At 39.6% G+C, this 72,089-nt stretch overlaps 3 protein-coding genes and 1 pseudogene across 5 annotated transcripts; 2 read left to right on the top strand and 2 right to left on the bottom strand.

Annotated features, from left to right (window-relative positions):
- The first annotated feature begins 24,892 nt into the window (after nucleotides 1–24,892).
- LOC147004073 (large ribosomal subunit protein P1-like) lies at nucleotides 24,893–25,237 on the top strand. 3 transcript variants are annotated; one of them, XM_085838354.1, is made up of 2 exons: nucleotides 24,893–24,967; nucleotides 25,040–25,237. In XM_085838354.1, the coding sequence occupies exons 1-2, from the start codon at nucleotides 24,893–24,895 to the stop codon at nucleotides 25,235–25,237; spliced, it is 273 nt and encodes a 90-aa protein (XP_085694480.1). The 3 variants fall into 3 exon arrangements, with proteins under 3 accessions (XP_085694480.1, XP_085694479.1, XP_085694478.1); XM_085838353.1 differs by having other exon boundaries at nucleotides 24,893–25,067; nucleotides 25,134–25,237; XM_085838352.1 differs by having other exon boundaries at nucleotides 24,893–25,237.
- Nucleotides 25,238–29,899: 4,662 nt separating this feature from the next.
- Nucleotides 29,900–31,342, bottom strand: LOC147004072 (protein CDV3 pseudogene; annotated as a pseudogene).
- A 9,912-nt stretch (nucleotides 31,343–41,254) lies between these two features.
- On the bottom strand, nucleotides 41,255–48,818 carry LOC147004071 (uncharacterized). The gene is given in 4 exon segments (XM_085838619.1): nucleotides 41,255–42,207; nucleotides 42,209–43,512; nucleotides 45,013–45,139; nucleotides 48,765–48,818. Coding segments are annotated over 4 exon segments (1,515 nt in total). The 5' UTR covers nucleotides 48,795–48,818; the 3' UTR covers nucleotides 41,255–42,153.
- A 9,698-nt stretch (nucleotides 48,819–58,516) lies between these two features.
- LOC147004070 (large ribosomal subunit protein P1-like) lies at nucleotides 58,517–58,861 on the top strand. Its single transcript, XM_085838351.1, has 2 exons — nucleotides 58,517–58,591; nucleotides 58,664–58,861. Exons 1-2 carry the CDS (start codon nucleotides 58,517–58,519, stop codon nucleotides 58,859–58,861), a joined length of 273 nt encoding a protein of 90 aa, XP_085694477.1.
- Nucleotides 58,862–72,089: the final 13,228 nt, after the last annotated feature.

Raw genomic sequence — 72,089 nt, 5'->3', positions numbered from 1 at the left:
CTGATTTCAGTCTGGGTAAAAGAAACTTTGATTTCAATGGGCAACAGCAATTTCCCAGCATCAAAATTAATTATTGACATGAAGTGACAGCTGACAGCGCTGCCTACCATGGGAAATCCATATCATCACATCTAATATTCTTAGTGAAATCTTTCACTAAGACGCATCTCTGAATGCTGTATTTACATCAAAGAGTGCATGTGCCTCAGTGTGAAACTAACGGAGACTATAACTTTGTTAGGTTAATGTTAATATTTACAGTCATATGATGGTGCTTTATAACTTAAATTTTCTAATTCAATCAAATCTCCACCGATCGCCATATGACAAATATCTACAAAGCTCTCTGAGGATACCTACTCAGTTCCCTGGAGAAAGGGAAATGAAATGGCAATTGGAGGAACAGGGGAGTTAAGAAAGCATGAACGAATTTGAATTACAGGAGCTTTATAAAGGCTTTTGCAAAGACAAACCTCCCAGTATACAAACTCCAGATGCAGCCAAGGATCTACAGGGATACTGTAGAAAAACTCAGGTTTGCAACCTACTTGCTGCAATCTGAATCTGCCAGACAAGGCATGGAAATTTTTATGATACTGGCAAGACTATCTGTGGGTAACAGAAGGTTTTCTGGTTCAAGCTCCACAGGAAAAAAAAATCATAGATTACAGTGAAAATCTGCCTAAAAATCCGGTAAGGAAGGTCACAGGCCCTAGGAGGGAATCTACTGATGATATTTGCTTTATGTATAAATTGCCCTTGTCACACCCATAGCCTGATACTGCTTTCAATCTGGGTAAAAGAAACTTTGATTTCAATGGGCAGCAGCAATTTCCCAGGATGAAAATTAATTAAATACTGACATCAAGTGACAGCTGACAGCACTGCCTTCCATGGTAAATCCATATCATCACATCTAATATTATTCTTTTCCAGAATCATTAAGGAAATAGAATCTGGCAAAATCAAATTCATGTCCTCTTTGTACTGGCAGGTGATCCCCACTCCACCTCTTGTTCAATACTTCTAACACACCTGGATCCTTTGTGAGAGTCTCCTTGACCTTAACCATCCAGTGCTCTTAGTGTTGATTTACAGTTATGGAGATTTGACTGAGCATATGGAGACCTGAAAATGAGAAAATATAGTTTAGAATGAACATGGAACTGTTCATGGAACAAAAATGAAAGACGTCAATGCCCGAGAAAAGGATAAATATGAAGGAAAGAGAAGATATCATGAGAATTCCTATTTTTCTCCGAGCATTCCAGTTTACCCTAAAGATGTGAGAGTCAGTCACACAGTTAACACACATACAGAGTCTTTTTCCAAGCAACACAGAAGAGGAGGAGGGAAGACTGGAAGAAAATTATCCTGACCCAGAATCCAGACACTAATCCAGCAAGTAAGTGATCAAGATTATTCAAAAGATGTTGTCTAATTTTGTCTTAATCCATAGTAAAAGCCTGGTAGTGGCACACCTTTAATCCCAGCACTTGGGAGGCAGAGGCAGGCAGATTTCTGAGTTCCAGGCCAGCCTGGTCTAAAAAGTGAGTTCCAGGACAGCCAGGGCTACACAGAGAAACCCTGTCTTGAAAAAAACCAAAAACCAAAAAAAAAAGAAAAAAGAAAAAAAAAGAAAAAAAAATCCATAGTAAATTTTCCACTTATTAAAATATCTACTCCTGAAATCATCACCGCACAGCATGCTGGGCTGAACCTTGGAAAAATTCAAAGAAATTCAGGAAGAATGGTTACCTGGGGTACCTGTTAACATATCAATGAAGTCACAGATGGATAGGTGCTTTCTGGGCTGCTGGTTATCTCTTGACCTGCCCCTCTATCCTCCAACACATCCTCAATTCCCCTCCCTCCACCTGATAGCCTGGTTCAGTCTCAACCCAACCAGATATCTCTGAATTCTTTCTTCCTCAGACTGAAACGTCAAAAATTAACCTCACCACCAGCCCAAGAACCAGGTATCTTCTTGAAGTGCTGCAGGTTGCATGTCTTAGGAAAATAATAAAGCCTCATAGGAAACTACAATGGCCTATAAAATGCCTGTAGCATGTGACCAAAGTCTATCTCTTGGTCTCGATGTATTATTTGATAAAGATGGCCCACATGGTGGAATTGGTTTTTCTCTGGTGACACTCAGGGTTAACAGAACCTACTATATATCTTCAAGTCTGATAATCTGTCTCACACACATTCTCTATGAATGATTATTATTTACCTTACTGCATTTTCTTTTCAGGGTCTTCTTTCTTTTCTTTTCTTTTGTATTTATAACCACCTACTGAATTCAATTTTCATATCCTATGTTGTCCTCATTTCCTTAAGGAAATTTCTCCTCACAAGTACCTTGCTGCAATCCTGTCTTCATGTTTTATTCAAACCTAAGGTATGACATTAATAACAAAGCATATGGAGACACATTTCTCAATGATGTATTTACATCAAAGTATGCATATACCTCTGTGTTCAGCTAACGGAGACTATAACTTTGCTTGGTTAATGTTAATATTTACAGCCATATGATGGTGCTTTATAAGGAATATTTTCTAATTCGATCAAATCTGTACTTGTCCACATATGACAAATACCTACAAAGCTCTGTCCGGATGCCTACTCAGTTCCCTGGAGAAAGGGAAATAAAATGGCAAATGGAGGAACAGGGGAGTTAAGAAAGCATGAACGAATTTGAATTCGAGGAGCTTTATTAAGGCCTTTGCAAAGACAACCCTCCCGGTATACAAAGTCCAGAGAGGGCCAAGGATCTACAGGGTTGTTTTAGAAAAATATTCTGGCAACCATAAAATTAAAACATCACCATAAACTCAATTCACAGGAACTCAAACTTCCTGATAATGGTAAGATATCCGCAACAGAATTGTAAGGGTAGCAACAGAAAATGCATCCCTGCTCCACATGCCTGTCCCGCTCCTACCCATTTCCCAGCCCAACAGCACCTCTGATCTGGCAGGTGACAGGACCAGCTGCTGAATATCCTAGGGGGGCCAGCACAGCAACTGCAGCTTAAGGAAGTTTTCAAGTTCTGCAAACACTAGGCACTAGTCTCCTTCCATGACTTCCTGACCACGAGGCAGCCAAGATACATTGAGAATGCTGGAATGGCGGAAATTCCAGTCACTTCCTCTTGGTTCCTCAGAGCCACTCCTTCTGGACATGCCCAATACTCAGCAGCTTCCTGCTGTTCTTCTAAGACCACCTCCTTCAGGAATTTTTAATTAATTAGCTTCCCAGTTCTTCAGAGCAATTTTTGTTGGTTTGGACTTTTGCCTCCTTGCTTGCTTATTTAATTCATTGATTGATTTTTTGATTGATTGATTGATTCTTTGTTTTTATTTTGTCTTTTTCTTAAACTTAACTAATCATGCAGGAGGCCCACTCTCCCCATCAGGAACCACTCCTCCAACTCTGTTGTGAAAACACAACTTCTCAGGATCTACTCTGCTCAGCTTCCCACAAGGTTGCTGCCAGACTAGACCAGAACTGAATGCAGTAGGACACTGCACCTGGGTTCTGAATCCTTCAGATACAATAGATTCTGCCTAACTTCTCACATTATGAGTCTAGTCTAAAAATGCACACAATTAAGCAGTCCCTCTGAATTCTGATGCTCAATACCCAAAACAAAGTAAAACTAAGATAAAATGTCTTTGGCTCAAAGTATCAACTGTGTATGTATCTTATAAGGAGAGCAATTTACATGATATCCTAGGTAAAGAATTGAAAACCCAGAGTCATGATCAAAGAGATCAAAGTGTGTAAGCCACGTAAATCAACTGAAAGAGGACAGGAACAAAATGATTCGTGGGCAAGAGAATAACAGCAAAAGCCTGAAGGCAAGGAGGACAACATAGGATATGAAAATTGAGTTCAATGTGTGCTTAAAAATAAACAAGGAAAAGAGCCTGAAAAGAAAATGCTGTAAGACAAATAATAGTAACTCATAGAGAACGAGTGAGAGACAGATCATTAGACTTGGACAAAAGGTAGAGGAGCTGGATACCTTAGTCAAAGAAAATGATGAAGTAAAATGATGTCAGCTTTAGGCACAATATTGTTTACTGCTTGAAGGGTGAGGCAATAAAAAAAAATTCCTTTGAATAAGCATCTAGATTTTTGTCAAAAGAAAGAATAAAGAAAGGAAAGAAGGAAGGGAGAAAGGAAGGAAGGAAGGAAGGAAGGAAGGAAGGAAGGAAGGAAGGAAGGAAGGAAGGAAGGAAGGAAGGAAATAGAAAAAGACCTACAATACATACTGCACTATTTAGCCATTTGTTCATAGAAGATTCCCTGACTGTGCTCTATAATACTCTATGTACACCCATGCATATCTTCATAGGCTGGGAAAAGAAGACTCAAGAATTACCAAAGTCCCCTTAGAGAATATGGCATGAGGTCAACTCTTTTCATAAAAGTAATGAGTTCCAGGATTCTCTTGTGACTTCTGAGGTTCAAACACTTTGTGTTGACAGTGAGAGTTAAAATGGATTCTAGGCCAGCATGGAAGTGAGAGCTCAGAAGCACAAGCCCAGACCTGATGGTCTTTCTTTAGAGAACAGGGTTCTGAGCCCGTGGACACCTTCCAGAATGCAGGGCTACTTGTTACCCATTGTGGTGAGTTTTATATTTTCCCATATTGTGCTTATGCAAAAAAAAAAAAAAAAGAGAGAGAGAGAAAAATTATGTCACAAGTTAATTGATTCTGCATATGTGAACAGATTAAATACACTGGTAATTAATAATGCATCTGAGTTAAGGAAAGAATCAATAGCTTTTCCCTCAGAGGTAATTTAACTAACTGTGAATCCAAAGTTGTATTCTCTTCTTCGTCTTATCTGAGCCTTCCATCTTGTGTGTCTATTCAGTTAATTTAAATCTGTAACTTGGTGAATACTGCCTTGTGTATCTCTCTCTTCCTGTGTGTCTGCCTTCTGTCTCCATGTTTGTGTCTATCTGTGTACTTTGTGTGTATGTCTGTTGGCTTTTGTATCTCCATTGCTGGTCTTAAGAAAGACCTTTGCAATATTTTCAGGAACATCAAGAAAACCCCATTATATGGGGAAGGAATGGTATAGTATACAGTAATCTTTAACAGAGTTTTAAAAACTGAGGTAACTGGCTCCAAGTGATTACAGACATCACCGTTTATCAATCAGTACACATAATGGTATATTCATTTTGGAAAGTTATGCTAAGCCTCTGCATTTCATGCTTTCAGCAAATGACACTCAGGCAGTTTCTGAACATGCCTTGAAAAAGTACATAAATTACCATTGTATCAATAAATCATCATTGCACCAATGTATCACGTTTGGTTTTAAAAGTTGATAACAAGAGAAATACAAGGAAAATAACGTTTGTTTTTACATTGTTCTTTGAAAAAAATGCTAAACCATAAAGTTGAATACACAGTAGAACTGGAGTTTTAAATCTTAAATTTCTTCAAGTTGCATTAACTCTGGTTGTAAGGTCCAAGAAAATCACCATCTATTAGAAGGTAAGAACTTTTGTACACTGCATTGCCACACTTGTGGCTCTGCCAATGCATAGAAAAGCACCATGGTACAAGACTCCATGGACTTTGGCTGGCTGTATTCTTAATAAGATGTTTGGAATTTAAAAAAAAAAAAAAAACCACGAACCAGCTTATAAGTGTATGAAAGTGATTCTAATGAAGTCTCTGAATTCTGACAGAGATGGAGCTCCAGTTGGTCTTGTCTTTTCCACTGGGTTTTATCAACTGAGTTGTTCTACAAAGTGGTTTCATAAATATAAGCAAACACTGCAGGGCATTGACAATAAAGGTGTTGCTTTTTTAGAAACTGACAATAAGTCTTCATTGTTAACAAGCAGACTTACACAACTCATTGTGTATGAAGAGGTCAAGCTGGTGCCTCCAAGAACTTTGGCTCTTATGTTCCACAGTCCTCATTATGAAAAGAGCTTTGCAAGGTACAAAAAGTGAAATATTATACACAGAACAAACAAAAAAAAAACATTGATCTAAAATTTGTCCTTCCTCCAAAATATGCTAGGTCAATGATGTCATGAATTTATTGTGAATAACCAATCAATATCTAATTTGACATAAATACCCAAAACACCCTTGTGATTATATATATATATATATATATATATATATATATATATGCACATTGCATATGTACGTGAGTGTAGTGGGAGTACTTGTGCACACACCAGTGTTATAAATTATGTGAAGGAGTTTTCTATATAATTTAAAGCATAGGCCTTTCATTGGAGCAGTCTACCAACGATCATTTAAATTTCAGACTATTCAAGCCTATGACCTCATGTGTAGCTTGCTCTTAACCTCTCTGTCCCTGTTCCCACTTATCTGTTCTCTTCTCTGTCTCACACTAAATCTGTTCCACCTGCTTTTTCTTCCCTACATCACTTTTTCCATCCAGAAATTCCACCCTCCAATTCTTGTCCCAGGAATTGAATGTTAGGTTTTTTTCTTACAAGCAATCAGGTTTGAGACATCTCCAGAATTCTGTGGAATACCTATAGGCATAGAGAGCTGCCTGCCATTCAAATATCTCAGCAGGTGTGGAGACAAGTATTTACAAATGTAAGCCTGGTGATGGGCTATAGAAATGACAATAACAAGATCCTGCTAGCACTTAGTTCTCTACCAATATAGCAGTAAACATTTAAAAATACACAGACACACCTGCATAAAAGTTTGGAAAATTAACTTCAACCCATGTGAAGAGTTCAGAAAGGCCAAAAGAGGAAATTGGGGCCCACAGGGTGGAAAGTCACTTTGACTTAGAATAGTCTGGCCTCAAATGAAGAATAATACACCTACCCCAATGTTCTGATTGCTGGGATTATGCCAGCAGCACTTGCATGTTTGATGTCTATAGAGTCAAGCAATGTAATCACACTTTGTATACCTGAACAACATAATTTATATTCTTTAAAAATATTTGACTGTCTTTCTATTTACACTAACACAACATTAACATCTTAAGAACTAGAAACATCCATAAAATATATTTTTTCTGTAGATAGCAAAAGGACCTTGTGGTCAAAAATAAGCTCTAAGGTAACCAGGAATATAAAACCCCAGAGTTCTCTCTTCAGGGGAAGAGAAGTACACTTTTTTTCTGACCAGAAGTGAGGGAATGTAGGTAGCAAGTGGCATGGTGAGCTGTGCTAGATGTAGTGCCACAAAACACCTGAAAGTCCCAAGCTATAAAATTGTCCCAGACAATCTTCCCTTGATCATTGTTTCTCAGGCAATACAAACCAGCCTTGCAGGAGATGTGACATGTACCTTGTAGCTTGGTGTCCTCAACACTGTATGCTTGATCCTCCTCTAGGCCCTTTAGTTTTAGAATCCAACTTTAAGAAAGACTCACATGTACTTTGCAAAAGACTTTTGAGGTAGTCACACTTTCATCTTCACTGTGCACAGAGGATTGAGACAATTATTACCAAGAACTTTCTTTCCAAAATTATACTGTGCTTAATTATTCCTAAAAATAAGCCACCCTGGGGTCAGAATCTAAAGTTACACTCAACATTGTCTACAGGGAGAATGGATAGCATACTTACTGGTTTTAACTACTCAGAAATCCCTGAGTTTGCTCAAGCTCAGGACACAAAATACCAGCAATCTCCAACCACAGATATTTCCAATCCTGAAAATCCATCACCTACAACTAAACCCTATACAAAGCCTGCCTCCCACTCATTTCTCTTCTGCTTACCACCTGAGCAGGGGCAGGCTCTCTCCAGTGTTCTTCCCAGTCATTATCTTGTGTGTGGTTAATTGTCCCATGGGGCTTTGTAGTTTATCTTGACTTTTGAGTACCAGGAGACTTTTTACTTCAGATGTTAACACAGGTAATGGGAAAGATTTTCTCTGTGTGCTGTAGGAATTTCATTGGCTATAACCCACAACCAGTGCTGAAATAATTACAGAGTGGTATTGAACTAGATTTCTTTTTTGTCTCATGGGTTGTTACTCTACCAGAACTAGTGTTTGCAGAGACTCCCACATTTTTTTTTGTTTGTTTGTTTTTGTTTTTGTTTTTCGAGACAGGGTTTCTCTTTATAGCTCTGGCTGTCCTGGAGCTCACTTTGTAGACCAGACTGGCCTCGAACTCAGAAATCCGCCTGCCTCTGCCTCCCGAGTGCTGGGATTAAAGGCGTGCGCCACCACACCCGGCTGAGACTCCCACATTTATATCACCTATCCAGTAAACATCAATCGTAGGCTTTCATTCTGACTAATGAACTCACAGCTGAGTCAAAAAACTTCTTCCCCTTTGAAATGTTAGCTTCTTGATATCTTCACTTATAACGACCCATAGAAAATATACTTTATCAGCACCCAGCAAAATGCTTCACACAAAGTTGCCCAAATATATACCAGAAATTTGCGACTAGAATTTGTGATGTACAAATACTAATGCCTGCACCAGTTCTTTTGAAATATATTATAACTTTTACCTTGGATTTTGGGGGGCAGATTTGTTAATTAGTGAGTCTATGGATTTTTTTGTTTGTTTTTTGTTTGTTTGTTTGTTTTCCAACTGAGAGACAGAAAGGGGTTTGATCCAGAACAAAGGAAAAGTAGACAGGAACTGAGAAGAGTAGAGGGAATGAAAACTCTTCAAGATATATTGGATGAGAAAACAATCTTCATCATTTTGGATAGATTCTTAGTGATGTTTTCTGGATTCAGTATTTGAGTATTGTTTTGAATATTTTGCATCAATGTACATAAGGGTAATTGTTCTGAAAGTGTTCACAATGACATGAGCATACTTCAGCCTCTCAAACTAGGATTGTGAGAGTTACTAATGTGCAAAACATGATTTTGCAACAGTACTGCGTGAGTCACAAGGGTTACAAATATTAAATTTTGCACATGAGGAGCATTCCACCTCTGTTAAGGAGTCTGTTTGTTGTTGTTATTGAAACTCGTTTTATCAATGCTGCATATTAATGGAAGTTTGCATAAAACATTTGAGCTTCCTTTAAGTCGACATTCCCAAGGAAAAGAGAATGTGTTCATCTGCATCTGCCTTTGCATTTCCCTCAGACAAATGTCCTACAAGATTAGACTGGGACACAATATGAAAAAAAAAAAAACTGGTCTCTAGAGTCTACAAAAAGAAAAGAATTCACACTAAAGCCAAACCGTATAAAAGTAATCAATGCATGTGGAGAGCTGTGCTGTGAGCAATCGCCATTATAAGATGGCACTAGCTTCCACTGCACCTAACTAGTAAACAAGCCTTATGCGCAAGTGCAAGAGTGAATTCACGCCTAGTCACTGCCCATTTCAGAGAGTAGTAATGGGGTGATGGGCTAGCAATGAATCAGGAGCTGTCACGCCACATCAGGTGCTGCGGGCTATATAAGCAGCGCCATTTTCTGGGTTCGGGGTCTTCCTCCTGAGAAGTAAGCAATAAAGCCTTTTGCTGCAGAAGATTCCGTTTGTCCTGAGTGTGTTCTTGCCGGCGGGGACAAAAGCTCAGGATAAATGCAGTAAAGCCTTTTCATGTCACTATCACAAAAATGTCATAAAAGAATTTATATTGAAGAGAAATCCTACAAATAAAAGCAATGTGCATCAGGTGCATCTGTGGACAGCTAGAAGTGTCTCTATAGCCATCTTCTAGACGCAGTGAGGACACTCCTCATCTGTAGGCAACAACACTTCCTCTGCATCTGTTAACATGGCACCACTTCTCTTTCACATGCTTCCCATTCTCATGGACTGAATAAAAGAGTGTTCCCTCGTCGCACAGACACTTCTGTTCTTCTGACCTCTCACCATTCTCAGAGGCTGCTTCTGCCAATAAATCCTCCCACATGGCACCTGAAGCTTGGTGTGATATGTCCGGGATTTTGCCTGCCTGTTCTAACAAATATGAAGAAATGATTTCTGTTACCCTTGTGAATCATGCAGCATTGTTTCTGTTACACTAACAAATTCATGATAAAGAAAAATTTTGTAAGTAAGCTTTTAGATGCCTTAACAGGAATGAATGCATTCACAAGTAAATGTACGAAGAACTCACACAAGAGAAAAACACTATTCATGTGACCTTTTGATGAAGACTAAACATCATAGTTGTCTCTCATAATCATTAATAGTTGTGGGAGTTTGTATTTTGAAATATTTGAAGCCGATTTTAAAGTTTAACGTATATGAGGGAAATCCATTCACAAAACTTTATTAGGCCATTGTTATATTCCTTCTGTGGATCTTGGTCATCTTCTTTTGCATTTTCACTTGGTGATCCCCAGCCCCAATGTATAGCATGCATGCTGATCATCTCTGTCATCCACTGTTTATTTAAATATCAGACTGTGTATACTCATACTTTCCAAGTAAGGTGTTTGTGAAGGGTGTTGTGTGGTTGTTCCTGGTTTTGTTTTTCAGATTTTCACAAAATCCCTAGAAATGATGCTTGCTATCCAGCCTGATTTGGATGTCAATCATTAGGCAAGGCTACATTTGAACTCTATTTTCATGTGTCAGCCTCCTGAGTACATGTCCAATGGTAGAAGATGTAACCCTAACATTTACCGTTTTGTCAACATATTTAACAATGTTAATGTTCAGATGTTTAATAGAAGAGAATATCAAAAACATTAAATAGCTCATCAATCAGAGATGGAACCAAGGAGAATAATCAGCAATCAACTGCATATCTCACAATATACCTCACTTGCTATGGCTATGTGAATATTATTTGATACTTCATGTTTCTTCATGTTCCCATTAGTTATGTTTTGGCACTGCATCTTCAAATAGTGACTTCTAAGGGAATTATCTAGAGATGGTAGATACTGTAACAGCAATAAAATTAAATGGAAACATTTATGGGGTGTGTGTGTGTGTGTGTGCCCGCGTGCAAGTGTATGCGTTTGTATGGTATTAATACAGTGATTTTGGCCATTAGTGATATAAGAGAGAGAGAGAGAGAGAGAGAGAGAGAGAGAGAGAGAGAGACAGAGAGACAGAGAGAGAGAGAGAGAGAGAGGTAGAGAGACAGAGAGAGAGACAGAGAGAGAGACAGAGAGAAAGACAGAGAGACAGAGATACTCATATTTTTACAGTGATTTACGCCATAACTGATACATGCAGATTGGAAGACAACTTTGTGCAGTCTACATTGGACATTCGTTAAAGATTTATTCATTTTATGTATATGAGAACACTATAGCTCTCTTTAGACACACCAGAAGAGGGCATCAAATACCATTACAGATGGTTGTGAGCCACCATGTGGTTGCTGGAAACTGAACTCATAACCTCAGGAGGAGTATTCAATGTTCTTACCCACAGAGCCATAACTCTAGCCCCTGCATATTTTTTACATATTGATCAAGGTCAGTCAGCTTTCTAGCTTTGCATCCTACAGAAATTTCACACTGAGCCTTCTCACAGATGCTCAAACAAGCTCAGTCTTTACATCGATAAATAATGTCTTCTTTCTCATTGTAAAGATATTGTCATTTCAAGATGTACTAAAAGAACAATTTGAATAATAAATCTTATTTGAAAATAAGATTGTTTCTCTGTATAGCACTGGCTGTCCTAGAACTCACTCTGTGGAACAGGCTGTCCTCAAACTCAGAAATCCACTGCCTCTGCCTCCCAAGGGCTGGGATGAAAGGTACGTGTCACCACTACCTGGCTTATTTTAATTTTTGATAGCACAATAGGAGTCAGAGTTTTTTGGCCCCACCTCAGATGTCCTTCCATATGGTTGATTATGTGTGTCTTATTTTTGAGCTGCCAAACAGTTTCTTACCCTTCATTGACTACCAGCCCTGAAAGGACAGCCATCCCAGAGGGCATATCAGGGTGTAAGGAGGGAACCTAAACAGAACCCTGAGAATTTCTATGAGCTAAGCTATAATAGCCTCTCTGGGTAGGCCTTAGTCTAGATGCTCAAGAACCATCAGTAGTTGAAGCATACCTATGCAAATAGAGCATTGCCAAGAGATGTGTTGTACAAGACACTTAAGCAATACTAATTATTATTATTATCATTATTCCCATTATAGCATAAGATACCATCCAGGATGTGTCAAAAGACCTTTTTAAGTTGTCCCAAACTTTTCCAATGAACCCCATATCAAAAGCAAGAATGGAAACCCTGCTCTCATTGAGCAAGGATATACTTTTTCTGAGAGTACTGAATCATTTAAGACTATGTTAGCTCCTTGCTGAAATGGGACAGTTTGTTCATAGGCCTGGGAAATATTTTGTACTTAATAGTGTATAAAGCAAATGGTATGAATACAGGGATCACAGACAAGTAGAGACTTATCTCCTACAAGTGCAGCCTCCTCACGCAAAAGTTCTGAGGAGGAGCAGGGTTCGTCCCTTTTCTACTTTTCCCTGGATGGTTGGGTGTCCCATACTGCCATTCATCCTGGTGTTGTGGATTCCTGGGGAAAAACACAAACATATCCTCAGCCCTGTGTCAGCAAGGGAACAGGTGACTGACATTATGAGGTTAGGGCACCACTCCACTATACTAATGGAAGGGGGTTTTCCTGGGTAGGAAAGCCCAATGTTTATAGACAGGGTTTAGTCCCTGATCATCAAAGCTGAGGAAGTTTAGGTGAAACAAAGCCTCTACCTGAGTAAGTTAAGGATCACATTTGGACTCAGGGGAATGAGGCCCTGCATAGACAGCAGTCCTTACAATTGTGGGTGATCCCCTTTTAAAGCCTCGGGTCAGGTCCTGTGGGCCTAAAGAGGTAGCTGCAAGGCAGGAGATTGTTGGAGCCCGACCAGAGGAGGCTGCGAAATTGAGGAAAGATTCTTAAGTGTGGGAAGGCAGAATTATCCCTGGCACAAAGTTCATGCCATGCATCCTGTGGAGGTCGGAGGCTTGCAGTTAATACCAAGCATTCAGATGCCTTCAAATGATTTCACTCATTCTCATCACCATCCAATGAGTCTGCCAAGGCTAAGATGGCTGGAGAAGAGGCAGTTATGGACACATATACACTTGCCTATTTCTAACAATATTTATTGTGAGTAGCAACAACTTCCTCTATGGAAAAAATTAAATTAGTAATGATGTCAAAAGAATCAGAACTAAAGAGGTGGTGGGGAACTATACCATAATGCCACACCCACTCCAGTAAAAACTGCATGACAGGCCCAAAAGCTTGGCCTCAGTCCTGAGGCATATTGTTTCAAGGAAACTTGTCTCTTGGAACGATTCTGGCGTCCCATAAACAGATTTGTTTCAGATTCATTCTTGTAATAGTTGGTGAATGGTTCTGTGTGCTTTCTTTCAGTATTGTTCTATTATAGGTCCTCCACGGAATGATTTCTCAAATACTTAATAAGGTTGAACTCTGCTTCCTGGCCTTCATCAATGTCCTAGGCAGTCCTTGAGCCTACACTGGGCTTGGAATTTAGTAACTATGACCTATACAGAAGAATTGACTCCAGTATTGAAAGAGAGATATTGAAAGAAATAAAGCATTACTATCTACTATATGTAGAGTTAGGGATTTCAGAGCAAGCTTAACAAAGTAAGTTTAGAATTCTTATTATAGTTATGTATGGCAGACTCCATTACTTAATAGAAGAAAGTCCCCCACAAAATCACTTAGAATAACAGCCAAGTCACTCCCATATTCAGGAATTTACAATGGTTTAGGAAGAAGATCCTGCTGTGGTTTTAGGAGGAACTAGAGTATTCATGAGAACATTAGCTAGACCAGAATTCCCTAGCACATACTTTCACTAGCCCAGAGGAATAACATAGCTAGGTATTTACTAAGAGCTGGGTGGTGGTGGGATAAACAATAAATCAGAATTAGAACTATGGCTTGCACATGAAAGCCCTTGCCCCAGGAGTGTAATGACTTCACACCTGGCTTCTAAGAATATAGCTGACCTTAGATAGAGCTGACTTTGTCTCAGTTGTTACATTGCCTAGATCCTGCCAGTCTTTATGTATACATTCTTCTGTTTTGTGTAAAGAGTCATTAAGAATAAAGTAACCTCAATGTACCTTGAGTGATGTGTCACCTCACTTCCTTTTTTTCTTCTGTATTATAAGGCTGATGCTCACTTTGAGAACTTACATTCAGATCAACACTCCCTTGTACTCTTGTCTGATTGACACTCAACACCGACTCCTTGCCCACCTGAATACTGAAACTTTGATTCTCCTGCCGGTTGAGGGACCACCTGAGTTCAGTCTGTGTCACCCGAATTCACCATGAATTTCTTGGCTTGAAAGAAAACCCTCATCCATGTATCAGGGTCTCAAATGTTCTCAGAACAAAATGCATGGGGATAGAACTCCTGCCTCAGTTCAGGTTTCCAGAACAGAGAAACTTATATTCATGCCACTGATGAAAAGGAAGAACCTAAGGGATTTTATTTGGGGAGACTAACACAATCAACAAGCTAGATGCTATATACACCTGATGTTTATGTCTCTGTATATAGAGACAGCTCTGGAACTGGCTTTGACTAAAATGTCTATACACACCCAATAACCCTTATTGGGTACAAAATTCTCATGACTTTTTACATACCATCCTTTAAGATGGCATGAATGGAAATGTATATTGTAGTTTGACTATGTGATCAAACTAATCTCTGAAGAAAGGCAGTTGTCTTCCTTTATTGATCTTAACTAATCAGTCTGTGCACCCTGCATGCTCCATATGAACGTCTTTCCAGAATTATATGTTGCTTGTAAGTTTTGTATAGTGCAGGATGAAAGAAGAGAAAGACAGCACTGATAAGATCCACACTCCAGGATGCTGAGATTATGCAACCTTCCATTCTGTCTCCTTGTTTGATTCTACCTCAAGTACATTGAAGCTGTTTCTTCTAAATAGTTGTTTCCAAAACTTTTCAAGAATATCTAGATCACCTATTCAGCCTTTCAGACTGCCATAGTCAAGATTTCATCTAAGCGATGAACTTTCTCAGCACATAATGCCTGGAAGGCAAATGACACTAACTAGTCCTCCTTTGACCAAACCAATTTTCCTGTTTTTTCCCTTCAGCCCACAGAAGGGATTTTTTCACCTCAATGCAGCTATAAGCAGACAAAAGAAGATCATCGTATCAGATCTTATGTTGTGGTGGATGGTTCTGGTTATTTTATGAATCATAGATATGTTATCATTTTTAGGAATATTTTACAAATATTGTAGATTTAGACAGGGAGGGAGCTAGAGAGCTTAGACTCAGGGACGTCTATCTTTCCTTTCCCCTTCTCTATCCTTCCTTCTTTGTAAATAAAAGTGGTAGGGAAGATAAAGATGGGATATAGTAATATAGAAATTAGAATACTAGACAAATAAGAATAGGTTGTCAACTTTACTCTTAAAAACATTGCATGGCCATATCTTACAGTGATAGAAATCCTTATAATTGATGTAGTATTGAACTTATAATTTCTTACATTTCTACAGAATTTATTTCAATACAGTTAAGGTTTTCAATGGTATGAAATTCATAGATTAATGTAAAAATTGGGAGTAATATTATTGTTATTAGATAGGATTTATACCCATGCAACACGTTTAAGAATACAAAGCTTAGACTGGGTCCTTCTATGTCTGCTATTACAAACTATTTTTAGATGATTGAAAATACAAGTTAAAGGTCAGGTAACAGAATCATAGTCCTGAGTTAATTATAAAGGTTTTTTTGAGATATTTCAATCAGAAATGGTTGAGAGTTGTCAAGCTTAACAGTTCAGATATACTTTGCATAGATAAATAGTTTTCAAGGCATCAGAATCCCACAGAATACGACAATAAGGCAATTTCATTTTTAAATATCATTTGACTAGACACATGTCTGCTTCTGACAGCATCCCATTCTTTGTATAAATATGAAATGCACAACTGTGGAGTTGCTCCAGTTGTGGTGAGATAGCCACCAGAGAAGAATTGCCTCACTTCATCTACAGACAGAAGTCCCGTCCGGGAAAAGGACATACTATGTGGAAGAGCAACTAATAGATCTGCCAAGACAGGATAAGCAGTCCTTCAAAATTCTGCTTTACAAAGTTCTGACAGATGATCCTGGCCAGAAGGCTGAAGACTGATGCTCCACCATTTTGAGGAATGAGGGACTGTCCAGGTTGTCAACTGTGTCCACAGTTTGGTTGGGTTTTGGAAGCTATATTTTATGCTTCCTATATTTTCAGGTAATATTTAGGACATGCTTGGATTTCTTTCTTACAGGTGCTGAAGACTTGTTGTACACTCATAGCTAACTCAAGATGCTTAGCATTGACTGACATGATATATATTTGAGAGGATGGTTTTCAGATACAAGTTAAAACCAGGAGATAATTCAGGTATAGAATTGTAAGCCTTTTAAGTTAGGATAGATGGTAAAGCTTTATCTAAATGGAGAAGATGGATGGTCTGGGTGTTTAGGGTACTTTTACTTTTAAATTTTCATAATTAAAGAGTTGTGCTCAATTTATGTGTGAGAGAAAAGATCCTTTTAGTTGAACAAAAGGGATTGAACACAATGTGGATTGCCCTGGTGCTGTTTGTACTTTAATGCTTATTCTGCTTCCTCAAGAGGGGCTGCCCCAATTAACAGTAGAATATACTCATGTAATGTCACGTGAACCTTCACTCCATAATTTTGTTTTGTTTTGTTTTGTTTTGTTTTGTTTTGTTTTGTTTTTTAGACAGGGTTTCTCTGTATAGCCCTGGCTGTCCTGGAACTCACTTTGTAGACCAGGCTGGCCTTGAACTCAGAAATCTGTCTCCCTCTGCCCCACGCCCACCCCGATTGCTGGGATTAAAGGCATGCACCACCACATCTGGCAATGTGAAGAAATACTAAAAATATCATTCATTAATTATTGAAAAGTTCAGCCTCTGGAAATGGCGACATCTCTCCTTATACTGCCAGCTTAAAGGAGCAATTGAGAAATTGTGAATTATAAAATTAGAATCCTGGAATGGTGGTAGAATAAATCGCCATAAAGTTATTTTCTCCTCTGAAATGTGTTAACCATTTTCAGCTGTAGCTTTTCTGTTACAGTGAGCCTGCTCATTCTGTGTTAGGACAGTGCAGCTGCCCCACACTTCACTATGCCTACTATTTTTATATCCCTGTGGTTCCGGAAAAAACAAGGTGACATCATGTTAAACTAAGAGTCTTGTGGATTCAAATGTTGGAATAAAATTCAATTTTATTTTATTACACTTGTAATTTTATTAGCAAAACAAAGCATCAATACAAGTTTGAATCAAATGTTGCTATTAGTTACAAGCTGAATTGATAGTTTGCCTTATAAAATGAAAAACTGGAGTGGGGTTCAGTGGTGTGCAGCTGTGATCCCAGAAGTTTGGGAGGCAGAAGCTGGAAGGTTAAATATAAAACCTGCCTAGACTTTTTAGCTTGGAAAGAGACAGGCAGAGACAGAGACAAAGAGAGAGACAGAGAGAACCCTAAAACTGGAGCTTGGTGAGATGTGTCTGAGTCTTCATTGTTTGTGAGCAGTTTGCCACGAGCTGATCCCCCTAGTTGTCCCCAATTCCTTCTTAATGTTTTCATATAAAATATACTGGGGTCTCAGCAGTGGGTGACTTGCCCATCTCCAATTGCATAGTAGAGGTGTCTTATGTTCCATGAACCCTTTGATGAAGGTTGGCCCTTGCTGCTGTGAGCTTTACTGGATTCTGTCAATGCCCTCAGGCATCCCTGCTACTGTGCCATCCCATTCTGCCTCCATGGGGACAGAGGGTGGGAATGAATACCCTCCTGAGGTCTCTCTGTCAGAGCTCATGTCGCAGGAGTCTCCTGTAGAGGGAAGGAGTCAATTTCTGTCTTCATGATCTGGGTTAGATTTTACATGGGGCACTCCCATAATCAAACCACAGTTCGCCCTTTTCAGATGATCAGTCTCTTTGCTCTCTTTGATTTATGTACCTCTGGCTTTGCTTTCCTGTGTGCATGTGCACTTGTGAGGAAGCTAGACGACACATGTTCATCTTCAAAGGCAGCAGGATGCTGAAGCAGTGATCTGCATCTTACTGTTGCTTCCCTTTTTCTCCAACCAGTTAACAAGCACAAGCCATGGCTCGAGCCCACCCACCATGGGAGAGTCACCAAGAATGATAACGTGGTGGTGGGAGGTCCACCACACACACACCATCTCACTGGATAAAGTTTCACTGCTGTTCTTTGCAGGTACGCAGGCCAAGCTGTGCATTGTCCACAAGCCTGGCCTAGAGAGGGAGCAACTTAAGTCTAGCTGGATGACTGGACCTCCCAGGAAGCGTTCTGGTAGTCAAGAGCTTTTGGGGCTCCAGGCACCACATGTTCTTGTAATACTCCAGGTAGCTGACAGTAAGCCATGTTACTGGTCAAAGGGAGAAATGCTTAACCTAATTGCATCATTATGTGCTGTGCCTTGTGCAGATAGGCAGATACTGTCTTGACACATGCAGCAGAGATGGAGCACACATGGACTAAGTGAACACTGTTCAGGACACAGTTAATGTGGTGGGCCTGGGGACCAGTGTTCTGCCTGTTCTGTCTGGGTGTTCAAATGCCTGTTTCACGTCACTCCAGCAACTCTTAGTTCCTTACGTTCACCTGCACAGTTTACAGAAACGTTTAGCAGTCTTTGTGGGGGAATAACTTTTGGCCTTGATATACTTTTTTTTTCAATCTTCAAACTTTATTTAGCTGAATATTTTTCTATAGCTTTATTTTGCGTATGTGACCCATGACAATCTCTGGTGTCCACAAAGGTCAGAATAGAGCACCATATCCCTTGGAGCCAGAGCTGTGTGGATACTGGGAATCGAACCCTGGTCCTTTGCAAAATCAGCAAGTGCTCTTATACATTGAGCTGTCTCTCCAGTCTCTCTGTGGTTTAAAATCATGTATGGTGTTATGTTATTTAAGGAGTATACTTTGCTTGCTGAACACATTGTCAATTTGTATTTGTTTATTTTTTACAGGCACGTACCACCATGCCCAATTTAATGAATTTACTCCCCCCCCCTTTTTTGTGGGTTTAGGTGTTTTGCCTGCATGTGCCTGTGCACCATGTGTATGCAGTACCCACAGAGACCAGAAGAGGGCACCAGATTCCCTGGAACTGGAGTTAATAGTTATGCATGACCTTGTGGGTGCTGGGAACCAAACTCCGGTCCTTTTCCCAATCAGCCAGTGCTCTAATCACTGAGTCATCTCTTCAGACCCCTGTTTGTTAGAGAAAGTTTTTGCTATGTTAATACTAGCTGGCATCAAACTTGTCATCCTCCTGCTTCAGGCTTCTGAGGGCTGAGGTGACAGACATGCACCACATTGCCTGGGTTAATAAAGTTATTAAATGTTTGATATGAGTTATTTTATAAGATTGAACCCTGGGTCTTTAAAAAGAAAAACCCTTTAGGATCAGATTTTGATCATGTGGTGATTTTCCTACATCACTGACATTTAGTGGTGTTTGCCAGTCAGATCTGCCCTGACTGCTGGAGGGCTGTGCTTTCTCAGTCCCAGAGTGAGAGTAAACACTGGGCTCACACAAACACATGCATGTGGCTGTGTCCAGGTTTTAAATTTTTCTTTCTTTCTTTCTTTTTCTTTCTTTCTTTCTTTCTTTCTTTCTTTCTTTCTTTCTTTCTTTCTTTTCTTTCTTTCTTTTCTTTCTTTCTCTCTTAGTTTTTTGAAGTTTATTAATGTGTTTTACCTGCATGTGTGCAAGTATGTTAGGAGGTCAGAAGAGGCCATCAGATCCTCTGTTGTGAACAGTCATATGAGTGCAGACAGTCGACCCAGTTCTCTGCAGGAGAAACAGGTACTCATAACCAGTGGGCCATCCCTCTACCCTCGATCCAGCCTTTTATGTAGGCTCTGAGAATCCAAACCTCAGGCAGTCAAGTTTTGCCACATTCTTTACCAACGGAACCATACCCCAGCCCAAAACAACTTTTTATTTTTGAGATAGGACTTATTTTGACTCATTTTTTAAAAATTTTATTTATTTTATGTATGTGTGTACACTGTCACTCTCTTTAGACACATGATAAGAGGATGTCAGATCCCAAAAGAAATAGTTGTGATCCACCATGTGGTTGCTGGGAATTGAACTCAGAACCTCTGGAAGAATAAATAGTAAGTGCTCCCACCTGCTGAGCCATATTTCCAGCCCAACTCATTTTTTTTTTGTTTTTTTTTTTGTTTGTTTGTTTGGTTTTTTGTTTTTCGAGACAGGGTTTCTCTGTGTAGCCCAGGCTGTCCTGGCACTGACTTTGTAGACCAGGCTGACCTGAAACTCAGAAATCTGCCTGCCTCTGCCTCCTGAGTGCTGGGATTAAAGGCGTGCGCGACCACGCCTGGTTTTTTTGTTTGTTTGTTTGTTTTTGGTTTTTTTTTTGCCCAACTCATTTTAAAAAAATATTTATTTTTGTTACCTTTGTTACACACCTAGAGACAAATACATGTGTGTACACATACACACATACATGCTGCACATATTATTCATACACACAGAAACATACACTGCACACATGCACACCACACCACTAACACCAGTATACATGAAAATAAAATGTTTTGAATAAAATTAGAATAATATTTAAAAGGGGAGTAGTAACTCAGGCTGGGAATGTGCTAGCCTGGCACCACAAACCTTGTGTTCAGAGCTCAGACCCATATCACATGTTGAGGAGGTACACGCTTTCAATCCCCTTAGCATTTGTGAAGTAGAAGCAGAGGGATTAAACAGTCAGGCTCATCCTCTGTAACATAGTCAGTTTGAGGAAGAACAGCCTGAGCTGCATAAGACCCTCTCTTGAAACACAAAAGATGCAAAGAATGACTGTGGTCCAGGATTCTGGGGTCAATGCCCCCAGCTTTGATTTACAAAGCACCAGCTCTGTACAGTATGCAGCACTCAGAACCCACCTCACAGCTAATAATGCATTTGCTCCTGAGCATCAAGAAGAGAGGCCAGGCACTTTTCAAAATGCTTTAGAAATAAAAAGTTTATTTAATTCTCCACCACTTGAAGCAAGGATGCCTTTTGCCAGCTACATTTTAAAGAGAGGAACTAGGATCTGAAGAGATGGCTTGGTGGTTAAGAGCACTGGCTGCTCTTCAGGGGACCAAAGGTTGTTCTCAGTTACCCACATAGTGGCTCATGACCACCAACTATGACTGCAGTTCCTAGGGAACTGATGCTCTCTTTCAGCCTCTGTGAGTCCCAGGCATGCATATGGTACACTGACTTATATTCAAAGAAACATCACACATAAATAAAAATGAAGTATTTTTGTTTGTTTTTTTTTGAGACATGATTTCTCTGTGTAGCCCTGACTGTCCAGGAATTCACCCTGTATACCAGGATGGACTTGAACTCAAAGATGCACCCTCCACCTGAGCACTGGGATTAAAGACATGCACCACCAAGGTCAGCTTTACCCCTCAGTTTCATCATCTGTAAAGAGAAGAATTCCAATGCCCTTCCTAAGGCTTGGGCATATTTGTTTGTCTATATGAGTTGAAGAGCTTAAATTCACTCTTGAAGACTGGGGATGTTGCTCAGTGGTAGAGCACCTGTCTACCATGCATAAGGCTGTGGGTTGCAAGCTCCACCCTAAGCCCCACCCTCAGTAATAATAATTAAAATAAAAACAAAATAAAAACATCATCCAAAGGATTAAAGCAGTGCTTGGTTCAGAGTCTTGTATGGAATGTCTGCTGTTTCCATGTATACAGTGAAATCATATATAGCATGTTTAAAAATATGTTTTCCTGAACCATCAAGATGGTTTGGTAGATAAAAGCACCTACTCCCCAGCTGGATCCTTGATCCCAGGAGGAAGGAAAAAATGGCATCCTGTAAGCTGTGTTCCCCCTCCACAAATAGATTTTTCAAAATTCAGTTATTTTTTTGTTTTGTTTTGATTATTTTTTTTCAAGACAGCATCTTACTACTTGTCCCTGGCTGTCCTAGAACTCTATGGACAAGGCTGGCCTGGAACTCAGAAATCCAACTGCCTCTGCCTCTTGTGTGCTGGCATTAAACACATGAGCCACTATACCCAGCAATAAATGTAATTTTTTAAAATGTTAATGTATGTCCTTAAATTTAATATTCTGTGGGAAATATGTATCTACTTACATAAGTTGTTATTCAATTCCCTCACACTTCAGATTATTTTGGGGTTGAGCAAGGCTTATTCTGGAGACTTACGCTGAGGTTGTTTTTGCAATGGTACTGAGTCTGCTGTGTTGACAAGATTGGAGATGTCTTGTGAGGTGGCAGTAGCTCACTCTCAGTGAACTGACAGTGTCTCAACTTCTCCTGGGCTCTTTATGGCCACCTGTCCTTGGCTTCTAGTCTCACCATCCCATCCCAGGTGGGGAAACTATTTCAGAGAGCATGTCAGCTGCGTGCTTTTGGGAATGGTGATCTTGACCATTTCTCTCCCTAGTGCCCTGGCTAGTTCAGTGCTTGGGACACACCAGTACTCCATACATGTATGTGGAAGGACAGATGAGTTTGTCTAAGACCACAAGCATTACTAAGTATGTTGCCTTTGAACCAGGCTCTCCGGCTGCAGCTCTCCAAGACATGACATTTCAAAGTTGAGAACAGTCTGCTTTGTGTTCCCATCCCTCATGGGATGTGTATGTAGGTAAGCGCTGACTGAGCTTACTTGACAGAGCTCTGAAGCAGACACATTTGTGGTATTGAGCATTCTGTCCCTGATGCCCAATGTCAAACTCTTAGGGGACACATGGCCAAGTCTGATATTGTTTTCTTGGTGTGATGTAAGAAAATATGCCACGGAGTTTGTTGAGGGTATCTGCTGCAGGTATCCCCTTTCATAAATGAGCGTGAAGTGATGACTCCCCTCTCAGCCTTTATTATTTTACAAGATTTATTATATTAGTGTCATTATTATGTTTCTGGCCATTTTCAAATTTCTATCTCTGGTCTATTGTCAAGTGTGAACATTTTGCCAACCTGCATATATGTACACCACTTGTTGTCTGGTGCCCTCAGAAGTTAGGAGAGGGAATCAGGTCCCTGCAGATGTTTGGGAGCCACCATGTTGATGCTTGGAATCAATTTTGAGTCTTCTGCAAGAGCAGGCCAGTGCTCTTAACTTTTTTTTTTTTATTTTGTATTTATGTATATGAGTACACTGTAGCTCTCTTCAGACACACCTAAAGAGGGCATTGGATTCCATTACAGATGGTGGTGAGCCACCATATGATTGCTGGGAATTGAACTCAGGGTTTTTGTAAGAGCAGTCAGCACTCTTAAGCCCTGAGCTATGTCCCTTGCACACCCACCCCCCGACACCCACTCCTGCTATTAACTTTTGAGTCATCACCAGCCCTCATTCCTCTGTTCCATTAAACATCTTTCACTTCACAAGTAGCTTATGGTGAAATTTATAAGTTCAGAAATCAAGACTGGTGAGGCAGAAGAGTGAACGTGGAAAGCCTTTCTTTGCAGAACCTTACAGATCCAGGTGCTGGTATGCCATAGCCACTCCAGTGAAATCTGTGTGGCAAGCCCAAAAGCTTGGATGAATTCCTGAGGCAAAAAGTTTCATGGAAAATTAATCTCCTGGAGCCTTGGCATCCCATAGCATGATGTTCCTATAAACTTGTGTTTATAGGTGAATGGGTCTGTGTGCTTTCTTTCAGTATTGTTTTATTATCAGTGCCTCCAAGGAATGATTTGTCAAATACGTAAATTAGGTTGAACTTTGCTTCCTGGCCTTCACCAATGTCCTAGCCAGCCCTTGAGCCGGCCCTGGACTTGGGATTTCATAAGAATGTTACAGATTAAGACAGATTGCATCCAGTTTTGAAAAAGAGATAGTGAAAGAAATCAGGCATTACTATCTACTAAATAGAGTTAGAAATCTCAGGGCAAGCTTAGCAAATTAAGTTTAGAATTCTTATTATAGTTATATATGGCAGACTACATTACTTAATAGAAGAAAGTCCCCACAAAATCACCTTTAGAATAAGAGCCCAGTCACTCACATTTACAAGAATTTACAATGGTTTTGGAAGTAGGTAGGGATGTGGCTTAAGGAGCAACTAGAGTATTGCATTATTCATGAGAAGGTTAGCTAGAGCAGAACTCCCTAGCACATACTTTCACCAGCTCAGAAGCTTAGAATAGTTAGGTATTTACTAAGAGCTGGCTGGTGGTGGGCTAAACAATAAATCAGAATTAGAACTATGGCTTGGGCAAGAAACGACTTGCCTTGGGAACATAATGACCTCACAACTGGCTTTTAGGTATATAGCTGACCTTAGATAGAGATGACTTTGTCTCAGTTGTTACATTACCTAGTTCCTGTCAGTCTTTATGTATGCATTCTTCTGTTTTGTGTAAAGAGTCATTAAGCATCGGGTAACCTCAACGTACCTTGGGTGATGTGTCACCTAACTTCCTTATTTTCTTCTGTATCGTAAGTCTGATGCTTCCTTTGAGAAATTACATTCAGATCAACACTCTCCTGTGTTTGTATCTGTTTGTCACCCCTCTGACTCCTTCATGCCTGTGTACCAGGACCCTGATTCCCCCGACAGTTAAGGGGCCCCTGCGAGTTGAGGGGCTGAGTCCAGTCCACAGCACTTGTGATTTAACACAGCCAGGAAGGCACTGTACGGGTGAAGCATACATGGGCATGGGACAGCACAGGTCCCCATAGGTCACTGTCAGCTTCCTAAGATAGCCATTGGGATGTCTACAGACAAACCCTGTTAATGTGTTCAGTTTGCTAATGCCGCACTGGGGTGAGGCCCTCACTTCATCCAACGACTAGCATCGTGCCAGCAATCCATAACATGGTGTCCGGCTCCGAGCTCTCCTGCATCTACTCTGCCCTCATCCTGCAGGACAATGAGATGATGGTCATGGAAGTTAAGATCAATGCCCTCATTAAAGCAGCTGGTGTCAGCATTGAACCTTTCTGGCCTGGCTCCTTTGCAAAGACTCTGGCCAATGTCAACACTGGTACCCTAATCTGCAATGTTGGGGCTGCTGGGCCCACTCAAGCTGCTGGAGCTGCACCTTCTGGTGGTCCTGCTCCATCCACTGCTGCCGCCCCATCTGAGGAGAAGAAAGTGGAAGCAAAGAAGGAAGAGGCTGAGGAGTCCGAAGATGACAGGGGCTTTGGTCTTTTTGACTAAATTGCTTTTGTTAACTTGTCCAATAAAGAGCTGAACCTGTACCTGAATTGTACCTCCTGATACCTTTACACAAGAGTACAAACTTTAGTGCATAATGAACCTCTTAGATATTTTGCATATTACTGTAGTTTTGAGCATCTGAAAAAAATGCATACTGAGGGGAATATATGTCTATCAAGGATTTGCTAATATTCTTATGTAACACACTTATATCCAGTCACACAAGATTATTGATTCTGAAGAAACGAGTCTGTAAGGGTCAACAATCTATTCAAAAATTATGATGCCACTCTTGAGGAAGGATTGACTTTTCTGACTTGAAGCCTTGTTGCTTGGTATCTGTTACATGAACAAATTCATGCTGAAGAGAAATTCTGTAGCTAGGCTTTAAGAAACCTTAATAGGAATGAATGCATTCATGATTAAGTGTGTGTGTGTGTGTGTGTGTGTGTGTGTGTGTGTGTGTGTATGGTGTATGTGTGTATTTTAACAAGGATTTAGGCCAGGAGAGATATGTGCAAATTGGAACACAACTTTGTGGAATCTACTTTGGATATTTTTTTATGCTTCAAATATATTTTTCAAGTGTATTACTTCATACTTAAGTCTAAATAGTTGTTTTGTTCTCAGAACCGCAAATGATTGCAAGAGAATTTTCACAGTGCCTAAAGTTGGTTGATGCTGATATTTTATTTATTTATATTTCATGTAATCCCCTTTCCTGGTTTTCACCTCTGGAAGCCCCCTATCCCATCCTCCCTCCCTGTGCTTCTGTACAGGTGCTCCCACACACATCTACTCCTGCCTCCCCACCCGGACATTCCCCTACACTGGGGTATGGAGCCTTCACAGGACCAAGGGCCTCTCCTCTCATTGATACCTGATAAGGCCATCCTCTGCTATGTAGGCAGATGGAGCCTTGGATCCTTCCATGTGTACTCTTTGGATGGTGGTTTAGTCCCTGTAAGCTCTAGGGGGTCTGGTTGGTTGATATTGTTGTTCTTCCTATAGGTTGCGAACCCCTTCAGCTCCTTGAGTCTTGTCTCTAGCTCCTCCATCGGGAACCCAAGCTCAGTCCAATGCGTGGCTTCAAGCATCCACCTCCATATTTGTCAGGCTTTGGCAGAGCCTCTCAGGAGAGAGATATGTCAGGCTACTCTCAGCAAGCACTTCTTGGCATCCACATTAGTATCTGGGTTTGATGTCTGTATATGGGATGGATTCCCAGGTGGGTCAGTGTCTGGATGGCTTTTCTGTCATTCTCTGCTCCACAGCTCAGAATAACCAAGATATAATTTGCAGTACACATGAAGCTCAAGAATAAGGAAGATCAAAGTGTGGATGCTTTAGTCCTACCTAGATTGGGGAACAAAATATTCATGGGAGGAAATATGGACATTTATTATATAGTGATCAAGGTCAGGTTGTTCGATTTGCACCCTATAGACATTTCACTCTGAGCCTTCTAACAGATGTTCAAAAATGGTTAGGAATTACATCAAAATATTGTCCTTTTTACAAACATATGGTCATCCCAACATGGAGGAAAACAAAACAATTTCAATACTAAATCTTAGGTACAAATGAAAATTATATACTGTTATCTTTGTGGGTTTTTTTTTTAGGAAAATGGTTATGTAAGAAATGAGTCTTATAATATCTGTATTATGTAAACCTTCCATCTACCTAAGAGCCTAGATATGCAGTCTCCAGTCCATATTTAACTTGTTCAAAGCATAATCTGGGAACTCAACCTAAAAGAAACTTAAGACTGACAGCATATGTTGAATTCAGATTTATGCTAGGCTGATTAGTCTGTCATGAATGCACACAATCCCTAAAGCAACTTTTCTTAATTCATCTTATGCTTGTGTATGCAGTGATTTCACTCTGGCAACGTATATTATTTCCATCAGCTTTATCTGCAGCCCCTTTAAAAAAAGAAATATTTACAAAAATGTTTCTGGGGTGGCTGGAGAGATGGCTCAGTGGTTAAGAGCACAGACTGCTCTTCCAGAGGTCCCGAGTTCAACTCCCAGCAACCACATGGTGACTCACAACCATCTGTAATGGGATCTGATGCCCTCTTCCGGTGTGTCTGAAGACAGCTTCAGTGTACTCATAAAAAAAATGAAATAAAATTTGCCAGGCATGGTGTTACACGCCTTTAATCCCAGCACGCGGGAGGCAGAGGCAGGAAGATTTCTGAGTTCGAGGCCTACCTGGTCTACAGAATGAGTTCCAGGATAGCCAGGGCTACACAGAGAAACCCTGTCTCGAAAAACAAAAAAACAAAAACAAAAACCAAAAATGTTTCTGAGATAAGCTGTGGTGGCTCAGGTCACCTTGATCACAGTCTGTGCCCCTTGTTACAATTACATTGCTTTTTCTCATGATTAAACTTCTCAAATTCTTGAGGGAAAAGTTCCTACCAAAACTAAGTTGTTGTACCTTGGGGATTTTTCAATTATATTGTCTTGGTATTGATCTTTCAATTTTGTTATCTTTATGCATCTCTGATTTGACCTTTTACTTGTATCTATTCCTAATGTTTCCCAGTCATGAAAAATTTCATTCCTTTGATCAGCTACTTTCATACATGTGTCTGTTTAGAGCAACATCTCCTGTAGCTCAGCCTTTCATCAAGCTCTATAATTAAGAATTGCTGTCATAGGTTTTACTGTTGTGAACAGAAAGGTGACCAAGGCAACTCTTATAAGGACAAAAGAATATTTCAATGGGGATGGCTAACAGGTTCAGTCCATTATCATCAATATGGAGACATGGCAGGATCTAGGAAACCTCTCACACTCCAGGTTTATAAGACTTTCTAGAGGTTTCTCTCCAATCTCCAAATTCTACTGCTCCATATTTCCATTCATTCTTCTGGCCCTCTGGGCTCTCTCTTGTCTCCTACCCATAACTCATCCTGCTCCCCATTTTCCCTCCCTCTCACTTCTCCCACTTAAGTTCCTCCCTCATTCTACCTCCATTGATAACTTAGGCAGAGAAGAAATAAAAGAACAAGTTCATTTTGTTAAAATAACTTTTGAGATTACAATTAAATCATTTCAATCTCTTCAGTCCTCCCTAATCTTGAATATTAAACCCTGGAACAAAAGACCAAGGTGCCTAATTAACAAATCAAATCAGTCCTTGATTCCAGGTTCTCCAAACAGTCCTCTATCCCTACCTATTACAGTGCATTGCTGTCCTTTCCAGACCCCTAGCACAGAGGCTGGGCAAACGTCCTCCCAGCTGCTCTTCCTCATGTAATGCATCCATTTGGCTACCTGGTCTTTTTACTGATCATTTACCCTCCTGGCCTCTTGGTCTGGCTTGGCCTCCTCCCTCTCCTCATGAGGCTCATGGTTTTGTCCAATGTAGACTGTTTCTGTGTCTGGCTATTTTCTTTCTTTTGATAAGAAACATTCTACTTCACCATACTTAGGAAAAGCCATATCCTTTCCTTTTTATTTCGTTTCTTTTTTTTCCCCATAGGTTTACTGTTTATTCATTGTTAAATGTTACAGAGTTCTTACACTGTAGGAACCATGCCTGAGAATCCAAAGAAAGAAATGGTGCAATGGACAGCCTCATCCACCCAGACAGTGTATTAAAACTTGATTCATATGCATTTTGATAATTTCACAATCTTAAAAAATAACAAGACTTGGAATTTACATCTGCTGCAGGTCTTCAGCATTCCAGTACAGTATGCCATTAAACAAACCTCATCTTGTTTCTGTTCACGTCTTAAACCATAAACCCAAACAGAATGTGTGTTTGTGTGTCACACTGGGGTAAAGAATACTTTAAGGGAAGTTTGTGGCTCAAGGTGTTAGATTATTTGTTAAGGTTTCTGGTGCCCAAATGAACTCTTCAGTTTAACTAAGAATCTCAAGTCTCTAATCACCCCACCTCCTCCTGGCTGGTTCAGATCATGCCAACACTATTGCCCAGAAGTGGCATACAGTCTTGTAGGAGACACTGGCCTCCACCTCCTGCTTCCCACACTGCTGCCCTAAATCCACTAAACATGCTCTCAAGCTGGGAAAACATACATGTCCTGTTCTACTCCTGTTAGTAGTGAGCAAGGCTGAACTGTGTTTGGCAAAGGGATTCGTTTACAGAGAGAAACCCAGGCACTACTATCATATCACATAGTCATATGCCAGCATAGAGTATGTGTACTGAACTATATGTAGTGACAGAGTAGGTAACCGACAGGCTAGTTCATTAGGTAGAAAGAAATTTAGCAGTAACCTCTTCTAAGAGCCAAGTACTACTAGATAGTTAAATTGAAATTACGAACAACAGAAATGCTACATTACTGGCTATTCTCCTGTGTCTCCAAGTTATTACCAAACACATTCCGAAGGTGAATGTCAAGAGCTGGCTAAACAATGAATGAACCTATAGAATACTCCATAACCTTCACATTTGGGGCACACACAAGGATTTATCAGACACCATGCCAGATTCTTGCGCAACTTGGGTGTTTTGCTCCTGTTGTTTTGAACTGTTAAAAGCCAGGTCAGTGAAACCCTCTCCTCCTGAGCAGACGCAGCACTCTGTCCACAGCAGTGAGCAGTGGCCACACTCAGTCCACAGCAGTGAGCAGACACCATACTCTGTCCACAGCAGTTCAATTAGACCTGATTAGGAGGCTTGAGCAGCACCTGGAGTGCAGCGGATCCGCTGTCCTTTATATGCATCAAAGGCTATCTGGTTCCACCTAAGGATTGGCAAATTCATAGGGCACTTCACAATTCCAATGCTTCTTTCAGACTATTTCTCCACATAATATGCCCTTAAAGAACTTATTCCAAGTCAAAGCAAGGCCTTAATGTGGAACCGTACAAGCATTATCTGAATGAAAAATTATTCAAAGAAATAAGACTATCCCCCATTTGGTGGAACCGAGTTTGGTTGAATTAAATCCACAGTTACCTCATACAACTAAAAACTTAAATTATAAATCATAAGCCCCACACAGATGATCCAAACACATCATTTCTGACAGAGACTTGTTCCAGGGAGTCTAACATAGCCACAGCCTACAGAGTATGCCTTAGGTTGCACAGAACAGGTTAATTAAGGTCACTTACCTCTTCATCATTTACAGCGGATCAGAACCCAGATGGCTGACTTCTGAAGGCTTTCTGACAGGAATCCAGTAGAGTTCGTTTCAAGGTTCACACAGACACTAGTAGCTGTAACCTTATATAGATGTTATCCACATGAAAACTACAACTAAGGGCAGCAAATCTGAGGTAGTCAACCTTGCGAAGACTCAATATCTGAACATAAAGATGTTTGAATGACCACTGGCTGCAGGTTTGGTTTTATACGCAGAGCAACTGTGCAAACACTGTTGAATCTAATTCACAAATATTTAAGACAATGAAACACCCCTAAATCCAACACACATCAAGATCAGTCGTGACTCTTGAACTTCCATAGTGCAACAGGGACAGTTACTGGACTTGAGGTCTTCAATTAGTCACTTTAGATCCAGAAATCAAAATGATGAATGGCTGTTCTTGGTGGTTAGCTGTGGTCTAGTTACCTTGGATGGCTTAGCAAAGACCATTCCTTACCTATACTGTGTGTGGCTGTACTTCTGATTCTCAAGCATAGCATACTGGTTGTCTAGCTGAAGTTTAAGGGCCTGGTTTTTTGAAACCTCCTCCCTATCTCTATTTTTGTGTCTTACTACTTCAAAGCTCTTCTCCATTTCTTTATCCTTCCGGCTCTCTACATCCTTGGCAGTGGACTGCAGGGATGGGAACTGTGTGTCACTGTATATTTCCGGTGGTCCTTGTGGCATTTTCCTTGTGGTTAGCCTTGCCTCAGGAGGCCTAAATACACCACTGGGCATTGCTGGCTCCGGGGTTTCTGTAACTGTTACTGGAGCAGGAGGCGCTTGTACCAGAACGGTTTTATTCCAGGGACCTGAAGATTTTTCTGCTCCACTGCCACCTCCACCTTCTTCCCAATTATCTCCTGGATCTTCTCTCTTCTCTTTATCATCATCTTCCTTTTCACTCATTTGCATTGCCTGAACTCTTAATCCGCTGTAATCAACCTCTCCTTGCTCAAATTCTTTCCACTCATTTCCATCCTTCGTTATAGCCTTGCAGGCGGGGCCCACACTCCCGCCATCTCTGGACCTAGCACCAGAGCCCCAGCTCCCGCCATCGCCCGGCCTGGAGCTCGCCGCCGCGCTGCTCCCGCCCGTGCCGCTCGCGGCGTTGGCCGCCCGACTGCTCAGTTCCTTCTTCTTCTTGTCCCTCTGGGCGAAGAAGTCTTCCAGGGTGCGCTCCTCGGTCTAGGCCAAGGCCGCGGTCCGGATGGGTGGGGCCCGCGGAGGGCGCGGCGCTCGCGGCTCCGAGTTCTGGGTCGAGGCCGGCCGAGCTTTCAGGCAGCCGGGTGCGGGGTCGCCGAGGCGCGGGCGGCAGGGCGGCCGGCTCCCCAGTGCTCTGTTGCTATGCTCCTTGCCAGGAACCTCGAGCATGGAGCAGGGTCGCGCCCGCCCCGCTGCCTGAGGGACAAGGAAGGCGCGCCCCGGCGAGCGCTCAGCTAAGGATGGCGCCTGAGGAAGACGCGCGGGCCTGAGGAAGGGAGGGAGGACTAGGAGGGAAGGAGGGCGGGAAACCAGCAGAGAGAGGCAATGCCTTGCCTGCACACTCGGTTCTGCCAGCTGCTGTGGGCGCGCTGAAGGAGGCGGGCGGCGGGATGAAAAGGGGGCGGTCCTTCCGGGAGAGCCAATCAGATGTTATTTCATTTCTTTTTCATTTACCTTGCATTAAATACACAGTGCTTTCAAATTCATGGCCACTCTTTGCCTTAGTAGTTGTTACCATTTGACATTGACTGAAGTTACTCTGCAGGACTTCTCTACTTAGGTAGAGATTGCAGCAGTGGGCATCGAGTGTGGAACAGAATATGTACACAAAGTACCTTGTGCTTTGTAAGAGGAACAGGAAGTTCTCTTGGAGACAAGAAAATTCTCCTAAAATAAATATTTCCCATACTAGGGCTCTGTCTGTCCCTAGGGTGGCAGTGCAGAGCTAGTAATGCCCCAGCTGTCTGAGTCATTTGATCTCTTGAATCCCCCTAATAGAGGATCTACTGCTGTCCTGTGGCCAAGCTTCATGGTACAAGTTAATGAGGGACTCTGAGCAGGCCTAACAATGTGGAGTACCAGGGTGTGGTTGCTTCAGTGTTCTTTCTAGGAGAACTCTGATGAAGTTGTAGCGAACTGTGAGGAAGCCTTCATGCCATGCCATGATGAATTTAGGAGCCAATGTGCATAGGAAAGAAGGAGCAGGACTGCTGAGCTATGAAAGTCTAATCTGCTGGGACTCAGACCAACTATGAATAGATTGTGAAGCTGTTGGCCCATGTGTGAAAGGACTGAGGTAGCAAACACACTCCATTTTGCTATTTAGACTCGATTTTAAGGTTTTTATCTTCACAATGACTTTCCTGGACCCTTGAGTTCTGGGGAAAAAAACATGGTATATGCCTGGAAGTCAGAAAATATACATAACAGCCATGGCCAACTGAAAATAATGGGATGGGATCAGGAAACATGAGCCATTTCCAGGTCATGGTGCTCCTTTTGGATGGGTGTTCCTTCCTTGTAGTTAGACCAGGTGCTATAAACCAATCAGCTTAAAGGCCAATATTCCTTTACACTCTTACCCAATCACATAATGTTAAAGCTTGGAAAATCCCCTTATGTTTTTCTTTTTGCCTTTTTCTTTTCTTTTTTATTTTTTCCTTTATAAATCACATTACTCAAGGGATTTCTCTCTTATCGAGTTGTATCAGGAATTATTGTGGCCCAAGCTGGAGCTTCAATTAAAACTCTCCTGGCATGCATCAGAGTTGTGGTCCCTGGTGGTCTCTTTGGGGACCTTGAGATCCTGGCACAGTTGCATCTTCAGCCTTTTACAAAAATGATTCTGTGACATACTGTGTTCACACAGGTCACCTTGATGACAGTCTTATTCTCCAAGGCAATGATTTTGATTTTTTTTCCTGATTAAACTGCTTTAGTTAAAAGACTATAGCACAATGACTGCTCTTCCAAAGGTCCTGAGTTCAACTACCAGCAACAACATGGTGGCTCACAACCATCCGTAACGAGATCTGGCGCCCTCTTCTGGAGTGTCTGAAGACAGGTACAGTGTACTTACATATAATTAATGAATGAATTAAGACTATAGCACAACATAGTTTTAAAACTGCACATTTCGCCGGGCAGTGGTGGTGCACACCTTCAATCCCAGAACTTGGGAGACAGAGGCAGGCAGAGTTCTGAGTTCGAGGCCAGCCTGGTCTTCAGAGTGAGTTCCAGGACAGTCAGGGCTACACAGCGAAACACTGTCTCGAAAACCAAAAAAAAAAAACAAAAACAAAAAACCCTGTAAATTTCAGTTGTGTGTTTAATTGTTCCTTGTGACCCCCACCGAGACCCTTGGGGTGGTGGTAAGAAGGCACAGAATCAAAGAAACAGACTCTGGGAGTCAGGCAAGTAGCAAAAGCAGACTCCTTTATTGCAGGTATGGGGCAAACTTTTCTAGTCCCCTCCCAGCCTGATCAAATATCAGGGGTCTCTAGCCATGCTGGCAGATTAAAAAGTTAGCTAAGGAATGTTATCAAAGACATTTCGAAAATATCTAGGGCTGGCGAGATGGCTCAGTGGTTAAGAGTGCCAACTGCTCTTCTGAAGGTCCCAAGTTCAAATCCCAGCAACCACATGGTGGCTCACAACCATCCATAACGAAAACTGATGCCCTCTTCTGGAGTGTCTGAGGACAGCTACAGTGTACTTACATATAATAAATAAATAAATCTTTTTTTTTTAAAAAGGAAAATATCTAGGCTATCAATAAACAAGATACAGCAGAGGTTGACAATTTAGCTCTATATCAAGGAGCCCTGCTGATAAGGCACCAACAGCCTTAGCACTAAGGTGTTTGAATGATCCACCCATTTAGACTGATCAATGATGTATGACAAAAGAAAACCAACTGGCAATAGAACAGCTAGTCCAGGAGCAGCTGGAGGCTCAGCCTATAGAGGAATCCACCAGCCCTTGGGATTCTCAGGTAGTTGTCATTTTAAAAAAATATGGAAAATGGAGGTTGTTGAGAGATCTCAGAGCAATTACTAAGATTATTCACCCAATGGATTCCTTGCAGCCTGGAATCCCATTGCCTTCTTGTCTAAGGAATGGCCTATCATAGTGATTAATCTAAAAGATTGCTTTTTCACAATTCCTCTACATGAATGTGATAAGGAGAAGTTTGTTTCCTCAGTACCTACCTTTACTAGAGGTAGCCCAATAAAAAGACATCATTGTAATACCCTTCCACAAGGAATGTTAAAAACCCTGCATGTGTCAATATTTTGTACAACAGCGATTATACATGATTCACAAACAATTTCCCCAATCTATTATCTGTCATTATATAGATGACATTCTATTGCCTAATTCAGATATAAATATCCTGGAATGTTTGATGAAGTTGAAAAAAACAAATCTTGCCTTTCTGAGGATTTAAAATCGCCCCTGAAAAAATACAAAGAGTGGATTCGATTAATTATGTAGGATATAGAATAAGTCTGCAAAAGGTTAGGCCACTTAAGATGCAAATCAGGAAAGATCAATGAAGGACTCTTAGTGATTTTCAGGAGTTATTGGGAGATACTAACTGGCTGTGGTCTACAATTGGCTTGGCTACTCAAGTGCTAAGCAATGTATTTCAAACTTTACAAGGTGATAAAGACATAAATAGCCTGAGGAAATTACCAGCCAAGACTGAGAAGGACTTAGCTCTGGTAGAAACGAAATTGCAGGATACACAACTAGTTTGTATTGTTCCAAAATGGCCTGCATCTTAGTTATCTTACCTTAACTCATTCCCCTGCAAGAATTCTCATGCAGAAGGAAGATTATATATTAGAGTTGATATTTTTAAAACATAAACAGAGTAAGAAATTAAAATCCTACATGGAGATGGTCTCTGAATTGTTACTAAAAAGAAAAAGGCGACTTCAAAAATTAGTTGGAATGGATCCAGTTGAAATCGTAGTTCCTCTATTAATGCAGATAATGCCTCACTATGGACACAACATGAATGTTGGTAAAACGCATGCAGTAATTTCTTGGAGTAATTAACAACAGATAATTATGTGCAATACTCATGGTGTTCTCAGATTTTCAAGAGTCTTAATATAGTAACTGACTCTCAGTATACAGAAAGGGTTGTTTTACACAGAGACTGCTGATCTTATTTAGGATGATTCTGAATTGACTTCACTATTTATTCAACTACAACAAATTATCAGAAATAAGAGTAATTGACTATATATAAGACATATAAGATCCCATACAGGTCTGCCAGGCTCTCTGGCACAGGGTAATAATGAAATTGGCCAGTTATTGATAGGATTTGTACTAGAGGCTTCAGAATTAAAAAAAAAAAAAACAACACCACCATATTAACAGCACAGGTTAAAAGAAAGAATAATCTATCACAAGAAAAGGCTATCACCTGTCCTGATGTCTCTCTCATATAGTATTAGAAGTTCTTTTTTTTTTTTTTTTTTTTTTTTGATTTTCGAGACAGGGTTTCTCTTTATAGCTCTGGCTTTCCTGGAGCTCACTTTGTAGACCAGGCTGGCCTCGAACTCAGAAATCCGCCTGCCTCTGCCTCCCGAGTGCTGGGATTAAAGGCGTGCGCCACCACGCCCGGCAGTATTAGAAGTTCTAGTTCAAGCATTAAGGCAACTAAAAGAAATCAAGGGGATACAACTTGGAAAGAAAGAAATGGTGATTTTTCCATTTTCAAATTCTATCACAGTATGTATAAGTGAGCCAAAAAAATTCTACAAAAAATTACTTTGATAAACATTATAGCAAAGTGTCTGCATGCACAATTGACTTGAAGAAATCATTAGCTCTGCTACACAAAAGGTGATCAACAGGTAGAAAAAGAAGTTAGGGAAACAGACAGTTTATATTTGCCACAAACAAAATAAAATACATTCAATTTTTTCTAACTCATAAAGTGGAAAACTGCATGACAAGAAATTCAAGTATCTGAAAAAAGAAACAGGAAGATCAGAAGGTGGAAAGGTCTCCTTTGCTCATGTATCAATGGGATAAGCACATGAATATGTCCATCTTACTAAAAAGCAATCTAGAGATTCAGTGCAATTCCCATCAAAATTCTAGCACAATTCTTCACAGATCTTGAAAGAAAAATTCTCAACTTCATATGGAAAAGCAAAAAAAAAACACAGGAAAGATAAAATATTCCTGAACAACTTAAAGAACTTCTGGAGGTATCAATATCTGCAACTTTAACCTGTACAGCAGAAAAATAGTAATAAAAATTTACATGGAACTGGTATAGAATTAGATAGGTGGATCAATGGAATTCAATAGAACACCCATTAATAAACCCACTCACCTACAGACACTTAATTTTTGGCAAAGAAGCTAAAGCTGTACACTGAAAGGTGAGAGCATCTTCTACAAATGATGATGGTTTAACTGGACATCTTCATGTAGAAAAATTCATATAGATCAATATTTATCACCCTGCATATCACTTAAGTCCAAATGAATCCAAAACCTCATTATAAATCTATACACACTTTATCTAATAGAACAAAAAGTGGAAAATAACCTTGATCTTGTTGGAATAGGAAACAACTTCCTAAACAGGACACCCATGGCTCTGACACTAAGGTCAAGAATTAATAAATGGAACCTCATAAATGTGAAACCCTTCTGTAAGTCAAAAGACATCATCTTCAGGATACCTATAGATTAGACAAAGATCTTCACTAGTTCTCCATCCAATAAACAAGGATTCCTGCTTCTAAGTGGAACGAGGGGAGACTTGAGTGAGGGGTAACTGGGAGAAGAGGAAGAGCTGATATTGGGATCTAATATGAATAAATAACTTCAGTTAAAAAGATACATATGAAGAATAGGAAGACATTCATATACATGGAAAATAGAAACATGATATGTGAATATGTATATACTGCTTGCACCTTGAAATGAGGAGCATCTAAAGAATTCTCTAAATATTTGAGACCAAAAAAATATAGAAAAATGAATTGTCCTATTTTAGAATACATTACAATTATAACAATTAGCGTTTAATGTTTATTAACATATACAGAGATATGAATAAAATGGTGATCTCATCATTCATATGCACAGTTCAGTAAATTATAAAGTCCCTAATATTTATTCTTATATAGAAAGTCAATTACATGGTCATTAGGAAAATCTTGAAAATAATAAATGAAGAATAGGAAAATAATATTTAAAATAGTTTCATACAGAATTGACTATAGAGAATAGAAGAAAAAAAAGTGCCATATTTTTTCCATACATTTTCAATGATTTTTTTTTTTAATTTTAGCTGAGGTTTACCTCTTTACAGAGCATATGTGTATACACTCTGTGCTGTTGCTAACTGGACTCAGATACAGGCATCAGATGTCCCAAACTGACATTTAGGATGATTGTCAGCCACCACGGGGGTTGGGTATTGAACCAGTTTTCTATTTAAAAGAAAGCAACTCTATTAACTGGTACATCATCACAACAGCCCTCCAAGAGAATATGCCCATGTCAATCCTAGTCTCCTGGAGCCTGATCGTCCCTTTCTCAAAACCTGAAGAATACCTGGAACTTTGTGATAGTCTCCTTTCACTGCACAAACCAAAACCAATCAACAGGCCAGGCGGTGGTGGACCACGCTTTTAATCCCAGCACTTGGGAGGCAGAGGCAGGCGGATCTCTGAGTTTGAGGCCAGCCTGGTCTACAAAGTAGTTCCAGGACAGCTAGGACTACACAGAGAAACCCTGTCTCAAAAAACAAAAAACAAAACAAACAAACAAAAACAATCAACAGCGCAGTACCTTAGCCCTGTGTGCATGAGAACAATGCACTTCTTTGGATGGAGACAAAAGACAGAATTTTTCTCATAGTTACCTGATGAGTATTATTTAAAAATTGATATCTATTGTTATATTAATCTATAATGTATTTTCAAACTATAAAACATTGTGACCTATTATCACACAAGATCATACATAAGGTATTTTTTTCAGAAGCTAAGGTATAACATTAATAAATCAGTATATGAGGACAAATTAATGAATGCTGTGTTTATATCAGACAGTTCATTTATGTCAGGTACATAATTAATACAGAGTGTTTTGTTGCTTAATAAATATTTATATAATGATAAATGTAAAGACAGCTAAAACTTAAAAAAATATTGCTAAAATATTGTTTAAGGTTCAGTCAAAACTCCAGTGGTCTGTATGGGACGAATACCTAAAAAGCTCCCAGTGGATGTACAATCTCCAATGGCAAAAATCTTGACTAGCACAGTGATTAAGTAGCAGAGTTAAAAAACATGGATTGATGTGAATTGTATCAGCTTTGAACCTGCCACCAGAGAAATACAACCATGTTTGCAACCAACAAGCCCATTCTCTCAGAAATTATTATGTAAGTATCAGGCAACAATAAGATGAATTAAAAAAAATCAGGATTACCCACACTTACATGGTCAGCAATTTAACAACACAGTTATGAAATGCACACTAGGATTTGAAGATCAGTGTTCTTATGAGCAGCAGAGTAAGGTGTTTCATCATGGTCCAGTGCCTGTCCGTCCACTAGCCTAGTAGCTACTGTGACCTTGGAGTTTCCGAGTCTTCTTGTTTGGAGTTCCTACCACTGCTCTGGTGACTGAAAATTTCCACAAGACTTAACATGGGGAAAACTGCAGAGGAAGGGAATTTTCACATGGCTGTGAGACCTAAGGCAGTGTTCTCTAGTCCTAGTTCCACAACATGCAGCTCCAGACTCCTTCTGACAGGGATGGGCTGCTGATCCCACTCTCTTCCTTCAGGCCCTCAGTCCCTCTTCTGAGTTCTCCTGTAACAAAATCAATTACGACCAAGGAATAACTCTTTCCACCTGCTCCATGTGTTTCCCATCCCCAGGCTGTCCCATCAGTTGTCCTGAAGCTGAAGAGAAATTACCTTTCCCTGCAAGGTACTGACATAGACCTAGTGGGTTCCTTAAAATCTAGCCACTGGAAGGTCTTCTAGAAATGCCCATCAGGCTCCTATAGTGTGGCTCTTATTATTTATCTTACCATGCTCTTCCACAAATAGTTGATGTTCCAAATCCAGTGAGCTTCAGTCTCCATGTTCTTCAAATATGATATGGTTAATTATCCTGAGCCAAGGACTTGCATCTTTATCAATCTACACATGCTGTCTTCCACATAACTCAAACAGTGAATCAACCTGGACCTATTTTGTCAACCATCACCATATGCTTGCAGTACCATAGATAAGAAGTGTGTGTATAAATGGTTATAGAATGAATATTGTGTGAGGGGTACAAGGTAAGATGTGTCTTCATTGTGTACTTCTAGAAATTTTTCCATGAACCTGGAAGTCACTTCAGATCTGGGTAATGATCTCTCAGTCATTAAGCAGTGAGGCCTAAATCCACTGAACATGTGCAATGAGAATGAAGAGAGACTGTCCAACTGGTTGCAATTTCCAGACTGTTAAGAGCTACTCAAGCCACCTAATTTTCATTTGCCTGGTATGTGAGTTTCAACATCCCTGCTTAAGCAATTGGCAGAAAATACTAATGATCATCTGAAATCAAGGGCCACTATTCCTTCTTCTCGTACGTAGATTCTACTAACGAGGAGGTCCTGTTTCATCGAATTGCAATATTGAGACCAATGAAATGTTATCATTCAGTAGTTTCACACAAGTTGAACAATTTCCTTGTTTTTTTTTTTAAACTCAAGGAAAATATATGGAGTGATATGGATTTGTTCCTTGTACCATTTGATTTTTTCTTAGATCCTAATTTACTGAAACTTCCTGAATTGAGGATAAATATTCTAATATAATACTTGAACTTGGAGTAAAAGTATTTCTTTCAGTACTTCCCAGTGTATTTCCAGGATGGTTTGATTTGTAAACTGTTCATGAGTATGCACCTCATCTACTATAAAAACAATTGTTCTCTAAGAATTACAGATTCATATTTGTATAAATGAACTCATACATGAAATTAAGATGAAGATAATAATAGTAAATTCTTGAGTTTTGGTTCAGAATGTATATTCTGAGATGTGTAAAATATTAGCATTCTGTAGATGATTTAAGAAAGAATGGAAATCTATTTCATTCCTTAGGGTAGAGTGGAGTATTAAGGCACAACAGGACCAGACACCACAATGTCTTGTAATATGTGTCAATGGGCAGCGTTTTTCTGAGACGTATAGGACTTTTGTTCAATAAATGGGAAATAATGACTTCAGAACCATGCAGAGACACAGCAAAGTCTGGATAGGTATCCTTGAAATCTATGAAGCCATGTTTTCATTTATTTTTGTAGATTATTCCCTCATACTTCCTTGAACTCAAGAGAGAGAGCAGACTTGTTGCTGAGGCTCTGAAAGCTTCTACATATTTTCTGTTTCTTTTTATCTTAACCTAGTAATACTTGCCTGGAACATTGAACTGAATCTTACCTATTTTAGTTAACACAAATCACCATAAGTAAAACAGTGTTTCTAACTCTTTTAATGCTAAACACTGACATTGAATTCAAATTATTTTTAGGTGGGCAGACTACCCTGCAGTTCAATGAATGATTTCTCAGTTTTAAGACAATTGGAACTACGTGTTTTCCTATGCTTTTAAGCAACCACTGTGACAGGGTCATTACATCTCAAAGGGATTGTTATCCACCAGTTGAAAATCACTACTATTAAGTTTATGATACAGGTTTGCAAAAATATTCATGACTTCCCCATATGTTTTATGTGAGGCATTTCCTGGGAAGATGCAACATATATTGATCTGAGTAACACAATGGGCAAATTGAAAACAACCAAAGCAAACTTGTTGAATCTTTCAGCTTTATTGGAGTTAGTTACAGGACAATAGGAAAGGAGTTGTTAACCAAATCACAAAAGACTCAGTCACCTGTTATCTTATAAGGTGAAGCAAGCAATTGAGAAGAATTATGATTACTGGATACTCGAAGCACACTTCACACTTGTAAGCATATTTATATGATAAAGAATATGCTGTCTGGGTGGCTCAGTTTGCCAGATACTCTTTTAAGTATTATAACTTTTCTTAATTGGTTCATTTAAATTAAATATTCAAAATGTTATCAGTTTTATTAGATATTTTTGGGATTATATTAAAGACCTTAAATAGTTTCCTTTTCAAATGGATTATTTCTGTCTCAATGAAAGTGTTACACAATACTATCTTCTGACTTCCCAACTTGTCTTCATCTTGTAACATTTAAGGGTGAACAAGTAAAAAGGTGTCATGAAAAGCTTTCTACATTTTCACATTTTCAGAGGTTCTGCCAGCATAAATAGTTGACATTATCTAAGATGTGAACATTGCATGAAAGTTTTGACAGGATTTTCATAATCATACTAATTCTCTAGTGTGGAGCCTCAAGTGTGGTCAAGAATACACCATGAATAAAACATATGCCACATTTTCCCCAACAGAAATACTTTCCCTTAAAAAGTTCTTAGATGTTTTCTCTTGACCTGAAGTGAAGTCAAAGATATTTCTTCATACAATGCATGAGTTAAGTTTCTAGCCTGTAAGTATTCACTGTTACATTCTAGGACATAGGCCAAAAGGAAAGGATTCATACCTACAACATATTTGAAAAGTTTCTCTTCTCTAAGTACTCTCTAATGAATTTTAAGATTATATCTTGGTAAAGGATTGTCTCCTTTACTTCATTTATAAAGATTCTCTACTGTATAAAATAACTGATGATTTCTCAGACTGACATTGTGAGTATTGTTTTTGTCACATACAAATTATTTGTAAGGTTTGTCTCCTATATGAATTTTCTGATGATATTTAAGATGGGATTTTTTGGTAAAGCATTTGTCACATTCACTGCATTTGTAAGGTTTCTCTCCTGTATGAATTCTCTGATGAGTTCTCAGACTGCCTTTTACAGTAAAGCATTTGTCACATTCACTGCATTTGTAAGGTTTTTCTCTTGTATGAATTCTCTGATGAATTCTCAGACTGCCATTTTGACTAAAGCATTTGTCACATTCACTGCATTTATAAGGTTTCTCTCCTGTATGAATTCTCTGATGAATATTAAGATTATAGTTTTTAGTAAAGCATTTGTCACATTCACTGCATTTATAAGATTTCTCTCCTGTATGCATTTTCTGATGAATATTACGATGAGATTTTTGAATAAAGCATTTGTCACATTCACTGCATTTATAAGGTTTCTCTCCTATATGAATTCTCTGATGAATATTAAGATGGCATTTTCGGATAAAGCATTTGTCACATTCACTGCATTTATAAGGTTTCTCTCCTGTATGAATTCTCTGATGAATATTAAGATGGCATTTTCGGATAAAGCATTTGTCACATTCACTGCATTTATAAGGTTTCTCTCCTGTATGAATTCTCTGATGAATATTAAGATGGCATTTTCGGATAAAGCATTTGTCACATTCACGACATTTGTAAGGTTTCTCTCCTGTATGAATTCTCTGATGAATTATCAGATTGCCTTTTGTAGTAAAGCATTTGTCACATTCACTACATTTGTAAACTTTCTTTTCTGTATGAATTCCCTGATGAATACTAAGATGGATCTGATGGGTAAAGCATTTGTCACTTTTACTACTTTTGTAAGGTTTCTTTCCATGATAAATTCTCTGCTGACTTTGAAATTTTTCTCCCTGGGTAAGATATTTGTCAAATTCACTACATTTGTAAGGGTTCACTCCAGTATTGTTTTGTTTCACATTGACTTTATGTTTAGAAACAAAAACCTTCTCAGAGTCTGCATTTCGGTTGTGTTTTTTCTTCTGCATGTGGATTCCTTGATTGAGACTAATGGTAGAAAACAAACTCACACTGTTTACAGCGTCATTGTATTTGCAAACTTCTTTAGTGTTCCTGGGCTTAAGTCTTTTTTGGTTCGAGTATTGAAGAGAGCTGTGATTGGTTTTATAAGGTGTACATTGGGGAGATTCAAGAATCACCTTGCTGAGCTTGTCCCATTTAGAAGACTTAGCTTGAATATTCATGTGTTCATGGACAATGTACTGGCTGTCTTGATCCAAGACCTTCCTATACTTTCCATGTATGCAATGATTTTCTGGAAAAAAAAAACAATACAAAACAACAACAACAAAAACACGGGGCAATTAGAGGTGACATGAATTACTTATATAAGGAGTAAGGGACTCAATAATCAGTGAGGTTATGGATTCGTACTCTCAAGAGAGGTCTCTCTCTCTCTCTCTCTCTCTCTCTCTCTCTCTCTCTCTCTTTGAATCATTACATGTATCCTCAGAAGAACCTCAAATATGGTCTATATCAAATGACTGGAAATGATAATAGCCTGCTAAATTTTATTTTCAAATTAAATATCATGCCACCTCAAATATAATAACCCAGAATTGCTCCTGTCTTAAGGAAAAAGAGGGACAAAGAATGGGAAAGAGACTGAAGGGAAGGCCATCCAAAGACTGGACCAAAGAGATGCAGATCCTTGCAGCCAACCATTGGACTGAGCAAGGGAACCACAATGAAGGAGCTAAGGGAAGGCCTGAAGATGCTGAAGGGCTTTGCAACTGTATAGGAGGAACAACAATATCAAGACCCACAAAGCACTCAAGTGTCAAATCACCAAACAAAGAGTACACATGGAAGTACAAATGGCTCCAGCTTTATATATAGCAGAGGATTGCCTTCTGTGGCATCAACAGGAGGGGAGTCCCTTGGTACTGTGAAGGTTCAGTATCCCAGCATAGGAGAATCCTAGGGGCATGAGGTCGGAGTAGGTGGATCAGTGGTGGGAGCATCATCATAAAAGCCAGGGGGAGGGGTGGGATATAAAGTTTCCAGACAGGAAATGAAGAAGGGGCATAACATTTGACTTGTAAATAAATAAAGACCAATAAAAAAGAAAATTGTACTTTGCGTAAGCTGGACAGATAAATGATCCATCTGTAGTGAATTTCCCGAAAGTAGAACTCTAAATAATATATCTCTAATTCTATGGTTACAATTTGATTCAGAGTGACACTGAATCAGGTATAAACTTGGTCAGGTATAAATTTATGATATAGCCGATAGTGTCAAGGAAATCACTAATAAATAGATTTGTTTCAACATCAAAAATGCTAGGATAAAGATTATGTTGTCCCAGATCTAAACAGAGAGATCAAATGTCAAAATGTTAAATTAAAAAAAAAAATTGCCAAAACCAACAGCTCTATATCCACTTGAAACCTTGTATATTTTTAGATTCATAAAGAAGGAAACATTTTAAAGCAATAGTAAGATTTTTACAATTGCAACTATTATATTTATAGAAATATAATTTCTGGTTCTGGACATTTAAATTTTTACTTGAACTTTTTTAACTTGACTGAAGCTAGATAAGAGATAAGGAGTGATCTCAGAGAATATAGCACTGGTTACTTTTCCAAAGAAAGCAGAGAAATGTGAAGGAAACACAATGAAAAAGTTATGATTTTAACTAGAATTTCCCTCATTCAGGGGTCTCTGGGCATCTCAGAGCATTTACATAAACACATAGTAGGAAAACTCAGAGAAACAAATAGGAATTCAACAAGAACTTCATTCTTACCCACAAACAATAGATTGTTGTAATTCTCCAACATCACATCCATGTACAATGTCCTCTGAGCAAAACTGAGACATTCCCATTCCTCCAGTGAGAAGTACAAGGCCACGTCCTTGAAGGTTAACAGACCCTGTAATGGAAAACTACCTACTTGATACTGGACAAAAATGCTTTTCTACTTTTAAAAAAGAAGTAATTAAGATATCCTTTTTGGCTGGACGTGTTTGCAAACGCCTTTAATCCCAGCACTTGAGAGGCAGAGGCAGGTGGATTTCTGAGTTCGAGGCCAGCCTGGTCAACAGAGTGAGTTCCAGGATAGGATAGCCAGGGCTGTACAGAGAAACCCTGTCTCGAAAACAACAACAGCAACAATAACAACAACAACAACAACATCCAAAAGATATCCTTTTTTTAATGTAGATAAGGAAGGAAAATATTGAAGGATAAATGTTTTCTGAAAGTGTTATTGAGATGTGTCTGAAGATACGAATTGCTGCTCTTTCACTGACAATCTATAAAATGACTTACTATAATGCTCACATTTAGAATGGCTCTCTAAATAAAAAAAAAAGAAAAGTAAACAGATAGGCTCTCATCTTCAAGAATTTTCTGTGATTTACATAGACGATCACAGCAAATGAAAGATGTGCTACCATCATTCTTTTCAAAAATTTTGATGTGCAGTTTCGATTGTATACTGTCTTTTAATGTCATCTATTATGAAATTTGGTTCCAAGCAGTCACATGGCAATTAACAGTAGATTGTTAAACCCAGTTCTTTAAAATCCAATGATCTCTTCTGAACACTACTGACAAAAGGAATACATAGCACATATGCATACATTCAGGCAAATATAAGCAACGTATATTGAAGAGAAATGAACTTTAACTTTATTCAACGAAACTTCCTTATATTTCTTTTTCACTGAGAATGCATGATGTAATTTCAAAAGCAGTAAACATTTATAGAACATAACATGTACTTTTGATGTCTAGATGCAGTAATGTACCTTTATGAAATATGGGTTGATATCAAACAGAATCCCAGTGTCCCATTAGAGATAGTCAAGTTATGATAAAAAAAAATGTGCTTTCAAATTTTACAATGTCCACTTTGTTCAAATATGGACACTACCTTAGTCTTATGTGTAGCTGTGTCTCACATCTGTATTACAACATGTACGTTTGACAACCTGAGGTCTAAGTTCAATGCTGCACACGTTCTAGAAGAAACAGGTAGAATACAAAATGCAGAAATAATGGATGGACTAAATGACTTAGTTTTTTCTTTAAACACACTAGAACTGCAACATCAGGGCATCATACACTGAACGTTCCATATGACACAGAAAATCAAATGCTTTTGGAAATTATTTTATGAGAATGTATTCAAAACCATAAAATAGAAATGAACAGTTTTAGAACACTTTAAAATTATTTAACCACATAGTGGCTCACAACCATCCTTAACAAAATCTGATGCCTTCTTCTGGAGTGTCTGAAGACAGCTACAGTGCACTTACATATAATAAAAAAATAAAATATTTTAAAAAATGGTGGAATCTGATACAATTCACTTTCCTTCTGGAGCAGATTTCTTGGTTGATGGGATGCTGGATAATAATGTTTTCCTATATTATAAATTCCTTCACAATTACGGTGCCTCCTCATAAAAGTTGATACAGAAATACAGCATTGATGGGATAAATCTTTTCCCACATTACAATGAACACATAAGAGTCTCTAGCTCTGGGTTCCACGAATACAAAACATTTTTATCATACATAGGGATCATTCCTAATTGTTAAAATGTTGATATAAGGGGTCAGCCGTCCTAAAACTCATTCAGGCTTCACATTTGCTCTCATTCTCTTTCCTGGATGTTTCTTGTGTCCTATGTAATATTTCCAGATCATTTATAATTTTAAATAATGTTTACTGACTTTAATTTCATATGGAATGTTGTTTTTGCTGGCATGTATCTCTGTGCACATGAGAAACGCAGGCAAGGGTAAAAGATATTCTTGAAAAAAAAAGAGTTCTGGAAGGAAAAGAGGTCCCCAGGCAGGTACAGAAAACTGAATCTGAATACTGCAAGAAGAAGAGACCTTAACTGCAGAGCCACATTTGGACTCTTAATTAGCTCCGGTGGAGACATAAATAAATATGCTTAATAACAATTTCATTAATACCATATGGTCTTTCACTATAAAATGATTAGATATTTATGTATAAGCAAATTTCATATGTGGCAATGCATTCCAATGAAGTATAATAATTTTTGATCAAATTGTGTTTTTAAATTGAGGGAGAGTTATACTAAATATACATTAAAACTTAATAAATTATTCCTCATTTTATTAACCTAACTGAAAATTTCAGTATTCTAATTTTAACTTTTTTTCTTCAGAATTTGACCATATGTATATCAAAATTACACTTTTTATAGAAAAGTGTGATCTGTCATTCATCCTTTGTTTATAAAAATTAAAATATACAGACATTGTATTGTCTTTACTGCAATATACCTCAAAAAATGCAAGCCTTCGCCATGAACAAATTATTAAAGGGTAAAGGTACTTGTTGTTTCTACTTTAAAAACTAATCTAATTCTCTCTAAATATATTGGAGCTCATTATTATGTCTGAATTCAGTCCCCAGGGTTTGGTGCTGTACTCGTGGTTTTAGGGGCATAATGTATCATTCAGTGTACGTAAAAACCTTCAGATATACACTTATGTACTTAAAGAAAATAGTATCGTAATGAAAAATAGGAACATTGCCACAACCCTAAAGTTTTCCCTATATAATGCACAGCTTGACTGAAGAGGATTAGCATAGACTGATTCAAGCCTTTCCCTTCTAAGAAAAAGGAGACAAAAAATGAGAAAGGAGTTTCATTTATTTTTGAAAATTGGTGGTTTATGCACAGCACCATAGCTATCCTCTCTAGAAAAATTTTACTAATATAGTTCATGTGATGAAATGCAAAGGTGAAGAAAACAGGACTTAAAATTATTTCTGAAACCAAAAGGAGGGATAAATAACTATATATTGTGAATTTTCCACAGAGATAATATCTCTCTTGAGATAAATAGATTTCAGGTGTCAACTGTGATTACTGTGTGACATGAGGTGTGAAAAAATTGTTTTCAGAATACTGAAATCTGTATCAGCTCACAATCACACTAATGGTAAAGAAACATATTTTCCTTCCATCATCTGTGACACTAGAGAGCTAATAATATATTTACTATTAGGATGCAAGACAGTGGATCTCTTATAATTTTACCTTCTACAAATTCTACTCTTTCATATCTTCTTTAGTGATGTGAATTTATACTTATTTCTATATCCTCATTCACAAACTTGTGTTTAGAAACCTGACCATCCCTGAAATGCAATTTATGTGGCACAAGAGACCTTACTTCACACTAATAAAAAAGGACAGAACTTATTCAACATAGAAAATATCCATCAATCTGTTCTTTGAGCATCATTCTAATAAATCTTATTTGAGACATGCAGGTCTCTAGTCCAAGGGAATTATATATCCTCACAATATAAAAATCAAGTTAAAATATAAAGCCATTATATGCATGAAAGGGAAAAACATTAAATTCTCATTATTACAAATGATATAGATCACAGAAAATAAGCCCTTTAGATACCATTCCACATATAGAGATTAAAACTTTTGGAGGACTTGAATAAAAAGAGATTTTTTAAAAAAGAAATGTGGAAAGGACACTGACCTGTGGTGTATTTACCAGAGACACACTCATTCTTGTTGTTGTCCTTCTCCCAGGGTCTCTGTGAAGAACAAAGATTGAATTCTTCTTGAAATTTCACATCAAGGTCTGAATGATTCAGAGATAAAATAAATACAACACCATTATAGACAATGCTAAATCACATTATTTATATATATATATAAACATTAAAAGCAAAATGATACCAGGAATCTTGACAATGTGCAGTCTTGAAAGTAAGTAATGATATATTTAGACTGTAAGTGTAACCTAGTTCCTCCCACCACCCTAGAGTCTCAAAGTTTATTCACAACACCTGATATGGAAACCCCTGCCACCTGACCTAAATGACACACAGCAAAAGAAAATTGAGAGGCTGGAGTTAAAGCAATTTGACAATGTTAATAAAATTTCCCTACCCCAAATCACTAATGCAATACCAATTCCCATGAGAAAATGAATTATGAAACAAACTCAAGAGGCAAAAGTGAAAATATAATCTGAACCCCATTCAATGTGGACAAATGACATAAAGAGGGAACAAGCACAGGAATTCAAAGAAGACAAAAACAAACTTGATGAAAGTCCAGAGAATTCCTACAAGTGGGTAAGAGAATAATTATACATATGCAGGATGTGAACATCTTATCCAGAGATATAAAAATCTAATGAATTCTCAATCTGAAATGAAACAAGAAATGAACTCTGTAAGCCCGGTGGTAACTCATTGGCCAATATATAAAGATACAGCATTCAGACAAAAAAAAAAAAAAAAAAAATCAGCTCTTCAATGAAAGGTCTTTCATCCTAGCTCTCAGGGATGTGACCTAAAAGCCATTCTGGTCTCTATATCAGGAGATGTGAAAGTCAGTACTACCGTGTGGAACCCTGTTTTACAAACAAACAAAAGAACAGGAATCCCATACAAGAAATTGGAGCTTTGTCTGCTACATTGATATCAAAATCAATTTAAAAAGTACAAGGATATTAGAAGACTGATTCTCCTATTGGATAAAACTTTTATCTTTTAAAGTTGGATCCTGAGTGGGTCACAATGTTTGGAGGAATTTAGCTGTTGGAACATTACTGAATAAAGTATGACACTGGGGGTTGGCTATGAGAATAAAGAATAGATCCAAGGCATCTTAATTCTCTCTTTCTCTTTAGTGACTGGGGTTGATGATGTGATCTTTCACCTTTCTACTTCAACAACATGACTATGTTCTATCAGTCCTCCCTGTCATGGTTGATGGCTATCCTCTGGAAGCCTTACCCAAAGTAGTTTTTTTCTTCTATTAGTTTCCTTGAACATGGTGCTTAATGAAAGCAATAGACAAAAACCAATTACAGTAAAACATATTCTGATTGGATTTAAGGTTGCCTTTCAGAGAGAGAATTCATGTCATATTCTGAAACCTAATCAAGAACAGGAAGTATGTTAGGTCATGAGAACTATGAGTCCATTTTAAGAAATGGTATCATCTAAAATTATCATAGTCATATTGTGTTGACTTCTCCCAGTAAAACGTAGATGACTTAATGGACTCAGACTCACAGCATACATTTAGACATTATAATGTATATATTTGAGGTCTACATCTAGGAATATATGTTTATGAACACTTTTTTGATAAAAAGAACAATTCCAGTGTTACATCTAGTTTACAGATAGTAAAGTGATGGTGAGTAAAACTGTACTTCCAAATTCTACAACTGTCAGTTTTGCTCAGATAGGAACCCTGTATCTCTCTTGTCTGAAGTTGGGTGTCAACAGCTAGTCTAAGATGCTCAGTTTGGATTGTAAGACCTATATACAATGGAGCATCCTTTCTAGAAGAAAGAAAGAGAGTTAGAACACCAAATGTGGGGCTGGTGAGATGGCTCAGTGGGTAAGAGCACCCAACTGCTCTTCCGAAGGTCAGGAGTTCAAATCCCAGCAACCACATGGTGACTCACAACCATCCGTAACGAGATCTGACTCCCTCTTCTGGAGTGTCTGAAGACAGCTACAGTGTACTTACATATAATAAATGAATAAATCTTTAAAAAAAAAAAAAAAACAACACCAAATACAAGAATGACTTAAAAGAAATATGTTTCTTTCTATTGTAGCAGTTAGGAAGTGTAAAGTCAGTGTATACAAAAAAAATTACAAACAAGACATAGAATCAAATACCTTGTGATATGATTTTATAAGAATTTTACATGAAGAAGAGTTAAATGATTATTTAATGAAGAATTAATTTGAGAATATTTAATGATATAAATAAAAAGTTAGCAATAGGTAGCATTAATATAATGTTTGTGACTACATGAAAAATCAATACAGATAATAATTTCATAACTTACACAGTGGTTTCCCTTCAGAATCGTTAGACATACATGTATAACTAAATGACAGATGTGAAAAAAGTGATAAAGTAAAATGATTTTTATAATGGAAATGACCATATTAAGATGTATAAGAATCATACAAACACTTCATTTTTTATGGATACATAAATCATGAATCTATTACTGGCACAACTGAAAATATGAAACTTTTGACTTCAACAATATTCTTCTCTTTATTATTTGAGCTCATTGATCTAACATGATTATAGATTACACAAAAAAGAATCATCTAAGATTCTTTGACTTTATCCCTATTCTTTTCTTTTTTATTTTATTTTTTTATTAGGTATTTTCTTAATTTACATTTCAAATGCTAACCCAAAAGTCCCCCAGACACCCCCCCCCACTCCCCTACCCATCCACTCCCACTTCTTGGCCCTGGCGTTCCCCCCATACTGAGGCATATAAAGTTTGCAAGACCAAGGGTGTGGGAAGTATTTATCCATAGCTTAAAATCAGGAGAGCATGGAATCATATTTTTCAAGCCCTGAGAGAAAATAACTGGCAACTGTAATGTTAAATTCAGAAAAGTGGCTACAAGTATTGACAGTGTAAAACATATATTTTCACACAGTATATATAAGATTAGACACCTTTTTACACAAAAACCTACATAGAAAATAATCTAATGAAAATATGGACAAAAGAATAAGACATAACATTTTCATGAGAACTTCGGAAATAAGACATTTTTTTGTGAAGAATGAATGAATATAAGAAAACTAGGAAATATTCCTCGTGTTCTACATAGTAAAGCTCTCTCCCATACAAGGAATAGAGACATTATGAACCATATTTTTGCCACTCATAATGCACACAAAATTTCTAGATTGCAAATACTAAGGAATACAGTCTCGCAAAGGACAGATTTTTCATTGACCAATCATCAAAGAAGTTCACAATGCAACTCTTGGTAGAAGTCAGAATAGATAGCACAGCTGTCTACATAATGAAGACTATTATTTGTGAATCTTGGTTTTCAGTTCAGGAAGAAATTCTGCCAAACTAAACTATTGTGTAGGGATATTCAAACCTGTTCTGACTTAGGGTGTGGTCCAGCACAAGGCACACAACTTTCCTCACTGTGGTTGGAATACAAGCAAGCCTTTAGGATTTGCTCTAATCCCAAACAACCAAAGTACATTTACTAAGTAGAAGGAGGTGCACATGTTTGAAAGTGTTGTCTAATTGAATGGCAGAAAATGTGAAATATCAGAGAAAGATCTTAGAGAACAGGATATGCCCAAAACTACTGAGGTGAGAGAGTAAGAGGAAGCTACTTAAGGGAGAGAAAGACAGTACAGGAAGAAGAGAATGGTAAAGGAATACAGTAGAGTCCATGGGCAGCAGTACAGTACAGTTGAGAGGGTAGAGCCACAGAGAGGGAGAAGGAAACAGTTTTACTGGGAGAGTTTTACTTTATTTAGCTAAATATTTTTCTATAGCTTTATTTTGCATATATGCCCCATGACAATCTCTGGTGTCCATAAAGGTCAGAAGAGAGCACCATATCCCTTGTAGCCAGAGCTGTGTGGATACTGGGAATCAAACCCAGGTCCTTTGCAAAATCAGCAAGTGCTCTTATACATTGAGCTGTCTCTCCAGTCTCTCTGTGGTTTAAAAGCATGTGATGGTGTTATGTTATTTAAGGAGTATACTTTGCATGCTGAACACATTGTCAATTTGCATTTGTTTATATTTTACAGGCATGTACCAACATGCCCAATTTAATGAATTTACTTTTTTTCCCACCTTTTTGTGGGTTTGGGTGTTTTGCCTGCAAGTGCCTGTGCAACATGTGCATGCAGTACCCACAGAGACCAGAAGAGGGCTACCAGATTCCCTAAAACTGGAGTTAATAGTTATGCATGACCTTGTGGGTGCTGGGAACCAAACTCTGGTCCTCTGGGAAATCAGCCAGTGCTCTAACCACTGAGTCATCTCTTCAGACCCTTGTTTGTTAGAGAAAGTTTCTGCTATGTTAATACTAGCTGTCATCAAACTTGTCATCCTCCTGCTTCAGGCTTCTGAGGGCTGAGGTGACAGACATGCACCACAACATCTGGCTTAATAAAGTTATTAAATGTTGATATAAGTTATTTTATAAGATTGCACCCTGTGTCTTTGAAGAGAAAAACCCTTTAGGGCAGTGTCATAGATTTTGATCATGTACTGATTTTCCTACATCGCTGACTTTTAGTGGTGTTTGCCAGGCAGATGTACCCTGACTGCTGGAGGGCTGTGCTTTCTCAGTCCCAGAGTGAGAGTAAACACTGGAATCACACACACACATGCATGTGGCTATGTCCAGGTTTTAAATTTTTCTTTCTTTATTCTATTTTCTTTTTTTTTTCTTTTTTTTCTGGTTTTTTGAAGTTTATTAATGTTTATTAATGTGTTTTATCTGCATGTGTGCAAGTGTGTTAGGAGGTCAGAAGAGGCCATCAGATACCCTGTTGTGAACAGTCATGTGAGTACAGACAGTCAACCCAGGTTCTCTGCAGAAGAAACAGGTACTCTTAACCAGTGGGCCATCCCTCTAGCCTGCATCCAGCCTTTTATGTAGGTTCTGAGAATCCAAACCTCAGTCAGTCAGGCTTTCCCAGGTTCTTTACCAACGGAACCATTCCCCAGCCCAAAACAACTTTTTAGTTTGGAGATAGGACTTATTTTGACTCATTTAAAAAAATTTATCTTTTATGTATGTGTGTAAACTGTCACTCTCTTTTTCTTTGTTTTTTCTTTTTTTTAACTTTGTAAGTATTTATCATTGCTCATCCTGTGTGACATTTAGAGTTATATCACAGTTTTAGTGAGGTTGCCGAGAATATGTTGCCAGTGGGTTTATATACATTCCTGCATTTTAAGAAGTGATTTAGAGGCTTGGGGAGACAGCTCAGTAATTAAAAACACTCTGCTGCCCATGTGGAGGACCAGGGTTCAACTCCCAGGACTCACATGGTGGATCAGAATTGAAACTCCAATTCCAGGAAGTACAATGCCCTCTTCTGACCTCTGTGGGCACCAGGCATGTATGTGATGGGGCACAGATACACATGTAGGCGACACCCTTATACAAAAAAATAATATGTTTTCAATAAAATAAGAAAAATGTTTAAAAGGAAAGTAGTAACTCAGGCTGGGAATGTGCTAGCCTGGCACCACAAACCTTGTGTTCAGAGCTCAGACCCATATCACATGTTGAGGAGGTACATGCTTTTAGTCCCCTCAGCATTTGTGAGGTAGAAGCAGAGGGATTAAACAGTCAGGCTCATCCTCTGTAACATAGTCAGTTTGAGGAAGACCAGCCTGAGCTGCATAAGACCCTCACTTGAAACACAAAGGAGGCAACGAATGACTGTGGTCCAGGATTCTGGGGTCACTGCCCCCAGCTTTGATTTACAAAGCACCAGCTCTGTACAGTATGCAGCACCCAGAACCAACCTCACAGCTAATAATGCATTTGCTCCTGAGCATAAGGAAGAGAGGCCAGGTACTTTTCCAAATTCTTTAGAAATAAAAAGTTTATTTAATTCTCCACCACTTGAAGCAAGGATGCCTTTTGCCAGCTACATTTTAAAGAGAGGAACTAGGATCTGAAGAGATGGCTTGGTGGTTAAGAGCACTGGCTGCTCTTCAGGGGACCAAAGGTTGTTCTCAGGTACACACATAGTGGCTCATGACCACCAACTATGACTGCAGTTCCTAGGGAACTGATGCTCTCTTTCGCCTCTGTGAGTCCCAGGCATGCATATGGTACACTGACTTATATTCAATGAAACATCACACATAAATAACAATGAAGTATTTTTGTTTTGTTTTTTGAGACCTGATTTCTCTGTGTAGCCCTGACTGTCCAGGAATTCACCCTGAATACCAGGATGGACTTGAACTCAAAGATGCACCCTCCACCTGAGCACTGGGATTAAAGATGTGCACCACCAAGGTCAGCTTTACCCCTCAGTTTCATCATCTGTAAAGAGAAGAATTCCAATGCCCTTCCTAAGGCTTGGGCATATTTGTTTGTCTGTATGAGTTGAGGAGCTTAAATTCACTCCTGAAGACTGGGGATGTTGCTCAGTGGTAGAGCACCTGTCTACCATGCATAAGGCTGTGGGTTGCAAGCTCCACCCCAAGCCCCACCCTCAGTAATAATAATTAAAATTAAAACAAAATAAAAACATCATCCAAAGGATTAAAGCAGTGCTTGGTTCAGAGTCTTGTATGGAATGTCTGCTGTTTCCATGTAAACAGTGGAATCATATGTAGCATGTTTAAAAATATGTTTTCATGACCCAGCAAGATGGTTTGGTAGGTAAAGGCACCTACTCCCCAGCTGGATCCCTGATCCCAGGAGGAAGGAAAAAATGGCCTCCTGTAAGCTGTGTTTCCCCTCCACAAATAGATTTTTTAAAATTCAGTTATTTTTGTTTTGTTTTGATTATTTTTTTCAAGGCAAGATCTTACTACTTACCCTGGCTGTCCTAGAACTCTATGAACCAGGCTAGCCTGGAACTCAGAAATCCACCTGCCTCTGCCTCTTGTGTGCTGGCATTAAAGACATGAGCCACTACACCCAACAATAAATGTAATTTTTAAAAATGTTAATGTATGTTCTTAAATTTAATATTCTGTGGGAAATATGTATCTACTTACATAAGTTGTTATTCAATTCCCTCACACTTCAGATTATTTTTGTGTTGAGCAAGGCTTATTCTGGAGACTTATGCTGAGGTTGTTTTTGCAATAGTACTGAGTCTGCTGTGGTGACAAGATTGGAGATGTCTTGTGAGGTGGCAGTAGCTCACTTTCAGTGAACTGACAGTGTCCCAACTTCTGCTGGGCTCTTTATGGCTACCTGTCCTTGACTTCTAGTCTCACCATATCATCCCTGGTGGGGAAACTATTTCAGAGCATGTCAGCTGCATGCAGTTGGGAACGGTGATCTTGTCCATTTCTCTCCCTAGTGCCCTGGCTAGTCCAGTGCTTGGGACACACCAGTACTCCATATATGTATGTGGAAGGACAGATGAGTTCGTCTAAGACCACAAGCTTTACTAAGTATGTTGCCTTTGAACCAGGCTCTCCGGCTGCAGCTCTCCAAGACATGACATTTCAAAGTTGAGAACAGTCTGCTTTGTGTTCCCATCCCTCATGGGATGTGTGTGTAGGTAAGCGCCGACTGAGCTCACTTGACAGAGCTCTGAAGCAGACACATTTGTGGTATTGAGCATTCTGTCCCTGATGCCCAATGTCAAACTCTTAGGGGACACATGGCCAAGTCTGGTATTGTTTTCTTGGTGTGATGTAAGAAAATGTGCCAGGGAGTTTGTTGAGGGTATCTGCTGCAGGTATCCCCCTTTATAAATGAGAGTGAAGCGATGACTCCCCTCTCAGCCTTTATTATTTTTCAAGATTTATTATATTAGTGTTATTATTATGTTTCTGTCCATTTTCAAATTTCTATCTCTGGTCTATTGTCAAGTGTGAACATTTCGCCAACCTGCATATATTTACACGACTTGTTTTCTGGTGCCCTCAGAAGTTAGGAGAGGGAATCAGGTCCCTACAGATGTTTGAGAGCCACCATGTTGATGCTTGGAATCAATTTTGAGTCTTCTACAAGAGCAGGCCAGTGTGCTCTTAACATTTTTTTAATTTTGTATTTATGTATATGAGTACACTGTAGCTCTCTTCAGACACACCTGAAGAGGACATCAGATCCCATTACAGATGGTGGTGAGCCACCCTGTGGTTGCTGGGAATTGAACTCAGGATCTCTGAAAGAACAATCAGCACTCTTAACCACTGAGCTATCTCCCCAGCTTACCAACATCCCACCCCCACACCTGCTCTTAACTTCTGAGTCATGGTCAGCCCTCATTCTTCTGTTCAATTAAACATCTTTTATTTCACAAGTAACTTATGGTCATATTTATAAGTTCAGAAATCAAGACTGGTGAGGCAGAAGAGTGAACGTGGAAAGCCTTTCTTTGCAGAACCTTACAGATCCAGGTGCTGGTGTGCCATAGCCACTCCAGTTAAATCTGTGTGGCAAGCCCAAAAGCTTGGACGAAGTCCTGAGGCAAAAACTTTCCTGGAAACTTAGTCTCCTGGAGCCTTGGCATCCCATAGCATGGATGTTCAAAACTTAACCTTGTGTTAATAGGTGAATGGATCTGTGTGCTTTCTTTCAGTATTGTGTTATTATCAGTGCCTCCAAGGAATGATTTGTCAAATACCTAAATTAGGTTGAACTTTGTTTCCTGGCCTTCACCAATGTCCTAGCCAGCCCTTGAGCCGGCCCTGGACTTGGGATTTCATAAGAATGTTACCAATTAAGACGGATTGCCTCCAGTATTAAAAAAGAGATAGTGAAAGAAATCAGGCATTACTATCTACTAAATAGAGTTATAAATCTCAGGGCAAGCTTAGTAAAATAAGTTTAGAATTCTTATTACAGTTATATATGGCAGACTACATTACTTAATAGAAGAAAGTCCCTGACAAAATCACTTAGAATAACAGCCCAGTCACTCACATATACAAGAATTTACAATGGTTTAGGAAGTAGGAAGGGATGTGGTTTAAGGAGGAACTAGAGTATTGCATTATTCATGAGAAGGTTAGCTAGAGCAGAACTCCCTAGCACATACTTTCACTAACCCAGAAGCATAGCATAGTTAGGTATTTACTAAGAGCTGGCTGGTGGTGGGATAAACAATAAATCAGAATTAGAACTATGGCTTCGGCAAGAAAGGACTTGCCCTGGGAACATAATGACCTCACACCTGGCTTTTAGGAATATAGCTGACTTTAGATAGAGATGACTTTGTCTCAGTTGTTACATTACCTAGTTCCTGTCAGTCTTTATGTATGCATTCTTCTGTTTTGTGTAAAGAGTCATTAAGCATTGGGTAACCTCAGCGTACCTTGGGTGATGTGTGACGTAACTTCCTTATTTTCTTCTGTATCATAAGTCTGATGTTTCCTTTGAGAAATTACATTCAGATCAACACTTTCTTATGTTTACATCTGTTTGTCACCCCGCTGACTCCTTCATGCCTGTGTACCAGAACCACCCTGATTCTCCAGACAGTTAAGGGGCCCCTGAGAGTTGAGGGTCTGACTGAATCTAGTCCACATCACTGGTGATTTAACACAGCCAGGAAGGCACTGTATGGGAGAAGCATACATGGGCATGGGGCAGAACAGGTCCCTATAGGTCACTGTCACCTTACTAAGATAGCCATTGGGATGTCTACAGAGAAACCCTGTTAATGTGTTCAGTTTGCTAATGCTGCATTGGGGTGAGGCCCTCACTTCATCCGGTGACTGGCACCGTGCCAGCAGTCCACAACATGGTGTCCATCTCCGAGCTTGCTTGCATCTACTCTGCTCTCACCCTGCAAGACAACAAGGTGATGGTCATGGAAGTTAAGATCAATACCCTCATTAAAGCAGCGGTTGTCAGCATTGAACCTTTCTGGCCTGGCTTGTCTGCAAAGGCTCTGGCCAATGTCAACATTGGTAGCCTCATCTACAATGTTGAGGCTGATGGGCCTGCTCCAGCTGCTGGAGCTGCACCTTCTGGTGGTCCTGCTCCATCCACTGCTGCCACCCCAGCTGAAGAGAAGAAAGTGGAAGCAAAGAAGGAAGAGGCCGAGGAGTCCGAAGACGACAGGGGCTTTGGTCTTTTTGACTAAACTGCTTTTGTTAACTTATCCAATAAAGAGCTGAACCTGTACCTGAATTGTACCTCCTGATACCTTTACACAAGAGTACAAACTTTAGTGCATAATGAACCTGTTAGATATTTTGCATATTACTGTAGTATTGAGCATCTGAAAAAAATGTATACTGAGTGGAATACATGTCTATAAAGGATTTGCTAGTATTCTTATGTAACACACTTATATCCAGTCACACAAGATTATTGATTCTGAAGAAACGAGTCTGATAAGGGTCAACAATCTATTCAAAAATTATGATGCCACTCTTGAGGAAGGATTGACTTTTCTGACTTGAAGCCTTGTTGCTTGGTATCTGTTACATGAATAAATTCATGCTGAAGAGAAATTTTGTAGATAGGCTTTAAGAAACCTTAATAGGAATGAATGCATTCATGAGTAAGTGTGTGTGTGTGTGTGTGTGTGTGTGTGTGTGTGTGTGTGTGTTTGTGTGTGTGTATTTTCACAAGGATTTAGGCCAGGAGAGATATGTGCAAATTGGAACACAACTTTGTGGAATCTACTTTGGACATTTTTTTATGCTTCAATTATATTTTTATGCATCAAATATATTTTTCAAGTGTATTAGTTCATACTTAAGTCTAAATAGTTGTTTCATTCTCAGAACCACAAATGAATGCCAGAGAATTTTCACCATGGCTAAAGTTGTTTGACGCTGATATTTTATTAATTTATATTTCATGTAATCCCCTTTCCTGGTTTGTCCCTCTGGAAGCCCTGTATTCCATCCTCCCTCCCTGTGCTTCTGTACAGGTGCTCCCACACACACCTACTCCTGCCTCCCAACCCTGACATTCCCCTGCACTGGGGTATGGAGCCTTCCCATGACCAAGGGCCTCTCCTCTCATTGATATCTAATAAGGACATCCTCTGCTACGTAGGCAGATGTAGCCTTGGATCCTTCAGTTCCTTGAGTCTTTTCTCCAGCTCCTCCATTGGGAACCCAAGCTAATTCCAACTCCAGTGGAGTCTGTGTAGCAATGAAAGAAAAATTCATTGAATGGCTACCAGACCCGAGGTTTGTGCTCTGTGGAGCTAGGCCTCCTGGAAGTCCCTGGCAGTCTGCCTGTCCCTCCCATGTCCCCTTCTGGGATGACAAAGAATGTCCTTGGCATGTTTGCCTGGATGGCAGTTGCTGATACAAAGAACTTTGTGATTTGGAAAGATGTATCTTTAGATGTTTTAAGAATTGAAAATACTAGCCAGGAAACTGTGCTGGGTGCTTCGACCACAGTGTCCACAACCATGGCGCCAGTGTCTGTAGCAAAAATAGATGAGAGCCTGACTCAATTTGCCCGCAATGTCATCCCACCAGAGACTTTGTCTGAAGCAGCACAATTGATTTTGCAGATCTTGCAAAGAGAAAATATGATTTTGGGCACTGACATTAATTTAATACAACAATTAGAATTAGGCATTAATAAACTTGTCAGAAGTAAAAGAGAAACTATACAGGACGAAGAAATCCAGAATTTACAGGAATTAGGATTAACAGTGAAGAGGGGGAATTAAGTCAGTTCTAGGGAAGCTGAGTAGAGGATGGTGGGAAGAACCTAGATATCGTGGCCCTTATAAGTTTAACCCAACAGATACTCCACTTCTCTGGACTGGAAGTTAAGATAAGAACGTAGTCAGATGGATTGTGAAAAAGGGGAAGAAAATGAAATTTCAGAATTAAGTCTATGGGAAAGAATAAAAAGAAGTAGGGCTCCTTGGTGTGCCTAACAGATGAGCAACAGTGGACCTTGAGATGGCAGGTGTATGTTTTCCTATCATTTGGAGATACTTCTAGATGGTCAGGAGTAGACGTATTTGGGAATAAAAGAAATAAGCAAGAAATATTACAAAGTTTAGATTGACAATGCATGTGTTGTTGAATGAGATTATTAGAGTAGTAAATAAAAGGTTATGAGAGCCTTGAGTCAATATGAAAGTTCAGTCTGGCAGCAAAACCACAGGTGAGTGCCGAGGGGTGATTTAATTTCCTAGTAAGCTATATTTGTGTTAGGTTTAAAGAAGAACTATGGGGACTGGTGAGATGGCTCAGTGGGTAAGAGCACCCGACTGCTCTTCCGAAGGTCCAGAGTTCAAATCCCAGCAACCACATGGTGGCTCACAACCATCCGCAACGAGATCTGGCGCCCTCTTCTGGAGTGTCTGTAGACAGCTACAGTGTACTTGCATATAATAAATAAATAAATCTTTAAAAAAAAAAAAAAAGAAGAAGAAGAACTACGATGTGTGATTTGCCAAGAGAAAATTGTTTCGTCTTGATTGTGTACATAATCTGAACCCTGAAGTAAAGATTTTATAGCAGCAGCAGCAGATTCACCACTGAGTGCTTGTCTGTCTGTCACGCCGATCCTATTCCCAACCTGGTTCCAGTCACCTTGGGTTCCTGACCACTTAGGTGAAATTCCCACCGTGCTGTCCAAGGCAGGCCAGGAAGCAGGAGTGGGTAGGTTGGGGAGCAGGATGAGGGGTGAGGGTATAGTGGATTTTCATGGGGGAAACTAGGAAAGGGGATAGCATTTGAAATGTAAGGGAAGAAAATATCTAATAAAAAAAAGAAGAGAAAGAGTTGAGAAGGAACAAGAAAGGGGGAGCTTATTCAACAGCAAATTTCAGAGGCTGAAAACACTCTAGGTCTAGATAAGATTGTAGGGAGGCAAGAGGCTTCCAGGACTACGCCTAGCTTAACAGGCAAAGGCAGTAATCATCCCAAACAACAATTGCATTATGAGAATAAAAGGTACATTTATACCTCTGTGGTAAAAATTAGACATTGCTCAGTATAAAACTGTGGGAAGCCACATGTGCCGTTGCAAAGTGGCACAGGCTTCTGCTGGCCACCACGCATACATAGGCAGGAAAGTTTTTTGCCAAGATGAGGTTTTGAGAATTGACCAAAATTGACCAATCAGATAAGAGAGAAAGTAACCAATCAGAAGAGAGAGAAAGTAACCAATCAGAAGAGAGAGAAAGTAACCAATCAGATAAGAGAGAAAGTAACCAATCAGATGTAAGAATGCAAATGAGGTTGTAAGTATCAACCAAACACAACACAATCTGGGTGTGAGACACGCCTCTCCTAGGCCTATATGAAGCAGCACCAGGGCTGGGCTAAGGGTCTTTTCGCCTCTGCAATCAAGCTCTCCCAATAAACGCGTGCAGAAGGATCCTGTTGCAGCGTCGTTCTTGCTGGTCGAGTCGGACGCGCGCGCGCAAGAAGTGGTGCCGAGAACCCGGGACGAAACATCTTCAGGCACGAGCGAAGACACCCTGCTACAGGGAGGATTCAGAACTGCATCGCGGGGAAGGAGCGGTTAATAAAGGTTCCCGTAAAACAGGCTGCTGAGAAGGATCCGGCGTGGGTTCAGAACTCTTCAGCTGGGGAGCGGTGTTAATAAAGTGTTCCTGCAAAACAGGCTGCTGAGAAGGATTTGACTGCACGGATTCAGAACTCTTCAGCTGAGGAACGGTGGTACCGGTAAGTATAAAGAAATTAAGGTAAGTCTCTGAGAGGTATGCTTTCTTACGCAGTAGGTCTGGTAGTTGTTGCTGGGTTTGTGTGGGACCAGCTGTTAAGGAAGGGCAGCGATTTTGTAGGAGTACCAGGAAGGCATATCAGAAACAGAGAGAAAGGAAAAAGAAGACGCGCGCAGAAAAATAAGTAACTTAAGAAATATAAAAAAAGAAAGCTAAAAATAAAGATACAAAGGATAATATAAAATATAAAGATACAAAGGATAATATAAAGATATAAAGGATAATATAAAAAATGAAGAACAAAAAATTAAGTCAATTTACCCTCCTCTCGAGGACTTTGACTAAAGAGGCAGCCTTCATCAAAGGCTTAATGATAGCTCTCAGGGAAAGAGGAGTAACTATTAGAAGCAGCCACTGTGCAGAATTCCCAGAAGAAAGAGAAAAAATGAAAATAAGCTATTTCAGAGCCCTCCTGGGGACAGAAGGAAAACGGGAGACGTCCTGCTTCCTCTCTGACTCCTATGGAGAGATTCTTAGCTCTGGTTAGGATATCTGTGTCCCTTTGAGCTGTCTATTGTCTGTTTTTGGTGCACCAAATTGTCTATATGTTTGTCAATTCATGTTTGGATGATTGAATGATTGTTCTGTGTTTCATGTTGAAAAATAATAAAAAGCAGTCTCAGTCTGCACAGCAAAAATTGACAAGTTAGCTGCATGGTGGCTGGGAGTCAAGTACAGCTGAAAAAGCCCTGTTGAGGGCCGATTGCAAATGGAGCTTTTAAAGGGGCAGGCAGCCTTTTGCTTGTAACAGAAAGTTAGCTTAAAATTGGAAATTCAAGTTTAGAGTTATTCTAAACAACATAAGAAAACAGGTGATATGCAAAAGTAGTGTACAAAGGGTGGAAAGAGTAGGTTTGAAAAGAGAGTACACATCTCTACAAATAGAAGGAAAAACCTTTCAAGGTATAATGGATACAGGAGCAGATAAAAGCATTATATCTAGTAATTGGTGGCCTGCTTCTTGGCCTGTTAATCAATCATCACATAGCTTACAAGGATTAGGATATGAGGCTACCCCAACTATAAGTACAAAATCCTTACAATGGAAAGATAAAGAAGGAAGGACAGGGCTTTTTCAACCTTATGTACTCCCTTTACCTGTAAACTTATGGGGAAGAGATGTGATGTCAGCCATGAACTTTATACTGACTAATGATTATTCTCAGAAAAGCAAGGAAATGATGAAAGGAATGGGATATATACCTGGACTAGGTCTAGGAAAAAGTTTACAAGGTAGAATTTCACCAGTTAAAGCCACAGTAAAAGCAGATAAGAAACGGCTGGGTTTTTTCTAGGGGCCGCTGAGGAGCCTTTGCCCATTCCGTGGTGTACAGAGGACACGGTGTGGGTGCCTCAGTGGTCTTTATCCTCTGAGAAATTAAAAGCAGCTAAAGAATTAGTACAAGTACAATTAGACTTGGGACATGTAGAACCCACACAATCACCCTGGAACACCCCTATTTTTGTTGTAAAGAAAAAGTCAGGTAAATGGAGATTGTTACATGACCTCAGAGCCATTAATGCACAAATGCAAGTTATGGGTCCCGTACAAAGAGGACTCCCCCTACTTTCAGCTCTACCTAAGGATTGGAAAATTATAGTAGTAGATATTAAGGATTGTTTCTTTTCCATTCCGTTAAACGAGAAAGATAAACCTAGATTTGCATTTACCCTACCTTCTGTTAATCATATGGAGCCTGATAAAAGGTATCAATGGCGAGTGTTACCCCAAGGAATGGCAAATAGCCCTACCATATGTCAAATATATGTAGGAAAAGCTTTACAACCAGTCAGAGATGGTTTCCCCTCCTTAAAAATTTGTCCTTATATGGACGACATTGTGATTTGTGGACCTGAAGAAGAAAGTATACAGCGAGCTTATGGCTTTCTTAATGAAACTTTAAAAAATAATGGCTTGATTATTGCACCAGAAAAGGTGCAGCAGTCTAATGTTAGTCAATTTTTAGGAGCCACTATTACTTTACAGTGTGTTACCCCACAAAAGATTAGTATAAGAAAAGATCATCTAAAGACATTAAATGATTTTCAAAAATTATTAGGAGATATAAATTGGATTCGACCTTATTTAAGGATCCCTACTTCGGAATTAAAACCTCTATTTCAAATTTTAGAAGGTGAATCACATATTACCTCATTGAGACAATTAACACCTGAGGCTTCTGATGTTCTTAGGAAGGTAGAAGAAGCAATCCAAACAGCACAGCTAAATCGTATAAATGAGCAAAAACCTTTTTGCCTATGCATATTACGAACCATAAACTTGCCAACTGCTGTATTATGGCAAGATGGTCCTCTGGTATGGATACATCCACATATATCCCCTAATAAGTCTATAGAACATTATCCCACCATGGTGGCAAATATGGCCCATAAAGGTATAAAAAGTTCAATTACTCACTTTGGAAAAATGCCAGATAGCATAATTGTCCCCTATACTGCTGCACAAATGCAGACGTTGTGTGCGACTATAGATGAATGGGCTATTCTTAGATGCAGTTATTCTGGTTTAATTGATAATCATTATCCTAAACATCCTTTATTACATTTTCTGTTATTACATCCAGTGATACTTCCAAAGGTAACGGCTAACACTCCTATAAAGGGAGCCATTGATATTTATACAGATGGATCCAAAACAGGGATTGGAAGTTATGTGATTAATGAAAAGGCTGTAAGGTTGCAATTTACACCAGGAGCCCCTCAATTGGTAGAATGTTTGGTGGTTTTAGAAGTCTTTAAAAGATTTCTTATGCCCATAAATATTATCTCTGATTCTGTTTATGTGGTTAATGCTGTACTAATGTTAGAGACTGTTGGAAATTTTAAGCAGTCTAGTCCAGTAACTGAAACTTTGAGGAAAATACAAAATTGTATTTTGATGCGTGAGCATCCCTTTTATATTCAACATATTAGAGCACATACATCATTACCTGGACCTATGGTTAAGGGTAATGCAATTGCTGATTCAGCCACCAGAGATACGGTTTTCCTATCACAAAATTCTATAGAAAGTGCAAAAAATTTTCATCAACTTTATCATGTCCCTGCTTCTACATTACGACAAAAGTTTAAGCTCACACGAACAGAAGCTCGAGATATTGTCCTCCAGTGTGGTAGGTGTGTAGAATTCATTAATGCACCTTCCGTGGGCGTTAATCCTCGCGGAGTGCGACCTCTAGATGTTTGGCAAATGGACGTCACGCATATCCCAGCTTTTGGGAAATTACAATATGTACATGTGTCCATCGATACCAGTTCTGGTGTCCTACATGCCTCTCCCTTGTCAGGGGAAAAAGCAGTTCATGTCATATCTCACTGCTTAGAGGCTTGGGCTGCATGGGGTAAGCCCCTAGTGCTAAAGACAGATAATGGTCCTGCATATACTTCTTCTAAATTTAGCCAATTTTGCAAACAAATGCAAGTGAAACATATTACTGGACTGCCCTATAATCCACAGGGCCAAGGCATCATTGAGAGAGCTCATCGTACTTTGAAACAATATTTGCAAAAACAGAAAGGGGGAATAGAGGCTATGACGCCAAAGATGGCTCTATCCCTTACAATATTTACTCTTAATTTTTTAAAATTGGATGATGCTGGAAGATCACCAGCCGAAAGGCACGGACAATGGCCTCAATCGCCCAATGAAATGGTCAAATGGAAAAATGTCCTTGATAATAAATGGTATGGCCCGGATCCTATCTTAATCAGATCCCGGGGAGCTATTTGTGTTTTTCCACAGGGTGAAGAAAATCCACTTTGGGTCCCGACGCGACTGACAAGGACCGTAAAAGAGCAAGATGAATCCCAAGATGATCCTGCTATTCCTGCTCCTGATGATTGAGACCGGGATAAGTATACCTTTGTGGGCCATAGTAAGATCATGGCCAGTACCTTTACCGGTACATTCCAATTCTTCCACCTTGCCTTTGTTTTATGCAACAGAATGTTTTCTGGATGCGCCTTGTGCACGACAAACTCCTCAAGAGCCACGGGTGTATAATAGTACGAGTTTTCATTTAAATTATACACTATGCTTTGTGCATGATGTGGATAGACCTTTTACACCCTGTATATTTTTAAAGAAAAAGGTTATCTCTAATTGGGCAGACCCCATTATCCAAAATAAAGTGAGCTCTGAAGTGTTACTTAATGCTTTAACGCAAGTCGTCCAAGGAGAGCAATTAGGCTCAGGTGATGTTGGAAATAATATAACTTCACCTATAAACATCACCACTATTATGATAAAGGGAAAGGTGACTATTCCCAAAAGATCACGATGGCCTGTTGGCAATGCTACTGCCAAACGCAGCGTGCCCTGGTGTCATCCGGACCTCACATTTCCTATAGTTTTTTCACCTTGTCAATCAAAAATTTTTCCTCGAAAAGAAATAGCAAAGGGTTTTGCTTTGTCACCTCCTTTAGATTTTTCTGTAATGAATGATAAGGAAGATGCTACAGGAAAAGAAAATATTTGGCCATATTACCAATGGATTTTAAGTAATGAGGCAGGTGCTAGTACCAGTCTGTCAGCCTTTGCACTGCTGACTGGCACCTTTCATGAGATACTGAATGTTTCTGCCACACTTTCCAATACCTCTGCTCATTTAGATAATGTGACAACTAATAGAGTTATCAGAAATATGACTTCCTCTCCAGTAGAAGTTTGTGTTAGTCCTCCATTTTTCTTTATATTGGCTGAATTTCAAAATGATACAGAATGGTTAGATTGTACAAATATCACTTGTTTTTTGACGCAATGCTGGATGGAACCAAATCCTTAGCCTTAGTGGTACAGCTACCAATCTTGGTCCCTGTACCTGTTGAGGCAGATCCAGAGAAGTTCCCAATAATGAGTCTAATTAGACAGAAGAGAGATTTTGGAATCACAGCTGCCATTGTCACTGCCATTGTAGTGTCTGCAGCATCAGCGGTTACCGCAGGAATTGCTATGGCCAATCAAGTTAATAGTGCTGATACCATAAGTCAGATAGCAGAAAAAACGTCTGAGGCATTGCTCACTCTGCAAAGGGTGGATTCTCATCTCGCCTCAGGATTAATGTTAGTGAATCAGAGAGTGGATATTTTACAGCATAACATGGAACAGATGATGGATGTCATTCTAATGAGTTGTGTGGCATCCACTCCACATGTATGCATTACTCCCAATAGGTATATTAATAATTCTTTTATTAAAAGTACAGACCTATCGAATTATCTGAAAGGAAACTGGTCGCAGGAGCTGGACAGGCTGCAGAAGAGGCTGCAGATACAGATCCTGAACCTTAATGGAACCAGAGTGGAACCTGTGACCTTTGGAGACTTTACCTCTTGGCTTTCCTCTGCTTTCTCTTACTTTAAGGAATGGGTGGGAGTGATTTTGTTTGGTGCTGCCATATGCTGTGGACTGGCGCTCATGCTCTGGTTGGTATGCAAATTTAGAACACAACAAAAACGTGACAAGGTAATTATAACTCAGGCACTATTGGCTATTGAAAACGGCGCCTCCCCCAAAGTTTGGTTATCTATGATCAAGAATTAGTCAGCATCTGAGTTCTCTGCTCTTGCACATGAGAGAGACTCAACAATCATTGATCAGCCCTTGCACATTGATGCATACGACAGGGTGATCATGATTTCCCCACTAATTCATTTTTTGGCTGGCCTCTTTTGCAGAGTTCGCCCTAGGTCACTTAGCAGTTACTGTCACACAGCACTGGGGTATCCAGAGACGGGCAACTTTCCTCATGCACAGGCCAACCTAAGGCACGGGGCCCGGTGGCGATAGGGTTACCCTACGACGGGAAAAGACTGTGACATTGGAGGAACGACCTAAAACAGGAGCCACAGCAGATGGACATAATTGCACAGGCCTAGTCCAGCCTCATTTTATTAAAACAGAAAGGGGGAGATGTGGGAAGCCACATGTGCGGTTGCAAAGTGGCACAGGCTTCTGCTGGCCACCACGCATACATAGGCAGGAAAGTTTTTTGCCAAGATGAGGTTTTGAGAATTGACCAAAATTGACCAATCAGATAAGAGAGAAAGTAACCAATCAGAAGAGAGAGAAAGTAACCAATCAGAAGAGAGAAAGTAACCAATCAGATAAGAGAGAAAGTAACCAATCAGATGTAAGAATGCAAATGAGGTTGTAAGTATCAACCAAACACAACACAATCTGGGTGTGAGACACGCCTCTCCTAGGCCTATATAAAGCAGCACCAGGGCTGGGCTAAGGGTCTTTTCGCCTCTGCAATCAAGCTCTCCCAATAAACGCGTGCAGAAGGATCCTGTTGCAGCGTCGTTCTTGCTGGTCGAGTAGGACGCTCGCGCGCGCAAGATAAAACCTCTCAAGAATGTAAGAAAAGCAGAAACATACCTCGGAAAAATGAAGATCTACAGACACAAAAAACCCCTCAGATCACACAGTTCGCTCTGCCATCAAATATCTTGGACTGCCTGGTGGAAGCATTCATAGTGTCTGGGGCAGGAGGCAGAGTTATCAACGGCCATATGCAGATTTGCATCCTGTATGCTACAATCTCAATCTGCCAGGCAAGGCATGGCCACTAGTATCATAGTGGCAAGACTATCTGTGGATAACAAAAGGCTTTCCTGTTCAAGCTGAGGCCTGCTCCTCAGGAAAAATTGCTTAGACTAAACTGAGAATCTGGCTAAAATCCAATAAGGAAGGACACAGGCCCTGGGAGGGAAACTACCACTGACATTTGCTACATGTATAAACCTGAGCCTTGTCACACGTATAGCCTGAGGCTGCTTTCAGTATGGGTAAAAGAAACTATTGTCAATGGGCAACAGTTATTTCAGAAACTCAAAACTAATCAAATATTGCAATCAACTCATTGGTGTCTGTACTGCCTCTAACAGGAAATTGAAATTACCACATTTAATATTATTCAAAGTGAAATTTTCTAGAATCATTATTGAAATAGAATCTGTCTAAACCAAATTCATGTCCTCTTTCTACTGACAGTGGAGAACTGTTAGTATTCTGTCTAAACTCCACCCTCACATTTATCTGGCAACAGTCAGGTAGGCCTGGCCCGCTGCAAAAGGGGCTGCTTGCACCTTCCTTGCTCTCTTGATCTCTTGCTTCTCTCTTGCCCTATTGGGCTCTTCCTTCCCCCGTCCCTTCCCCATTCCCTTCCCCTCTCTCCACATGTTCATGGCTGGCCTCTACTTCTTTACTTTCTCCCTTTCTCTGTATTTCTCTGCCTCTACTACCTTCTTAACTCCCCTCCCCATGCCCTGAATAAACTCTGTTCTATACTATACTATCATGTGGCTGGTCCCTCAGGGGAAAGGGATGTCTAGGCATAGGCCCATTGAGACACCCCCTTCCCCCATACCTCACCACACCCCCATAGAACCTATTCTTTCTTTGCTTATCTTTTTATAAACACATCATGTGGTACCAGGACTGGGATTTAGAAACTCTGTAGGTTTGCATCTAGACCAACACTCCCTAGCCCCGTCCCAGGAAACACCATCCCCCATTGTAAATGCCCTCATAGTCCTACTGAAGAGTTCTTGCGCTTGGAGCTAACCGTGTGTTTCCATGATCCTCATTCTAGGACTTATTCCCTTGGGTGAGACTTTCCTCTTAACTTGGCTGAAAATTCCAAGTCAGGCCTAGACAACTTATCTCAGTGGCTCAGGAGCAGTGGCTCCAAGCATTAGTTCCCAGTTCCCATGTGTCTCACCCATGGGTCTGTCTTTTGCTGACTGCCAGTGACCCAGAGCATAGACTTTCCCCTCCCCCTCCCTTATTTGGGGCCTGCTGCAGCCACTCTTAAGCTGGTTCTCCTGAAAGCAGGTCTGGCAAAGCCCCTTGCATCCTTCCAGAGATCCTGCCTGAGACTTGCTTTCCCACATGCTCTCTCCCACACAGGTCTTGGCTGCCTGTACCTGTGCATGTGAGAAAGCCCCTCCTTCCCTCTTTCTCTCATACCCTCTCTGCCTAGGATATATAAAGTGAAGGCTAGTGACTCCACAAGAATAGCATGCATGTTGCTAGGATATAAAACATGCTACTTCAGGTGTTCCACTTTCCACTCCCACTACAGGTGTGTGCCAGCCAGTCCCTCACTCTACAGACAAGCCATTCCCACGGCTTGCCTGGCAGCACAATTCAATCTCAACCCACTGCTGTCAGCTCTTATTCTGTTCCTAGACACGTGTTTCGTTACTAATACAAAAGGTACTTTTCTCTCCTTACACAGCCTGTCAAAGTGACTTAAGAGTCTCCTTCCCAGCCTGTCTTGGAAGATGATGATTTTTCCTACTGCCATTAAATTCTATTTGGTTATAACCAATTGATAGAGCCCTCAATCATGTCAGAAGCCTGCTAATCATTAAGTTTATGACAGAATTCCCAAGGCCTCTAACAGTTTCTCCCACAAGGTCACAGAAGTTGGTGACACAGCTACAAGATACTGCACGGATATGATAATCACTGAAAAACACAGTGGACAAAACTGGATACCCTGAGTCACATGACTTACATTGTCTAAATCAAGAAAAGCCATTTCTCATGTGACATTTATCCATTCCAGAGAGAAGAAAAGCCCTGTGTCTTCTGTGCTTGAAAGACAGACTGCCCAAGTTGCCATGGAGACCACAGGGAACTATTGGCTAGTGTATGACTGCTAGAGTATTGTTTATTCTTCCCCAGACTTCTGACTACATTGACAGCTAAGATAACTATACCTTGACAGCTAGAAAAAGCTTTCACAGATGTCATCTGTTACTACCTTACCTACCTCTTCTTGACAGGACACTGTCCTAATATTATTCTTGTTCTAACTCTAATGAAACATTCCACTATATGACCCAACTTTTCCATCAAATTATTGTTTCTTCTGCCCCCGAAAATGCTCATCTTAAAAACTGTCCGTGTTGTTAACTCATATTGTTATCTCTTTTGCAAACTTATAAACTACAGGAAACCCATTCAGATCTACCTCTCATGGACCAAATAGACACTACCCAGATAAGAAAATCTGACCAAATTTCCCACTTACTACCTATTTCAAAGGGTGGGATTCCTCTGGGTTTCAAATATACATCTTAAGAGAAATTTTTTCTTTCTCTCAAAAGCACTTCATCTTATTCTCTACTTACAATAATGTGTTTCAACATTTTGTCAAGTCCAGGCACTTACCATGTCCAGGACAGCTCCAGAGAAGCAACCTCCAGATGCTCCAGTCTCCTGTCACAGACACAGATGGATCTACTGGATATTTTCCTTCTGACCTATGCTTACATAGCTTCACAAGCTCTGGACAGCAGGAAACATCCAACTCTCCTAAGACTGGACAAATACTCCACATACCCACTTGTCTAGGTTCCCTAGAGATCTGCCGTCCCCAAACCAGCCGGAAGTAGTCAGATATTACGATGACCCTATTGCTGCTTTACCATCACCTCTTTCTAATTTCTTCTTCTTTAATTAAACCAAAATGGGGGAATGTGAGCATTCTGTCTAAATTCCACCCCCACAGTTACCTGGCAACAGGCAGGTGTGGGGCTGTGGAAGGCAGCCTATTTTGGTTTATTGAGGCTTACTCAGGTGACCCAGTAAATAAACTCT

Source organism: Mus caroli, unplaced genomic scaffold (assembly GCF_978045245.1).
Source record: "Mus caroli unplaced genomic scaffold, Mus_caroli_1 scaffold_6, whole genome shotgun sequence".
Lineage (NCBI taxonomy): Eukaryota > Metazoa > Chordata > Mammalia > Rodentia > Muridae > Mus > Mus caroli.
Note: the sequence above shows the minus strand (reverse complement) of the source record. Positions and strands in the feature narration are given on the sequence as shown.

Excerpts from the sequence above, each read along its gene's own strand:
- LOC147004073 (XM_085838352.1), top strand. The coding sequence starts at position 24,893 with ATGGTGTCCGGCTCCGAGCTCTCCTGCATCTACTCTGCCCTCATCCTG.
- LOC147004070 (XM_085838351.1), top strand. The coding sequence starts at position 58,517 with ATGGTGTCCATCTCCGAGCTTGCTTGCATCTACTCTGCTCTCACCCTG. Across the intron at positions 58,592-58,663 it reads ACAAGGTGATGGTCATGGAA|GCTCTGGCCAATGTCAACAT; the intron begins GTTAAGATCAAT and ends TTGTCTGCAAAG.